At 34.2% G+C, this 62,726-nt stretch overlaps 1 protein-coding gene across 6 annotated transcripts; it reads left to right on the top strand.

Annotated features, from left to right (window-relative positions):
- The first annotated feature begins 25,985 nt into the window (after nt 1–25,985).
- LOC149531613 (UNC93-like protein 1) lies at nt 25,986–28,715 on the top strand. 6 transcript variants are annotated; one of them, XM_089810143.1, is made up of 3 exons: nt 25,986–26,172; nt 26,302–26,333; nt 26,807–28,715. In XM_089810143.1, exon 3 carries the CDS (start codon nt 26,994–26,996, stop codon nt 28,380–28,382), a length of 1,389 nt encoding a protein of 462 aa, XP_089666269.1. In that variant the 5' UTR covers nt 25,986–26,172; nt 26,302–26,333; nt 26,807–26,993; the 3' UTR covers nt 28,383–28,715. The 6 variants fall into 6 exon arrangements, with proteins under 6 accessions (XP_089666269.1, XP_089666267.1, XP_089666272.1 ...); XM_089810141.1 differs by having other exon boundaries at nt 26,804–28,715; XM_089810144.1 differs by having other exon boundaries at nt 26,012–26,093; nt 26,804–28,715.
- Nucleotides 28,716–62,726: the final 34,011 nt, after the last annotated feature.

The raw sequence follows: 62,726 nt of genomic DNA, 5'->3' as shown, positions 1-62,726 counted from the left end.
TCATGCATGCAGTTAGATCTGATTTAATGAATTAAATGATTATTAGATTATTACAATTAAGATCTGAATCTGATAAAGTTTTCAAGGTTACTAATTCACCCCTCCCCTCTTAATAACCTTGCTTAGTCTTGAATATTTCCAACAGGCATGGCCATGAGTCCTCTTCCTTTCTTCATAGTAGCTCTTGAGTAATTTAGACACATACTCTATATATCAACCCAGTTTCTCTAAGTATTGTCTCCTCTTTCCATAAGGCCTAAGGCTTCAATACATACATCATTTACCACTTTTAGAAATAAATGCTTATGTGATTCTTCATTCAACTTATGTTGGGTATTACATTGCATTTAAACATAAACCTTGAGAAATAGTCCTTTAAGGTCTCATCCTCTTTCTATGACATTTTGAAGATGTCATATCCCTTCATATCATGACCTCTACAATACTCATTATATTTAGCGAGAAATATATTCTTGATTTCATCCCAATCCCTTATAACATTAGAACCTAATCCCATGAACCATCTTAGTGAAGCCTCTTTAAGAGTAGATGAAAATAAATTCAGCTTATGAGCATCCATTGTATAATCATAACTCCTACAGAGAATATCAAATTCAAAAAGAAAGGTTTCAGGGTCTTCAGTAATAAGGCCATAAAACTTGGGAAGTGTAGAGACAAGTATATTTTTCATATTATTGGTGTCATGCAAATCATGGATGAGCGAAGGAAAGGTAGGTTGAGCCATCCTTGGTGATGGAACTAGTTGTTGGAGTTGATAAATAACAAGAGATAATGGATTGTCCCGGTACTTAGGTTCAACAAAAGGATCATTCAAGTGTAGTGACTCTTTAGATGGTGGAGGTAGTTGTTCTTGTACATTAGCAAATGGATTTTCAAATAGTTCTTCTTCTTCTTTGTTCTCAAGTTGGGCTTCCTCAAGTTTAGGATTAAGAATATCTTCTAGTTCAATTTGGATATTCTAAGGTAAGAATCTCCCAAGATGATCTATTCTTCTTTTAGGCATAAAAATGCACATAGTAAACTAAGACAATGACTCCGAGAGTGGATTAGATTGACACCATCCACGGCAATGGTGCCAAAAATGGTTGTTTAGTATAATGACCCTATAACCAATGATTGGATATCCTTTATTAATGACTTTGTATCTCAATAGTGCCAAATATCATACTAGAATAACGTACTGAACTCATTAAATTATCAACCAGGAATGTAAACATTAAATGATGCCCACAAAGTATATGCTCTAACCCATCTTAAATGGCATTACTAATATGAAACAAAAATGATGAAGTAAATACTAAGCTAAGGAATGAAATAGCAATCTAACCTAGCACCTAGAAATAATGTTACAAACATGAAACTAAAGTATTTTCTTATGCTACAAGAAACAACCAACAATTATGTTACCATATGGCTATAGGAGCAAAAAGGTTCTAAAATACTTCTATTCTATTGAAATTGAAGACTGATTCCTACCTAGCTATGAACTAAGTTCACCTCCTATGTGGGGCCCCATGGAAGAGTGAATGAATAACAACTCAGAGTTTAATAATTATAAATATCATTTCACTTATGAATAAAACACAAGTACATATTGTAGCAATAGGATTGTATTTATCATTATTGTTCTATTACAAAGAATTCAACACAAAAACTAACTAACTCAAGAATCTAAAATGCATCTTATTTATAACATCAACATAAAATAGAACTCCCTAAATCTAGGATCCTCCAACATTAGGGATATGAAAATATTGAAGATTTAAAACAACATTAGTTGATACAAGAGTCAGTTGCATTTAGTTGTGTTCATGGCTTCTAGATTTACTCCATAATGATTGATAACCACTTTGACTCAGCCCACAATAGTAACTATTGATAACTAAAAAAGTTATGGAATCATTATGAACTCAAAGCATTCAACCAACTTCTTATCAACACTTTTTCTTCTGATGTTGACTTCTTCTTCCTTTGTTGACTTGTCATTTCTCTACAAAAGATTAGCATGCACATGCAAAAATCAAAATATATATCCAAGACAAAATTCATAACAAGTTTTTCTTATGTTAGATTTGCTCTTATCACATGGTTGTAGGAAGAACTACTCAATCAATGCAAGATAGAAAGACACAATATTTCATTCCATGTAACTATATAACATATATGTATAGCATATTCATTCAACCTTAGAAATATCAAAGTGCATACACACATATAGCAGTATAAGCATAAGTAGTCTGAATATGTCCATCAAAAACTCATAAAGTTTCCAAGTAATAATCATAAAAATATATAAAAATATGAACCAAATAGGCCTTAAATTGGCTTGATCACCTATTGCAATAACTCAATGGTAAGAGTGGGAAGATAATGATCAGGTCCAATCCCAATAATAACCTAAATAATTGTTCTGCAAGGAGGACTATATATGATTGTCTACCCTTTTAAACTTGTGAGTCCTTCTAGGCATATGCTATTTGATTTTCACTTTGGCGGGTTTTCCATATGCATCTCATGTGGTTTGACTTTGTGATTTGCTTAGTAGAATGCTTATTTGTGATCTTTGGATTAATCTTTGATATTTGAATTTTAAAATGAAATTTAATTAAAAAGGAGAAAATATTAAAATAATATGAAATTTCAATTGTTAGAATTATTGGAATATTTGGCTGAATTAAAATATTCAACTTAAAGTCCTAATTTAGAAAATTAAATTAAATGAATTTAAATATTAAATATTAAATGTTGTCTTTGTATAAATATTTAATAAATATTGGTTTAATTAGAGTTGCAATTTGATCATGCACTCTAATTATCCGTATTGATTGAAATAATAAATAATTTCTTTTAACATGCTTACACTAAATTATAAATTAGAAAATAAATAAAAGAATATTTTAAATTAAAGAGTGAGTAAATATGCATGAAAAGATTAATTAAATTAAATAATGAAATTTTAGGGCTTTTGGAGAGAGAAATCCTAAAGGGAGTTAGGGCTCTAGATAAGAGGTTTTCAAGTCATTATTTCATACACAGGTTTTTGGGGAACAATTTTTGAGATTTGTAGCAAAAGGAATTTTAGAAGCTTTGAAGGGTTTTGGTTTAGAAAGGGTTTCACTAGGTTGCCAAATTGTTAGCATCAACATGAGGTAGGGTTTAAAACCTATAATAGCATATTTAATTTGAAAATATTAGTATGCTTCGTGTCTTGTGGGTGCTTGAATCTTGATTGTCATTCTATTTTATTAGCTTGGATCTATACAAATGAAATGAAACCCCTATTTTATTTTTGATAGAAGAAAATTTAGCGAGAAATTAAATTAGATGAGCTAGGGTTTTATGAAAAACTACTTAGATTGAATCTACAATTTGTTTAATTTTCTCTCATTTTACTTTTCAAAACAAAAAATACCTTGCCGGAAAAATTTGTCCTCAAGAACTATACTTGCAAATAATTTAAAAATATATAATTATAAAATATTTTTAAATAAAATTATTTTTATTAAATAAATTTTAATCAAATTAAAATTTTAAAAAAATTAATAATAAATAGGGAGGGGTTTTACCCCCTTGTCGACTGTCCAAAGACAATGTGCAACTGCCTTAAGTGTAGCGCATGGCTCCCTTTGGTAGTGTATGATTGCCTTAGAGTAGCGCACAACTGCCTTTGGCAACGTGCATTTGCCTATGGTAGCACATCGTTGCCTTGGGCAACGTGCTATTAGGTGTGTGGCCTCATTAAGGGTTAGTATTTTTTTTTAAAAAATTATTTTATTTAAATTTTAATTGTTATTAAATGTTTTAAAAAATTAATGTTAGTTTAAATTATTAATTTTTAAATTTTTTTATATAATAATAAAATTTGATAAATTTTAATTTGATTAAATATAGTATAAGATATACTTATTTCATAATTAGGTATGTTTATTTAAAATATGTTTTGTTAATTTTAGATTGTTGTATTTAAATGTTATATATATTAGTTTATTATTTTTATAAACATGCTTAAATTAAGACTATTATATTTATATATCATTAAAATTCAAATGTAATTGTGAGTTTTGAATATACTTGTTTTTAAAAAAATGACAACATTAGGGAAATTAGAACCTTGGCAATGCTTGTTGACAACTGTGAATAATTAGTCATGAAGACATCATTCAATAGTTGAAAATACATTTATATCATAATGTTTAGAAAACTTCCAAATGCTCAAACTAGTCTTTTGAAATAGAGGAATTCAACTATGTCCTTAAGAACCTATGCTTTCTTTGTAATCTTATTTGAAATTATTTTATGTGCTTTCTTTGTGGTGGTTTTCCTGAGAGATGTTAGCTGGCCAACTAGGATATGCACCAAAGGCTTATGTGTTTTTCTTTTACTTTGTTTATATAACTAGATGTCATGACATGCCTTGTGATTTGAATGGATAATTACTTTTACAAGATTTACTTTGTGGAGCATTTTTGTTTGTTTGGGTTGGAGAACTATCTTATTTCCAAGTAGAATGTTAAGGAACCAAGTCTAATAATTATGGGTGTTGTGGTATGGGACACAATTGTGATTTGTATGCTTAGGAGAAGTTGAATAGGTGCAATTTTTTTGAAGTGGCTTGCAATAGGGGTTTAGGACCCAAAGACTTGGTCAGTACCAATGTATCCTATTGTAAGTTATGTAATAAGTGATAACATAGTAATTTAAAATGTTTAGGCACATTAAAATGATAACTTAGAGATTTTTGCCTCACCCATGCCTTGAGCACTTGCATAGGTTGAGGATGAGAATGGGATGGTACCTAGTGAGAGGTATGACTGGTTATCCTCATCTTCATAAGAGTATAGTCTAGTCCACATGTGTCACATTGAGGATCTAGGGTCCAGAGTGACTAGTCTAAGGTGACTCATCACTTAAGGGTCTAGGGTCTAATGAAGAGACCAGTCTAGGGTAACTCAAGTTGTTTGATCATGTGATGACACTCCCTAGTATGTAGCCTAACTCTCCTCCATTGATTTTGTATTTGCCTCTAGTGGTGTTTTTTTTGTCGAATATATTTCTTGTTGATGCTTTATTTTCTTGATGGCAGTTGGTGTATTGATAGTTATTACACTTTGACATGTAGCTTTTGATTTGAAGTGGATATTTTTCATTGATTTTTTCTCTTGATTGATGATGCTTGATTTATACTTAGTATATGCATGTTGACTTGGTATTAGATTGAATGTCCTTTCAATTTTGACTATCTTTTCTTCTCCAGTAGTTGTGTACCCTTGAGGTAGTTTTGGCTATTAGGATTCCTTACCTAGGATTATTTTATGATTGATTAACCATATGCAAATCATTCATTATCTTCCCTATATGGTCAAAATGAAAGCCCGACTAGGTAACCACATGGTTGGGAGGTAGTGACTTCTTACCATTTGGCTCTCCCTCAAATTGCCAATTATGAGATGTTTATTGTAGTAGTTGTACCATTATCACTCTTATTCTTATCTTGGAGATTTCTATTCAAGTGATGTGTATACCCTACGACATGTGTAATGGATGTTATTCATTAGATTTACTTCATTGTATTAGTTGTACCTATGCATTTTCTTACAAGATTTTGTAGCTAGTATTTATTTATGATCATGAGCATTGTACTTAAGATTTAAACTAATTAAGATAAACTTCTTAATGTGATTCAACATGGAGGAATCCTTGAGGAATGAAATTTGTATTGTGATTGTATGTGTATATTTGAAGTGTATGTGTATATTACTCTCACGTAATTATTTGATGTTGTTTAATTTTTTTAAAATAGTGAACAATAAACATTGTGACATGTTAGCTTTATTTCTCTTGGGTTCTCGACAGAGCACTACATCTTATCTTGGGGACATTCTATTTTGTTTTCTAATTTATTCTAATTATTTTTCTCCTTCATTTAAAGATTAAACTAGATGAAAAATATTTAATTATTTATTGTTTGATGAAATTATAAATAATTTTAAAATATTACAACTAATTTAGTTTATAATTATTTATCTTATCAAAATTTTATTTAGTGTAATTTGATTATTTATTTAAACTTATCTAATAAAATAAATTTCAGCTAGAGAGAGACCCATCACTTTGTTTCTTTTATATAGCTTATTCCCTATATATCTAGCTTTATATCACTTTTAGTCAAGCACATTAACCTCTCTCTCTCTCTCTCTCTCTCTCTCTCTCTCTCTCTCTCTCTCTATATATATATATATATATATATATATATATATATATATATATATATATATATATATATATATATATATATATATATATATATATATATATATATATATATATATATATATATATATATATATATATATATCACTTCGTTTATCTTCATCTTTCTATCTCTCTTTCAACTTCTAGCTCTTTCTATTTCTATCTTTTATTCTTATCTTGAGGATGTTCTATTTTGTTTTCTAATTTATTCCAATTATTTTCTCCTTCATTTCAAGATTAAATTGGATTACAATATTTAATTATTTATCTTTTGATGAAATTATAAATAATTTTAAAATATTAGAACTAATTTAGTTTATAATATTCCATCTCATTATAATTTTATTTATTGTAATTATATTTGATCCTTTATTTAAACTTATCTAATAAAATAAATTTCAGCTAAAGAGAGAGAATGTTGACCTTCAGGTTGTTCTATGTAGACTTCCTAATCAAGAATTCCATTTAAGAATGTAGATTTTACATCCATTTGATAAAGTTTAAATCCTCTATGAGCTATATATTCTAGCAAAGTTCTAACACTTTCTAATCTTGCAACATGAGAAAAAGTTTCACCATAATCAATACCTTCTTGAGAATAACCTTTACACACTAACCTTGCTTTTCTTCTGGAAACTTCTCTATCTTCATTTAGCTTATCTCTGAATACCCATTTTGTGCCAATTACATTTTTATCCTTGGGTCTAGGAACAAGAGTCCAGATTTTGTTCTTCTTAATCTATTCTATTTTCTCATTCATTGCTTCAATCCAACTTCCATTATCCAAAGCCTCTTTGACATTTCTAAGTTCAAATTCATTTGTTTCTTGTCATTGTTCCATCTGACTTGTCTCCAATGATCTGATCAGGTGCATGATGCCTTTTGACATATCTTGCCAACACATGTACTTTAGATTTTGAGTTTGTTTCACTAACTTCTTCATAATCTTTCGTATTAAGCTCGGGTCCCACTATCTATGACTCAAGTCCATCACTCAATTTATTCTAGCAATAGCTCGATAGCTTCTGGTTGCAACTTGAGTCCTTCAAACTGTGACTTAGGTTGCACTAATTGCAACTTAGTAGCTTTTGAAGATTTTGGGGACCCGGGAGGTGAGGCCTCTTGATTTCCAAATAGATTTGGCACTACATTAGGTTTAAAGTAAAGAAATCTTCTATAATCCTCAGGTTCATTGTTGCTCTCTTCTACACTCTTTTCTACAAACTCATCAATTCTTACATGTGCACTTTCTATGATTTTATGAGTAAATAAATTCAAAAATTTGTATGCTTTACTTCTATAGGAGTATCCTAGGAATATGCCTTCTTCACTTTTGACATCAGATTTACCTTTCATAGATTCTTTCAAGATATAACATTTACTACCAAATACTTTCAAGTAACTTACATTAGGTTTGTAGCCATACCATAGTTCATAAGGAGTTTGATTTGAGTATTTTTTCAACTATACTCTATTCAAGGTATGTATTGTAGTACTGATTGCTTCCTTCCAGTATTTGATTGCAACATTCTTTTCTATCATTAGTGTTCTTGCACAATTCATGATGGATCTATTCCTTCTTTCAATTATACCATTATGCTAAGGTGTACTAGGGGCTGATACATGTCTCTTAATTCTTTTTTCAATGCAAAATTCATTGAACTCATTGGTAATAAATTCACCACCTTTGTTTGATCTCAAACATTTTAGCTTCTTTCTAGTTTCTTTCTCTAGTTTTGAAAAGCTTCAAATTTTTCCATTAGATACATTACAATCATCATTCTAGAATAATCATCAACAAAAAAAATGAAAAACTTATCTCTGCTATAACTCTCTATTCTAATAGGTCCACATAAGTCTATATGTACAAGCTCTAAGAGTTCTTCAAAATGACAGTTCTTTCTTTTGAAACTGGTTTTTCCCATCTTACCAATTTGAAAATTTTTGCATAGACCCATATCAAGGTTTCTCAAGCTAGGAATACCACTTACTCTTCTATTTTAGCTTATCTTGACCAAATTATCAAAGTTTTCATGACATAATATTTTGTGCCATAACCAACCTTCTTCTACTTGAGCAATAAAACATGAACTTTCACTGAGATCAAGATAGAATATATTACCTTTTGTTTGTTTGCCAGATCCAACCATATTTCCTTTACCATCTAGTAGTCTAGCCTTCCCATTCATAAATTCTACCTTGAATCCAATGTTATTCAACTATGCCACACTTAGTAGATTATGCTTTAGTCCTTCAACCCAATAAGCATTGTTACATCTAAGTTCATTGGTTAATGAGATACAACCTTTTCCCTTTATTTAAACTTATCTTATATGTATCAATGATGGGAATCTAGTGTTGACCAAGCCAAGAAATGTCAACCAAGTGATTCATTTTATACCAAGCTCATAGTGTTAGTTTTGACTAAGCCATGTAGTGTCAACCAAGTGATTCAATTTATATGTTGAGTTTCATAGTATTGACCAAGTCACCAATGCTAACTGATTTCAAACTACTTGAAAGTGATTAGTATGAACCGAGTTTATATGTCTACTGAGAGCATGATGATGTGTTGATAATGGTTGTCACTTGACCCAAGCTACAGTTCTACTTAGTACTCAAAGACCATATTTTTGACTAATATACAAGCATAATTATTAAGAGAAGAAGCCAAGATCGGGGCCACACTTGTAGACATCCAAGCCATGATTCTCTCGAATGTGGATGCATTGTAGAAACACATTGGGGTGTGTGCACCAATTTGTGGTGCCAAAAACATGACAACCCAAATTTTTTTCATTTAAAAAAAATGTGCACACGCTTTGGCTTGGGCTCCACAAGCCTAGCCCAAGCCAAAGTGCATGCGTGCTATAGCGCATATGTGCTTTTTAAAATTAAGAAATTTTATATATGGGCTGCAAACACATGACCCATTTCATTTTGTTTGTATTTCCTCCTCACAACCCATACGCAAGTTGAAAAAATTGAAGACCTTTGTCACCCGCCTCCTCAAAATGCCTCCTCATCACCAAAGTTCAAGATCGGGATCGCGTAGTATGTTTTCTACTCTTGTTTTTGCATTGTTTTGTAATTTTTTACATTATTTTGTAAGATTTTTCAATTTTCCTTTAAATTTGTTTATTTATTTAGATTGCAATTGGTTTCTTATTAGGAAATGTAAATAATCAACCACAAAATCCCTAGCCGGATCAAATAAATCAAAATGAAAACACTCCACAAGATCCTAATCAAAACCCTCCACAAGATGAAAATCAAAACCTTCCATAGCAAGAGTAAGAAATTTTTCAACTTACACTGATTGGAAGACCTCCTCCTAGCACCCAAGACAACATTATGAATGAGATAAAAAGAAGGGAAAATAAATTAGAAGCACTCATTGGTAGGTTGAAAGCATGTGGATAAACCAATCCGATGAGATCACAATTGGCATCCTCCCTTGAGTCCATTATGACCCATGTAGCTTATATTAGTGGTCAGTTGGATATTTGGCATGTTAAGAGGGATGAACAAGGAAGATATTATGCAAACAAATTATCATATCAAGATGTAAAAAGAAAGAAATAACAAAAGGTAGCATTTGTGCATTGTTTAAAAATCCTGGTGAACAAAATACTATTAGAAAAACAACTAAAAGGTTCCCCATCCATTGGTGCATACATGATGGTATTAGAAATAACTATTGGGATAGATGGTAGATGGTCTTTGATGCCCCTCCTTGCAATAATCACAAAGTTCCAATGTATTTCTTAAAGAAATTATATTATGAATTTGTCCTTGGGGAGATCCCTAATTATTTTGATATATTAGAATCTCAAGGTATAGGTGGGGGGGTCATCATTTGAGAGGTCGGGGGCATGTCGTGACCCTAATGTTGTTAGGGAACCTATTGTTAAGCCACAAGGTGAGCATGTGATTATTCCTTTAGTTGTGAAGGAACATGTAGAGACCAACACTCTAGGTACTATTAATGCTTTGATGTAGACCCTCATTCATTGCATGAGTCTGTCAGTTGAGGAGGAGTCTTTTGTGTATCATAGTCACATGTGCACATCATGTGGATCCTTATGCACATTTGACAATCATGTTGGAGATAGTATGGATGATGGGCTAGTCACTAATTAGTTCCTAAGTCAAACATTTGGCATTGACACATAGGTAAATTACAATTATAATAAACTAATTTGATCACATTTTGTATGTATAGTGAATGACTATTTAATTAGCATGTATTTTCATTGTTCAAAATTCAAGGTAAGAGTGTTGCTAGCCCTAGTAGAGATCCCCTGGCCCCATTGTTTGTCTAGTCGACAAGTCCAGAGGTATCTATTGATTTAATCATTTAAATTAATACATATATTTATTAAGTAATCATATTAAGGATTGACAAAAAAATTTATGCATGTGCATCAGTTCTCTACTGGACCATCAAAATTCACTAAGAACTTCGAGCTTAGGTGTGATACAAGATTCATAGAGGTACATTTTTTTCATGTTAATTTAATTTATTTGATTATATTTGTTTCATGTTTCATGTTTCATGTTTCATGTTTCATGTAACTTGTATTGTATGACATGCAGCTCTTGACATCTGAGACTCCTCATCTTCGCTAGACCATAGATCGTGGAGTTGTTGTAGTAATGACTAGTTCATAGCCATTGACTGAGGTATGAAAGAATTTTCTTGGTTTTAGTTGTTGTTTATAATAGTTAGTATCAAAATTTCTAATTTTATTTATAAGTTATTATATTGATTGAATTATTGTAGGGTCTGGTTACACCCAATTGTCTGCGAGCCTTTGAGGTAGATGTACAAAGTGACTATTTGATGACAGTAAGAAAATAATTAATTTTGCGTGTACATATATTTTATTTCAATGTATAATAATTATCAATTCATATCTACTTTGTTTGTATCATCTTGAGTAAGAGAAGAGCCTAAACAAGAGGATGAGTGAGCATGTGAGGAAGATCACATCATCCCCATCATCTCCCTCCACATGATGACCGAAGACCTCTAGGGATTTTTTTCCTTCCCCTCGTAGGAAGAAGAAAATATAGTTGATAGACACAAATGTATAGGCATTAGTGAACATATATGTTGGATTTTATGTCAGTGGACATATTTGATATACATTTGATGTATATATGACATTTTATATTTGATGTATGACATATATTTTATGCATGACATTATTGATTAATATATGATATTTTTGTTCATGTATGACATTATTGGTTATCATAATATATTATGTGTTTGTTAATGTATGACATTATTGGTTATCATTTTATATTATATGTTTGTTCATGTATGACATTATTGGTTATCATAATATATATCTTGTTTTTATTGTTTACATTTTAAATACATTTCATGTGTTTCATTTTAATATAAATTTCATCCAAAATGATGCAAAATGCTCACACCAAAGGCTAGTGGATTCCCAGCAAGAACACTTTTAAGGAAAACTATCTTCCCACCTTCATAAGTGTCTTCAAAGAATCTTTCTAACTTCGTTACAACATTCAACAAACTTTTACCCAACTTCACAAAACTACTTGATCACTTTCCCTATTCAAGACTTGGGAAACAATAAGAGAAAAATGAACAAATTTGAGAAATGGATATAATCAACTTCTTGCTTAAAACTAACATCTTAGACACTTCAAGGAACACCTAATAACTATCTCACAAACTTAAATTTGTCATCTATTCCATCCTTCCAAGAGAATCTTTAACATCATATGAATGAAAACAATCTTCCACCATCCTATGATTGTATTTTCTTTCCAACATGTAATTTTTTGATTTTTGGACAACTCTTCACAAATGGGAGTGGTTATGTTTCAACCAAGAAGATAATTAACATCTTCCACTAACTCCATTCAATGATAACATGCAGCTATATAAGGTGTAATGACTCTCAAAACACTTATTGAGTCAACTTATTTACAAAAACAACAAAAAAAGAAAAATCGTTGGGACTAAGGCAACTTGGGTTTATAGGTGACCACAATTTCCTTGACCTTACAAACAACGACTGCTTAATGACCATAAAAAATAACATGTTCAAAATGATGTGTATGATCACCCCTTTATGTTCTATCATGAGTCTCCATCATTGGATGAGATGACATATCCAATTATCATAGTCAAAGATCGCTACCCTATAGCATTCAGTGACTCTTAGGGATGATGCATTTTGGCATGCATGAGAATGTTTGAGTCCTCAATGGGATGGTAGAAGCTTGGAGCTAGTGTTTACCTATCCATCTAGAGCTAACAAAATAGACAGTTTGATCCCACAATGAAAGGCGAGAGAGATTTGGCAGTTGGCAACTTTGTACTAGCCAACACTACAAGTTTCAGCATCACCAGAGATGGCATCACAAAATCAAAATGGAGTAAGATCACCAAAAAGTGATAGAGGTTATTGTAGGTCTCTGTAACAATGGTCTTATAGCACCTAGAATTGCTTCCATACCTCGCACAAGCTCCGAGATATGCCTCGTCAAATATCACTGCCCTATGGCATATGGTCACTCTTAGGGATGTTTCAGTTCGGTGTGCCTGAGAATGTTCAAGCACTCAAAAAGATGGGACAAGCTTGGAGCTAGGGTTTACCTGACCACCTAGTGCCAACAAAATAGATAGTTTAATCCCATGATGAATGGTGAGGTAGATTTAGCAGTTGGAAACTTTGTGCTAGCAAACACTACAAGTTTCAACATCACCCAAGATGGCATCACAAAATTAAAATGGAGTAAGATCTCCAAAAAGTAAGAGAGGTTATTGTAGTCAAAGATTGTTGCCCTATAGCATTAAGTGACTCTTAGGGATGATTCGGTTCAACATGCCTAAGAATGTTCAAGTGCTCAATGAGACAATATGAGCTTGGGGATAGGGTTTACCCAGCCACTCAGAGCTAAGAGAATAGACTATTTGATCCCATGACAAATGGTGAGAGAGATTCGACAATTGGCAACTTTGTACTAGCCAACACTACAAGTTTCAGCATCACCTAAGATGGCATCGCAAAATTAAAATGGATTAAAATCTCTAAAAAGAGAGAGAGGTTATTGTAGGTATCTGCAACATGGTCCTATAGCATCCAGCATTGCATCCATACCTCACACGAGCTCTGAGATATGTCTTGTCAAAGATTGTTACCCTATGGCATTTAGTGACTCTTAAGGACATTTCGGTTTGGCATGCTCGAGAATGTTTGAGCACTCAACGAGATGGGATGAGATTGGGGCTAGGGTTAACTTGGCCTCCTAGAGCTAATGAAATAGACAGATTGATCCCATGACGAATGGTGAGGAAGATTTGGTAGTTACTTTGTACTGACCAACACTATGAGTTTCAGCATCACCTGAGATGGCGTCGCAAAATCAAAATGGAGTAAAATCTCCAAAAAGCGAGAGAGGTTATTGTAACTTTCCACAACAAAGTCCCATAACACCTAGAATCACATCCATACCTTGCACGAGCTCTAAGATATGCCCTGTTAAAAATCATTGCCCTATGGCATTTAGTGACTCTTAAGGACATTTCAATTCAGCACCTAAGAATGTTCGAGCGCTCAACGAGATATGACAAGTTTGGGGCTAGGGTTCACCCATCCACCGGAGGATAGTTTTATTCCATGACAAACAGTGAGGAAGATTCAACAGTCGACAACTTTGTACTAGCAAACACTACGAGTTTTAGCATCACCTCAGATGGCATTGCAAAATCAAAATTGATTAAAAACTCCAAAAAGAGAGAGAGAGATTATTGTAGGTCTCGACAACATAGTCCTATATCACCTAGAATTGCATTCATACCTTGCACGCGCTCTGAGATATGCCCCATCAAAGATCACTGCCCTATGGCATTTAGTGACTCTTAGGGACAATTCAGTTCAGCATGCCCGAGAAAATTTGAGTGCTCAACAAGATAGGATGAGGTTAGGGCTAGGGTTTACCTAGCCACCCAGAGCTAACAAAATAGACAATTTAATCCCATGATGAATGGTGAGGGAGATTTGGCAGTTGGCAACTTTGTACTGGCCAACACTATGAGTTTCAATATCATCCGAGATGGCATCGCAATATCAAAATAGATAAAAATCCCCAAAAAGAGAGAGAAGTTATTGTAGGTCTCTGCAATGTGGTCTTATAGCACCTATAATCACATCCATACCTCACATGAGCTCTGAGATATGCCTCGTCAAAGATCGTTGCCCTATGGCATTTAGTGACTCTTAGGGATATTTCAATTTGGTGTGCCTGAGAACATTCGAGTGCTCAATTGGATGGGACGAGCTTGGGGATAGGGTTTACCCAGCCACCTGGAGTGAACAGAATAGATAGTTTGATCCCACAATGAACGATGAGGGAGTTTTGGTAGTTGGCAACTTTGTACTGGCCAACACTACAAGTTACACCATCATCCGAGATGGCATTGCAAAATCAAAAGAGAGTAATATCTCCAAAAAGTGAGAGAGGTTATTGTAGGTCTCTACAACATGGTCCTATAGCATCAAAAATTACATCCATATCTTGCACGAGCTCTAAGATATGCCCCATCAAAGATTGCTACCTTATGACATTTGGTGACTCTACGGGATGTTTCAGTTTGACATGCCTAAGAATATTCAAGTGCTCAATAGGACAACACAAGCTTGGGGCTAGGGTTTATCCGGCCACTTGGAGCTAATAGAATAGATAGTTTGATCACATGACAAATAGTGAGAGAGATTTGGCAGTTGGTAACTTTGTACTGGCCAATACTACAAGTTTCAGCATCACCCAAGATGGCATCGCAAAATCAAAACAGAGTAAGATCTCTAAAAAGTGAGAGAGGTTATTGTAAGTCTTTGCAACATGGTCCTATAGCACCTAAAATTCCATCCATACCTTGCACGAGCTCCAAGATATGCCCTGTCAAAGATCACTACCCTATGGTATTTAGTGACTCTTAGGGACATTTTGGTTTGGCATGGCTGAGAATGTTTGAGCACTAAATGAGATAGGACAAGCTTGGGGCTAGGTTTTACCTGGCCACCTAGAGTTAATAGAATAGATAGTTTGGTCCCATGATAAATAGTGAGGGAGATTTGGCAGTTGGCAACTTTGTACTAGCCAACACTACAAGTTTCAACATCACCTGAGATGGCGTCACAAAATCAAAATAGATTAATATCTCCAAAAGGTGAGAGAGGTTATTGTAGGTCTCTACAACATGGTCCTATAGCACCTAGAATCACATCCATACCTCACACGAGCTCCGAGATATGGCCCATCAAAGATCATTTCCCTATGCATTTAGTGACTCTTAGGGACGTTTTAGTTTGGCATGCCCGAGAACATTCGAGTGCTCAACTAGATGGGATGAGATTAGGACTAGGGTTTACCTCACCACCTAAAGCTAATAGAATAGACAATTTGATCCCATGATGAATGGTGAGGGAGATTTAGCAATTGGCAACTTTGTACTAGCCAACACTACAAGTTTTAGCATCACCCGAGATGGTGTCGCAAAATCAAAATAGAGTAAGATCTCTAAAAAGTGAGAGAGGTTATTGTAGGTCTCTGCAACACGGTCATATAGCACCAAAAATCACATCCATAGCTTACACGAGCTCCAAGATATACCCCATCAAAAATATTTCCCTATGCATTTAATGACTTAGGGATGTTTCAGTTCGATGTGCCCAAGAACGTTCGAGCACTCAACGAGATGGGACAAGCTTGGGGCTAGGTTTACTTAGCCACCTAGAGCTAACAGAATGTATAGTCTGATCCCACAATGAACAAAGAGGTTGATTTGGCAATTGGCAGCTTTGTATTGACCAACACTACAAGTTTTAGCATCAGCCGAGATGGCATCACAAAATCAAAATGGAGTAAGATCTCCAAAAAGTGAGAGAGGTCATTGTAGGTCTCTGCAACACAGTCCTATAGCACCTAGAATTACATTTATACCTTGCATGAGCTCTAAGATATACTCCATCAAAGATCATTGCCCTATGCATTTAGTGACTCTTAGGGACATTTTAGTTCGACGTGCCCGAGAACGTTCGAGCACTCAATAGGACAAGATGAGCTTGGGGCTAGGGTTTACCTGGCCTCCCAGAGCTAATAGAATACACAATTTGATCCCATGACAAATGGTAAGGGATATTTATAGTTGGCAACTTTGTACTGGCCAACACTACAAGTTTCAATATCACTAATTTCTTTATCCTTTCATGGTAGTCTACCGCTAAATGTCCATAACTCATTTTTTGTTGGATCTTCCAATCTCTCATGCCTTAGCATGGCTCTCCTTAGAATACCTCTATCGATTTTCAATGTTTTTCTTGTCTTTCTCATGAGTCGAGCTTTCTTCATTTGGGTACTTACTATTGTCGATGTAAGTACTCATTTTGTGATATTACTATCTTTGGTGTGTGATTTAGAACCCACTTTGTCATAAGCACTCATTATATTCTTTACAATTCTTTTTTCATTTGAATCATCCATCGTTCTTAGCCCAAGAATCTTCATGATAGGCCTAAATTTCAAATTTCTCATCATTTCAACAAATAATTGGCATTGACCTATAATATTTAATTCTTCAAAGAATAATCTCCACATATGATTAACTTTTCTTTGACAAGTACACTTGCTAATCTTGTCAGGCATTGATTTCAAAATGTTAGTATCAATATCAATCAAATATTTTAGTCTTCTAAAATGAATTCTAGAAGGCGTTATAATCTCTTCCATTTTCTCAACATTTTGAACATCAACATAAGGTTGAGTGCTTTGTGTACCTTGAACTGAAGATGATGTGCCTTGGCAATAAAATGCAAAAGATGGAATATCACCTACTTGATATGTTGATGTTGTGCCTTCAACATGACATAATGGAGTGTGTACATTGTTGGATCTACAAATTAGTGTCTCTTCAACATGAGATGATGATATGACTCTAGCATTTGAAGATGGTGTAGCTTCACAATTCAATTGCCTTCTTGAGCGTAACAGTCTCATTCGTTCTCTTTGTCTTTCCAATTATTCCTCTTTGTTTCTTTGTATCAATGGTTCTTGTTCCTCTTCGAAAGTCAATTCTTCATTATTGCTTTGTAATTTTTTTTGTTCATATAGTAGTTTCATTTTATCTCTTTTAATTACCAAATCTCTCTCCCTCTCTTCCGTTGTTTGATTTTTTGATTTCTTCCTTGACATGATGATGATTTCTATATCTCAAATTATTCAAATATCTGAATTACTTACAATTTTTAAATTACAAATCATTCAAATACATATACAAATTATAATTATTTCAATGAATATACAATATATATTAAACAACTTTTCAAATTTCTAACCATTTCCAAATAACAATTTATTCAAACATACAAATTTCAATGAATTCACTATATATCAAACAACATGTCAAATTATAATCAATTTTGTTTCTATATAACAACAAAGAATATTTAAAAAGGATTGCACTAACCTTTTATATAGAAATAATATTCCAAAAGCCTTCAAATAGTGTTTGCTAACTTCCAATAGCTTGAAACCTATGTTTTTTGTTGGAACTATAGAATGCACAATAGACAAAAAGCAGAATATGGATCAGAAGGGAACCAAACTTTCATTATGACCATTTTTTGGTGTTCTCATATAGTTTGTACGCACTATAACACATACGCCCTATAAAGCACTTACGCACTATAGTGCATACACACTATGTGAAGAATAATCTCTCCCTATCCCACCATCCCCCATCCTCTACTCTCTCTCCCTACTCTCTCTCACTCTCTCAATCCTCTCCCGTCCCCTACTCTCTCTCACTCTCTCTCTCCTCTCCCATCCCCTACTCTCTCTCACTCTCTCTTATCCCATCCCTTTCTCTTTCTATCTATCTCCCTCTCCCACTACCTACTCCCTCTCCCACTCTCTCTCCCATCCCCTACTCTCTCTCTCACTCTCTCTCCTCTCCCATCCCCTACTCTATCTTGCTCTCTCTCTCCTCTCCCATCCCTTACTCCCTCTCTCTCTATCTATCTCTCTCTCCCATTGCCTACTCTCTCACTCTCTCTCCCTCATCCCCTACTCTCTCTCTCTCTCTCTCTCTCTCTCTCTCCCATACCCTACTCTCTCTCTCTTCTCTCATATCCCCTACTCTCTTGCTCTCTCTCTCCTCTCCCATCCCCTACTCTCTCTCTCTCGCTCTCTCTCCCATTCTCTACTCTCTCTCTCTCTCTCTCTCTCACACACACACACACACACTCCCATCCCCCTCTCTCTCACACTCTCCCTCTCACACTCTCTCTCCCACCACTACTCTCTCTCTATATATCTCCTTCTTCCACTCTCTCTCCCATTGCCTACTCTCTCTCTCACTCTCTCTCCCACTACCTACTCTCTCTCCCATCCCCTACTCTCTCTCGCTCTCTCTCCTCTCCCATCCCCTACTCTCTCTCTCACTCTCTCTCCCATCCCCTACTCTCTCTTGCTCTCTCTCCTCTCCCATCCCCTACTCTCTCTCTCTCTCACTCTCTCTACCATCTCCTACTCTCTCTCTCTCTCTCTCTCTCTCTCTCTCTCTCACACACACACACACACACACACACACACTCCCATCTCACTCTCTCTCTTTCTCTCCTTCTCACACTCCCTCTCCCACTGCTACTCTCTCTCTCTCTATCCCACTCCCTCTCCCAATGCATACTCTCTCTCATCCCCTACTCTCTCTCTCTCTCTCTCTCTCTCTCTCTCTCTCTCTCTCTCCCACCACCTACTCTCTCTCTCACTCTTTCTCTCCCATCCCCTACTCTCTCTCTCTCTCACTCTCTCTCTCTCTCTCTCACATACTCCTATCCCCCCTCTCTCTCTCTCACTCTCCCTCTCCTACTCCCCCTCCCACCGCTAGTCTCTCTCTATCTATCTCTCTCTCTCCCACTCCCTCTCCCATTGCCTACTCTCTCTCCCATCCCCTACTCTGTCTCTCGCTCTCACTCTCCCACTCCCTCTCACACTACCTACTCTCTCTCTCACTCACTCTCTCCCATCCCCTACTCTCTCTCACTCTCCCTCTCCCACTCCCTCTCTCACTGCCTACTCTCTCTCTCACTCGCTCTCCCTCTCCCACAGCCTACTCTCTCTCTCTCACTCTCTCTCTCACTCTCACTCTCTCCCTCTCTGCTCTCTCTCTCCCATCCCCTACTCTCACTCTCTCTCCCATCCTATACTCTCTCTCTCTCTCTCTCTCTCTCTCTCTCTCTCTCTCTCTATGTGCCACCCCTACTCTCTCTCACACTCTCACACTCTCTCCCATCCCCTACTCTCTCTTTCTCAGACACACACTCTCTCATCCCCCTCTCTCTCTCTCCTCTCCCATCCCCTACTCTCTCTCTCTCACATACTCTCATTCTCCTCTCTCTCTCTCTCCCCCTCTCCCTCTCCCTCTCCCTCTCCCACCACCTACTCTCTATCACTCTCTCTCTCCCATCCTATACTCTCTCTCTACCACCCCCTACTCTCTCACACTCTCTCCCATCCCCTATTCTCTCTCTTACACACACGCCCATCCCCCTCTCTCACTCTCTCCCTCTCCCACCACCTACTCTCTCTCTCTCTCTCACTCTCTCTCCCATCCCCTAGTCTCTCTCTCTCTCTCTATCGCTCTCCCTCTCCCACTCCCTTTCCCATCGCCTACTCTCTCTCTCACTCTCTCTCTCCCATCCTGCACTCTCTCTCTCTCTACCACCCCCTACTCTCTCTCACAGTCTCACACTCTCTCCCATTCCCTATTCTCTCTCTTACACACACTCTCATTCCCCCCCTCTCTCTCTCTCTCTCTCCCACCACCTACTCTCTCTCTCACTCTCTATCTCCCATCCCCTCTTCTCTCTCTTAGGCTACGATCTCTCTCCCCTCTCCCATCCCTTTCTCTCTTTCATAGAAACACACTCCCATCCCCCCTCTCTCTCCTCTCACATCCCCTACTCTCTAGATCTCTCACACACACTCCCATCCCCCTCTCTCTCTCCCCCTCCCACTCCCTCTCCCACCACCTACTCTCTCTCTCCCATCCCCTACTCTCTCTCTCGGGTTATATTTTCTCTCTCTCCCCTCTCCCATCCCCTACTCTCTCTCTTTCACAGAGAGACACTCCCATCTCCCCTCTCTCTCTCTCCTCTCCCATCCCCTACTCTCTAGATCTCTCTCTCTCTCTCATTCCCTACTCTCACACTTTCACACTCTCTCCCATCCCCTACTCTCTCTTACAGACACTCCCATCCCCCCTCTCTTTCTCTCCCACTCTCTCTCCCATCACCTACTCTCTCTCTCTCCCATCCCCTACTCTCTCTCCCCTCTCCCATCCCATATTCTCTCTTTCACACACACACACTCTCATCCCCCCTCTTTTTCTCTCTCTCTCATCTTCCATCCCTTTCTCTCTCACACACACACTCTCATCCTCCTCCTCCTCTCTCTCTCTCTCCCATCCCCTACTCTCAATCTCTCTCTCTCATCCCATACTCTCTCTCTCTGTCACTCCCACTCTCTCTCTCACAATCTCACACTCTCTCCCATCCCCTACTCTCTCTCTTATACACACTCCCATCCCCCTCTCTCTCTTCCTCTCCCACTCCATCTCCCACCACCTACTCTCTCTCTCTCACTCTCTCTCTTAGGATACTCTCTCTCTTTGACACACACTCCCATCCCCCCTCTCTCTCCTCTCCCATTCCCTACTCTCTCTCTCTCTCTCTCTCTCTCTCCCCCCCCCCCCTCTCCCAATCCCTCTCCCATTGCCTACTCTCTCTCTCTCTTTCTCTCTCCCTCTCTACCATCCCCTACTCTCACTCTCTTTCTCTCCCATCCCCTACTCTCTCTCTCTCTCTACCACCCCCTACTCTCTCTCACACACTTCCTCTCTCTCCTATCCCCTACTCTCTCTCTCCCCTCTCCCATCCCCTACTCTCTCTCTCTCTCTCTCTCACACACACACACACACTCCCATCCGCCTTCTCCTCTCTCTCTCACTCTCGCTCTACCATTTAGGTCTCGGTAGTGCGCGCACATTAAAGTGTGTACACACTATTAAGATCAAAATTTAAAAAACCTTTAAATAGCACGTGTGTGCTATAGTGCGCACACTATTCAAAGCTTTGCATTCTACCAATCCTAAGGCTTGGTTTTTCCTTGGGGATCCAACCCAAAGGTTTGGAGTCTCTAAACTAGTCTAAGACATGTTTTGCTGCAAACATACAAAAAATAATTTATTTTTCTTGTGTGCTCCTCTTCAAGTTTCCTCGTAGTTGAGCATTAATAAAATCAGGTTATATGACATTGTAGGTCTTTGTGTTAGATATATAACCATATAATTTATTTTTTATTTGAACTATTTCAAGCCTTTCAACTATAACTTCTTTTGAATTTATGCCCATTTTTTTTGGTCAAAAATCAACATGTACTAATTGGGCTGTAAATTTTAATTTGTTCATCGAATTCCACAACAACTTAGTAATTTAGAAATTAGACTCCATTCTACACACTTTGAAAAAAAGAAGTTTTTTTATTTTAGATTAGTTTTCAATCATTTCTAGGGGGAGCACACAGATATTTCACATTTTTGGGATGTGCCCAATTAAAAAATTCATTAAAAAAAGTACACATTATAAAATTACCCAAAAATTTTGAGATAAACTACACTATATTAGGTAACTTTTGACCAGAGTGATTAAAGAATTTCAAAAAAAAAAAGGTCAAAATTTTAGGGAGGCCACACTTTGTACTATGGTATTTTTTTCTGAATAAATTGTACCACTTTCTATGGCTCCCTTTATTGAGGACTTAAAATTAAACCATTTTGGAAAAGAAAGTAGTTTAGAAACTAGATTCAAAGGACTACTACTTTTATTTTTGTCATATCTTAAAATTTTGAGTGTAACTATCTTCAAATTTTTGTTCAAGTTCAGAAATTGCTAATATCATATAAAAGGTGTCCACTTATACCCCCCTTTTGGCACAACTTGGTGCACTTACCCATTGCAGATGCCAAAACTCTCATCCATGATAACAACTTCTCCATAGCTGATCACATGATAGAGTTATCAGTAGATGTACAGATTGCATTGCATGCTACCAAGGTGTTACAGGAAAATTAGGACAAGACAATGGAATTGATTTTGAAGGTACAAGGAGAAAATAAAGATATGAGATATATGTATATAGTGAGTAAAGTATAATATATGATATATGTATGGGGGAGTAGCATAATATTATATAGATACATGTATAGTTAATCAGAAAACATCTCTTACAAAAGAAAATTTGAAAAATCTCAAAAATAGAGTATGTTATCGAGTTGAAGACATAGGACGGAGAAAAAATAATGTTTTGGAATTAATAAATTTAGAATTTAATTTTTTATTGATAAGTGATTTTGTCACTAATGCAAAAGGGGCAAATTGTTGACATTATGGTCAAGTTTGTTTATTAGTGACTCACACTTAGTCAAATGGTTAGCATCTACTAAGTTTATCTTGCAGTTTACAATGTTAATCAAGTAATCCAAGTTCTATCAATTTCTACAGTTGCTACCGAGTTTTAGAATCAATATTCAATTCACACTAAGCAGTATTTACCGAGTTGATAAGTAACAGTACAAGCCGAGCTTCATAGTATTAACCGACTTGTATAGTGTCAACCATGGGCTCCAGTGTTTATCAAGTGCACATATCAGTGATGTGAATCCAATGTTGACCAAGCTAGGAAGTGTCAACCAAGTGATTTAGTTTATAGTTTATACCAAGCTCGTAGTGTTCGTATTGACTGAGCCATGTAGTGTCAACCAAGTGATTCAATTAATATGTTGAGTTTCACAATATTCATCGAGTCACTAGTGTTGACCGAGTTCAAACTGGTTGAAAGTGATTAGTACATGAACCAAGCTTCTATGTCTATTGAAAACGTGGTGATGTTGAATGTTGACAATGGTTTTCAAGTGTTAGAACCTCATCGAGTTTATCTTCAGAACCCGAGTGCCAGTAGTTGAGCCGACTTTGTGTATTTTGGTGAAACTTGTATTGTAGCCGACTTTGATTGAATTGTAATTTGGATTGGTATATATGAAATATATTGTATCACAGCTAAAAGACAGAAATATGTATGTGAGATATCATAAGAGCAAAAGTGTGAATTAAGAACCCTACAAGCAGTATAAGGAGCATAAAAGATTTATCTATCACAACAGGGTGATTATTACACTTTAAAGGAATCTCAATCAGCAAATCAGAGTTACTGATCAGAAATCAACCACTGGTTCATCCTAACAGGTGGAATAGTTAAATCCTTTCACAAGGTAGACTTAATAGTCTTTTGCAAATCTCTTTACCAAGTGCATACTTCATTGTATGTTTTGTAAATCCTTTAACAAGGTGGACCTAGCAGTCCTTATTGCTCCTAACAGGGTAGATATTCAGAAGTGATCAATTGTAAGCCTTAACCGACCAACTTTATACTGTAGTACTAAAGCTTGTGGGTATCATCCGCACCCAATTTTACTTTCTAATTGGAAGGTTTCTGAGTCACCATATTTTGTGTCAAAGTGTTATGAATATTCTAATGCTTTCAATTTTTCATGCATGCAATTAGATCAGAATATATACAAAAGATTAATTGATGAAATAAGAATAAGTTCTATTGGTCCCTAATTCACCCCTCCCCTCTCAATAACCTAGCCTATCCTATATTTCCAATAGAGACATCCGTTTATTTCTTTTATATATCTTTCTCCCTCTATATCTAGCTTCATATCCCTTTCACTCTGACACATTCTTATTCCTCATTTTCTTTTCTTCATTTCTATCTATCTCTCTCTCTCTCTCTCTCTCTCTCTCTCTCTCTCTCTCTCTCTCTCTACCTTTCTCATACACTTCTTCATTTATCCTCTCTCTATATTATATCACTTCCTTTATCTTTATCATTTATCTTTATCTTTATCTTTCAATTTTTATCTCATCTTTCCAACCCCAAAACTATTTTGTAGGTTATATCCACTCCATCCCTCCTTTCTATCCCCAAATATCGCCTAAACTCCTTTTTCTATCACCCCATCCAGCACTCACTTATCGATATCCCTATACAAAAAATCACTAGAACATCCTTTGTGAGAACATTCTTTATATATATGTGTGTGTGTGTGTGTGTGTGTGTGTGTGTGTGTGTGTGTCGTACGTTGTGGTAGAACTTATATCTAGTGACAAATAGAATACACATAACCACATTTCAATGAATGCAAAAGTGGGGAGGAATATTTTTATTGTTTAAATACATCCCTAAATCCAATATAATAGAAACAAATGTAGCTTTTACTACATTGATAAGATTCATTGCTAAGATTCTTTGGTTACTTGATATTTATATATTCTTAATTATAATTTGTAAATAAGTTTACTAAAATATTATCTAATCTAATCTGTAGTACAATATAGAACCTTCCGTGATCAGTTCATAAATAGAGATATTGATATCCAGCCAGGTTTTCAACTTTTTACGTAACATAAGGGTCCGTTTGGTTTCTCGAATATGATTTGAGAATTGGCATTCGGAATTCTTGATTTGGGATTCTAGAACTTGAAATCCAGATTACTGTTTTGAGGATTTGATTTGGGACCGTTTGGTTCATCGAAAATTCATTATGAGAATACACATAACTGTTGTTTGGTTGCACATCTCAGAAATTGGAATACTGGCCAGAATATGAAAATTTATTTGTTTACATTTTTCAACATGAATGAAATATATTTTTAATACATCATTTTAGCTTGATTTAAAATATGATTAAATGTACCTTACACATTCATGATTCTTAAATCATTTTATTTATTATTATCATTCTAAGAATCTTCCTTACCATGTCATATTTACCATAGACATATTAGGCTCGATGGAAGACTCAGACATCACACCCATTCTGCCAAAGTTTAATGGCCATAACCATAGGCTTGGATGTGTATATGAAGCTATTCTGAAATTTATACAAGCCCACCTTAGGATAGTTTCTAATGATTGTGTATCTATAGTTCTATTTGACGATTATGCAGATAAAGTGTTAGAGATGGAAAATTTGAAACGTGTTGTAGATCGCCTTCTTTAGTGGAGGCCTCGCTTGGGAACTACCTATAAAGTAGGGTTGGAGGCTGTAGAGACAATAATGATGAAAGATGCCCAAGACCAGAATGTGAAGACAAAAAGTCCATTAATATTTTTCCTCAGCGATGGAGAAAATGGGACGGAGAGGCAAAATCGGCAATGACAATATTAGCAGATCAAAACTGAGCGCGAAAACAAATAGGTCTTGGCGGACATCAAATAAAAGTTTATTTCAATTAATTTGGACTGCTTGTTTTCTCAAAATTAGAATTAAAATGGGTATTTGAGCAATACCAACTATTTGGAAGGAAGACCAAATTCTTGAATTGGGGGATAAATGAGGATACGAAATTCTATTTTTCTCTAATTCTAATTCATGTTTTGCAGACCCAAACAATAGATTGTGAATTTTTTGGAATTTCGAATTCTAATTCTTGCTCAAATCCACGACCCAAACGGGCCCTAAAGAGGGGCCGCTGAAAAGTCCATAAAAATGCACGTTGCTGTCAATCTTAAATTATTTCTTATCTAGAGAGAATCTTTGAAGTTGGGTTTGAATCTCCGCCTGACCATGATATAATTGCATCTTCATACGCACAATGGATAAAGTCTTTCCTTAAAATGTGTAAGATTCGATCATTACTACCCAGGTTCGTTTAAGGAATTCATTAAATTCCTGCACATATTGCTAGATTCCTCGATCCAATTTAGCAGTTTGGGGATTTCAAGGTAATCAGAGATCCCCATTTCTTCTGTAATAACTGTAACTCGACCTAGTTACAGTTGTTATCTTTTCCGCAATTTGGTGTAGGTATTCAAAAATCTTTTTTATTAATCTTCTTCTGACAAATATCGCAGTTTTCGCTGTGACAAGAGTGGCTGCGTCAGAGGTTTGAGCATTCACCTGAATTTCGTTTTTTTTTTTATGCAACGTTTTGCTTATTTTAAGCTTTACTCCATTTCGACACTTTTCGAGATTCAGTAGATACTAAATTTCAACTGTTTTAGATTTTATAGTTTCTTCTCTTCCATTGGCCACTCTCTGCCATCAGTTCAAGTTACTATCTGAACTAAATTAGAAAGAATCCATGGAATTATCTACAAATGGGTATGCTAGGGTTTTCATTGCTGTATATATTCTATCTGGGATTGATTGTGTAAATAGTTTTTTAGCACCAATGTTTTTATCATCAGGATGCCATGTTACATGATGGGAAACGTTGGTGCTAAAAAAATATTTACACAATCAATCCCAAAAAAAATATGTACATAAATATGGATTGTGGAAATCTGATGGACCTGATTTTCATTTCTGTAATGATCTTATGTTTTCTCTTCATTCTTTTTGCAAACTGTGCAGCAGTTTTACTGGGAGACGCCAGGTGAACCTTATTCCTGCACTGGGTTGTCCTTCGCATTAATCTATATGTTGAGGCTGAAGAATCCTTGTTTCTCTGTTCTGTAACCCTAAGTGAGGGTATCCAAAAATCTGTTGGGCATTATCTGTTATCTGTTCTTGCAGCTTGGTGTGAGAAGATTTGATTTCAATCATGGGTGTGTCTAATGAAGGGAAATTACCTGTAGAGATTCCTAGCAGACGGTTTCGCTATAATTCGCCCATTGTTCAGGTGGTCCTGATTGGATTGATCTGTTTCTGCTGTCCTGGCATGTTCAATGCTCTCAGTGGTATGGGAGGTGGAGGACAAGTGAATCCAGATGCAGCCAACAATGCCAACACTGCTCTTTACACAACATTTGCAGTGTTTGGAATACTTGGTGGGGGGATATTCAACCTCCTAGGGCCTCATATGACCCTTTTTGCAGGGTGCTCCACCTATGTGCTCTATGCTGGATCATTTCTCTATTACAACCATTTCCAGCATGAGTTGTTTGCTATAATTGCTGGGGCACTTCTGGGTATTGGAGCAGGGCTGCTTTGGGCAGGGCAAGGGGCTATCATGACATCATACCCTAGTGAAGACAAGAAGGGCAAATACATCTCTATCTTTTGGAGCATCTTCAATCTTGGAGGTGTGATTGGTGGTTTCATCCCCTTTCTATCAAATTACCACAAGAAAGCAGGGAATGTGAATGATGGAACATACATTGGATTCATGTGCTTCATGGCTGTAGGTACTTTTCTGACGTTAGCCCTTCTTCCACCTCATAAAGTAGTCAGGAATGATGGAACTAGGGCAACCTTGTTGAAGTATTCCAATCCAAGAACAGAGTCTCTGGAGGTTCTCAAGCTGTTTACGAATTGGAAGATGCTGCTGCTTGTTCCTGCCTCTTGGGCTAGTAACTTCTTCTACACCTACCAATTCAACAATGTTAATGGTAAGCTTTTCACAATAAGAACAAAGGGATTCAACAATATATTCTACTGGGCTGCCCAAATGATAGGATCTATAGGAATAGGGTACCTTCTTGACCATGGTTCTCAGAGCAGGAAGAAAAGGGGATACATGGGTGTGTGTGTTGTTGCCTTGCTTGGGACTGCCATATGGGGTGGGGGGCTTGCCAATCAGTTGAAATACAATGGGGACAAACCTAATCTGGATTTCAAGGACTCTGGGGGCTCTTTTGCTGGTCCTTTTCTCCTCTACTTCTCTTATGGTCTTCTGGATGCCATCTTTCAAACTCTGGTGTATTGGATGATTGGAGCTCTTGCTGATGACTCACAAACCCTAAGTAGGTACAGTGGATTCTACAAAGGTGTACAAAGTGCAGGAGCAGCTGTAGCTTGGCAGGTGGATTCACATAATACTTCTCCAATGGCAGAACTAGTGATCAACTGGTGTCTCACCTCCATCAGCTATCCCCTTCTACTTATTCTTGTTGCCTTGGCCGTTCATGATAAGAAACCTACTGATGCAACTGATTTTGGAGCGGGCGGGGATAATGAAAATGAAAAATCAAAGGGCATCATGCAAATGTAGTTGCAAGGAAAATTCGCGTCTCCTCACAGGCTAGTGAAAGTAATGGAGATCATGCATTTAATGCAATCTACTAAATCGTGAAAGAAGTCGTAATGCAAACCTTGGTTTGAATTGATTAGGTTTTTCCAGTACTTTGCGGTTAATCTGTCACCATGTTCTGATATTCCTCCGGGTTTCCTGATCTGGTTTTCAAGAGGAACGCTGTAGAAATATGCTCATCTTGGTTTTTGTTTGCAAAATTGTGTGAGTGAAATAGGACAGAAGTGATCATTCCGTTAGATTGGAGATTTTTTAAACTTGAATGCAAATCTGTGCGCTTTAAGCATTTTGGAATACTTTGTACACGTCTTTATTTGAATGGTTGTTATGACATTTCACTCGTCCATTTAGTAAGTGTCATTTTAATAAGTTAGCTTATATATACCTATATATACATTACATCGAGAATGATTACTCTCAGCCTAATGTATCTATAGGTATATATAAGCTAGTGGCAGTGGCAGTGCAATAGAAAAAACATTTACTTTTTATTTATGTTTTGATAAGGTTATTATAAAATTCATAATTAATTTTTAATTAGAGTTGTATAAAGTTACTATAAAATTATGAGCTTCAAAACATTTTTTTAAAATTTTATATATGAAGTTTAATTTAGATTTTTTATTTTTTATTTTTTTGGGATATTGTAGTGTAAAATGTTACAATCAAACGTAGATATATGGTTAGGGTTAGGGTTAGCATTAGGGTTAGAGTCAAACGTAGATATATGATTAGGGTTAGGGTTAGGGTTTGAGTTATGGTTAAGGTTAGGGTTAGAGTTATGGTTATGGTTATTGTTAGAGTTATGGTAAAGGTTCAGATTAGAGTTATGTTTATGGTAAAGGTTCGGATTAGAGTTATGTTTATGGTTAAGGTTAAGATTAGAGTTATGGTCATGGTTAAGGTAATCGTTAGGGTTAGGGTTAGGGTTTGAGCCAGGGTTAAGGTTAGAGTTAGGGTTAGGTTTTGAGTCAAGATTAAAGTTAGGGTTAGGGTTAGGGTTAGAGTCCAATTATGGTAGAGTTAGAATTAGGGTTAGAGTTAGGGGTGGAAGTATGTTTATGGTTAAGGTTAGAGTTATGCTCATGGTTAAGGTTAGGGTTAGTGTTATGGTTATAGTTAGGGTTAGGGTTAGGCTTCAGCCAGGGTTAAGGTTAGAGTTAGGGTTAAGGTTAGGGTTTGAGTTAGGATTAAAGTTAGGGTTAGGGTTAGGGTTAGAGTCCAATTATGGTAGAGTCAGATTTAGGGTTAGAGTTATGGTAGAGTTATATTTATGGCTAAGGTTAGGGTTAGAGTTATGCTCATGGTTAAGGTTAGGGTTAGAGTTATGGTTATGGTATGGGTTTGGGTTATAATAGAGCTAGGGTTAGGGTTAGGGTTAGGGTTTGAGTCAAGGTTAAGGTTAGAGTTATGGTTAGGATTAGCGCTTGTGTCAGGATTAAAGTTAGAGTTAGGGTTATGGTTAGAGTCCAATTATGGTAGAGTTAGATTTAGGGTTAGAGTTAGGGGTAGAGTTATGTTTATGGTTAAGGTTAGTGTTAAGGTAAGGGTTAGGGTTAAAGTTAGAGTTAAGGTTAGAATTAAGGTTAAGGTTAGTGTTAAGGTTAGGGTTAGGGTTAGAGTTAGAGTTAGGGTTAGCATTAGGATTAAAATTAGGGTGATGGATAGGGTTTGAATTAGAGTTAGGGTTAGATTTAGGGTTAGGGTTACAATTAGAGCTAGAGTTAGGGTTAGGGTTAGAGTTACAATTAGGGTTCGAGTTAGGGTTAGGGTTAGGTTTACAATTAGACTTAGAGTTAGGATTAGGGTTAGGGTTAGAATTAGGGTTACAAATATAGTTAGGATTAGAGTTAGCATTAGAGTTAGGGTTAGGGTAAGGGTAAGAATTAGGGCGAGGGTTAGAATTAGAGTTACAAATACAGTTAGGGTTAGGGTTAGATTTATAATAAGAGTTAGAGTTAGAGTTAGAGTTAGAATTAGATTTAGAATAAGGGTTAGAGTTAGAGTTAGAGTTAGCATTAGGGTTAGAATTGGGGATAGGGTTAGGGCTAGGGTTAGGGTTAGAATTAGAGTTAGAGTTAGGGTTCAAGTCAAAGTTAGAGTTAAGTTTAGAGATAGAGTTGGGGTTAGGGTTAAAATTAGTATTAGGGTTAGAGTTAGGGTTGGGATTAGGATTAGAATTAGGGTTACGGTTAGGATTGGAGTTATATATAGTATTATGGTTAGGATTAGGGGTAGGTTTAAAGTTAGAGTTAGGGTTAGGGTTAATGTTAGGGTTAGGCTTACAAGAAGAGTTAGAGTTAGAGTTAGGGTTAGGGTTAGAATTAGGGGTAGGGTTAGAATTAGAGATAAAGTTAGAGCTAGAGTTATAGTTAGATGTAGGGTTAGAATTAGGGCTAGGATTAGAATTAGCATTAGAGTTAGAGTTAGGATTATAATTAGTGTTAGGGTTAGGGTTAGGGTTAGGGTGAGAATTAGAGTTAGAGTTATAGTTAGGGTTAGAGTTAGGGCTAGAATTGGGGTTAGGATTAGAGTTAGGGTTATCTACATTAGGGGTAGGGGTAGAATTAGAGTTACAGTTAGAGTTAGAGTTAGGATTAGGGTTAGGGGTAGAATTAGGGTTACAAATATAATTAGGGTTAAAGATTGAGTTAGAGTTAGGGTAAGGGTAAGAATTAGGGTTAGGGCTAGAATTAGGGTTACAAATATAGATAGGGTTATAATTAGGGTTAGGATTAGGGTAAGATCTAGAGTTAGGGTTTGAGCAAGAGTTAGAATTAGAGTTAGAACAAGGGTTAGAGTTAGAGTTAGTGTTAGAATTAGGGTTCGGGTCAAGGTTAGGATTAGTACAAGGGTTACAGTTAGAGTTAGGGTTAGCATTAGGGTTAGGGTTACAATTAGTGTAGGGTCTTTTTTAGTGGTGAATATTTGTAATTTTGTGAATTTTAGAAATTGTTTGCTAGTTTGCTAGTAATTTGGCTAATAATTTAAGATTTAATGCAACCTAAATCACCACATTTTTATTAAATTTAGTTCTAAAATATTAAAAATCGCTCAATAATTTATTTTATTAAAAAATTTAAACTCAAAGATTCACCACAATATTCAATACATGATTATATTTGATTCACCTAAATATTAAATATTATCGAAAAAATTAAAATTAATTTACCAATAATTATCATAATTATTAGTTACTTTAGGGATATATTACCAATATTTAGCTTTCACTATTGATTTAAAATATAATGTAATTATCCTCATAATTTCCATGAGATAAAACATGTTCAATTTTGATTTGTAATATTCTATGAGGATTAATGAACTTCCTATTATTATTGAGATTCATCAATATTTTCTAGTTAAAAATTATGAGTCCAAAATAATCACCAATATAAATAAAATTAAAAATTAAAAAATTGAGAGATTCACCAATAAAAATGGTTTGGTTTTTTAAAATAATGAAAGATTCACCAATAATTTATATATTTTTCTAGAGGGGGGTTTCTTAAAGTTTACCCTGAATTAGTGTTAGCGTTAGCACTAGTGTTAGTGTTATAGTTAGGGTTAGATTTGGAGCTAGAATTGAGGCTAGGGTTAGGGTTAGAATTAGAGATAGAGTTAGGGACCAAGTTAGAATTATAGTTAAAGTTGGAGATAGAGTTGGGGTTAGGGTTAGATTTAGGGTTAGGGTTGGAGTTAGGGTTAGAGTTAGAGTTAGGGTTAGGGTTAGAATTATGATTTGGGTTAGGAAGAATTAGGGTTAGGGTTAGAGTTAGAGTTAGATATAGTGTTAGGGTTAGGATTAGCATTATATATAGTGTTAGGGTTACGATTTGGGGTAGGGTTAAGGTTAGAGTTAGGGTTAGGGTTAGGGGTAGGGTTAGGGTTAGGGTCAGGGTTAGTATTAGGATTAGGGCTACAATTAGAGTTAGAGTTAGAGTTAGGGTTAGAATTAGGGTTAGGGTTAGGGATAAAGTTGGAGTAGAGTTAGAGTTAGAATGTGGGTTTAAATTAGGGTTAGGTTTAGGGTTAGAGTTAGTGTTAGACTTAGAATTAGAGTTAGGATTAGAGTTATAGTAAGGCTTAGGGTCAGGGCTAGAATTAGGGTTAGGGTTAGAATTATGATTAGATGTAGGGTTATAAAGGGTTAAGGTTAGGGTTAGGGGTAGAATTAGAGTAGAGTTAGATTTAGGGTTAGGGTTAGGGTTAGGGTTGGAATTAGAATTAGGATTAGGATTATAATTAGAGTTAGAGTTAGAGATAGGGTTTGTGTTATTATTGTGGTTAAGGTCATTTTTGGGTTATTAATCATATTATAGTTGATGTTATTGTTATTATTACACTTTACCTTAGTGTTAGGGTAACTATGAGGTTAAATTTTTATGTGGGTTAGTTCTATTATAGTGTCCATGATTAGTGTTATTGTGATACAAGTTATTAACCTTTTTAATAATGTAATCTCTCTCTCTCTCTCTCTCTCTCTCTCTCTCTCTCTCTCTCTCTCTCTCTCTCTCTCTCTCTCTCTCTAGTTTCTAGATATGCCTCATAATCCATGTCTCTAATATCTAGATACACCCCCTTATCTCTCTCACCCTACTCTCTAGATACACCTCCTAATATGTCTCTCCCTCTATCCTCTCTGAATACACCCCTAATCTATCTATTTATCTATTTGTATATTTCAACTTGTAAAAAATATAATATTATTTCTAGTTACTAGTACACACAAGGTTAGGTTAAGGTGTATAATTTACTAAATGCTTAGTACAACCACATATAGAGTAAGAGTTACAGTTAGGATCCAAGGTTTACAATTTCATTTATATGACACTCGGTGTTGTGGTTAGGGTTAATAAGTGGTTAAATGTTACACTAAAATAAGGGACATGGTTAAGGGAAATATGAGATTTAGGTGTAGTGTTGGAGTATTTGGAGTACAACTATGGTCGAATTTGGGATGTATGTTATACAAATGACTCGAATAGTGGAGAATTTTAATTCATGAAAGGAGAATTATAAGTCCCAACACAACTATTTAGATGATATAAAAAGTGTGCAAGAATATAAAAGAATCAATTTTATGGAAATGCTTTCTCCATGATGATGTGAGAACATATATTGTTGAATTTTTAATAATGATAATGCAATTTTTGTTACAATGATTAAGAATTGTAATCAATAAATATGCCTATCATTAAAGACATCAATTTAGACTTATGATTTTCTTTCTTAATTAACATATTTAGTAGCCACATCCATTGAAGAAATGTTTTGTACAACAATAAATTTATTTTTTCTTGTTCTCTTCTTCATGAAAGTTACATAGAACAATGGGGAAACAAAACTGACAATAAAACTAATTAGAAGTAAAATTCTAAAACCAAAGACAAGAATGAACTATATACAAAAAAAATTCTCTATAATGGTGTAAATACATGTCACATTCTTCAATGATTAGGATTTTTTGCGACCTTTATTTAAACAATGATTGTGAAAGACTTCTTTCATCATTGAGAGAAACCCATCCTTTTTTGTAGATGTATCACGTAGGAACTTTAAATACATCTTTCATATGCATTCCTTCCATTTCCTCAACATAGTCAATTGAAAATATTGCATTCACCATAATTTTAATTATAGTTGTGCAGATCTCTCTAATTATTTGTAGGAATTTGTCAAACTCGGCCTCAAAGAAATCATTTGAGGTCATTGAAGTAGTCAAGTTGGTATCAAATAATGTTTGATTCTCTATTTGAGGCATCCATAACTCAAATAGTAACCTGCAAACTTATAAACAAACATCAACATATAGAAATAATCAGAATAAAGAATAGTGGCATGTTGTGATGGTTAAGTTGTTGTGTTGTTATCCTTGTCATCAAGGTTCAAATCTCATGGGGATGAGGTCCCCCGTTTGTGGCCTCACTGGTTCATAGCTCCAGGTCAAAGCGTTTACCCCTCTTTAAAAAAAAAAATTAACATAAATATTTTGAAATGAATAATGCCAAAATAACATAAATCAAAATCAAAACTATTTCAAATGAAATAGTTAGATTGTAATGTTTGAAATATGGTGGCATTGCCTTCCACTTTTCAAACATTACAAACATAAATATTAATAAAAATTTATATATTCTATGAACAATATTTAAATAAAACACATACATAATCTAATTAAATAATGACAAAATATAAACTAAATATATGATTCGTTTATTTTAAATTAATCATTAACTTAAATAAAATACAAATTTTATTGATAAGGTGACCTTGCCATCCACATTAATGATAAAATTTAATTATGAAACATGAAAAATATAAATATTTTGAAACATGCAAATATAAAATTATTATGAAACATACAAATCTAAAACATCCAAACCGAAAGCATTTTGAAATATGCAAATTTAAAACTAATATGAAACATGCAAATGTAAAATTGAATTGAAACATGCATATTAAAAATTTGCAAATGAAATGTATTATCAAATATCTAAATCAAATAGATTTTGAATCAATTTGAATTCTAAATCTAAAACAATCATGCAAGGCTAAACTATATGAAACTTATTTAAATTGAAATCTAAATCAAAGGAGAATATTATAAATAATTTTGAAACTAAATCTATATTTAAATCTAAATACATAATTAAATCTAAATCTAAATGTAAAACTAAATTGAAAATTAAAAATAAAAATAGAAAACTCACATGCAAAAAATAACTCCAAAACTTTAATCTACTCCTCTTCAAAAGCTCTAATTAGATCCAATAATCTCCACCTCTTCCTCCTTGTAAAAACACAAAATGAAATTAAATGAAGAGCATTTGTTTTATAACCTATGAGAGACTCCTCATATCCCCCAATAGATGTCTTTTGACATTCCATGAATTTGTTTCAAAATTTTCACTTCCGACAAAAAATAAGCATGAATGTGCATGCAAAAATATATTTAAGAGAAAGAAAATGTTTTGTATTTAAAAATTTAGTGAAATTATTTTAATCCTATTTTTTTGGATTCTATTTTTTTTGTTCCTATTTTTTTGGCCCCTTTTTTGGGCTCTATTATTTCGGCATCCATTTGACTTCATATTATTTTGGCCAGCTATTATTTTTAGAATATTTTTCTATTTAATAATTTAATAATTGATAAAATATATACTAAATATATGATTCATCTACTTTAAATAAATCATTAGCTTTAATAAAATATGAATTGTATTGATATGGTGGCATTATCGACCACTTTAATGATAAAATTATACTTTGAAACATGCAAATGGAAAACTATTATGAAACATTCAAATCTAAAACATGCAAACTAAAACTATTTTGAAATATGCAAATTTAAAACTAATATGAAACATGCAAATCTAAAACTAATTTGAAACATGCACTTTTAAAATATGCAAATGAAAAGTATTATAAAATATATAAATCAAATAGATTTTGAATGCAAATCTAAATCTAAATCAAACATGCTAGACTAAACTATTAAGTGCAAGCCTAAACAAATTTGAATAGAATTCTAAATCTAAATAAAACTAATTAAAATTGAAATCTAAATCAAAGTAGAATATTATAACTAATTTTGAATCTACATCGAAATCTAAATGAAAATCAAAATAAAAAATAGAAATCTCACCTGCAAAAAAATTACTCCAAAACTTCAATCTACTCATGTTCTAAAACTTCAATCTAGTCCTCCACTAATCTCCACCTCTTCCTTCCTACAATAACATAAAATGAAAATGAAATGAGGAGTCTTTGTTTTATAACTTATGAGAGGCTCCTCATATCCCCCAATGGATGTCTCTTCACATTCCATGAATTTGTTTCAAATTCTCTCACTCCCCACAAAAAATAAGAATGAATGTGCATGCAAAATTATATTTAACAAAAAAAAAATCATATTGAAATTATTTCAGCCCTATTATTTCGGGCCCTAATTTTAGGGGCATATTTTTCCTGGCCCTACTTTTTTGGGCCCTATTTTTTCGGGCTCGACTTTTTTGGGCATATTATTTTGGCTAGCTATTACTTCAAGAATGCTTTTTGTATTTTATGATTTAAAAGTTTGTAACTGCTCCTAGTTCCTTTTTATTGATGGAGAATCTTTTTGGCATATTCTTGTGCTGGGCATTTGTGCTACCATTATATAGAATGCCTCTCGGCATAATAATATTATTAACAATATTATATTTTTACAATCTATCTCTAATGATTTTTGTTTTTGATATGGAAGTTTTAGATCACACTCTATTATACATTTCTCTAAGATAAATATTTTTAGTTCAAGATTATTTTTTATTTTTGTGATATTGATATCAGGATTTAACTGTGATTTTTTTGAGTCAAACTCATTGACTCATGTTTCATGAGGAGTGATTCAACATGCATCCATCTCTCATGAGAATAAATGGAATACTTAGCACTCATTGGATCTATGTGATGCTCATAGGGGTGAAGCACCAGGACTTTCCAGAAGGTGACCCATCCCTGTACTACTCCAACCTGAGTGTGTTTAACTACAGAGTTTCCTCCATGGTTAAACCCAAAGTTTGCAGCCCCATTTGCAAAACCTTGACCAAGTTTTATGCCTTATTAACCATTCATTAGAAAGCCCCTTAAACTATCAATTGATAAGTAGGAGATAATTTCCATGTCAAGTCAAATTGTGATATTGCTATCAAGATTTAACTGCTTGATTTTCTCAGTCAAACTCATTGACTCATGTTTCATGAGTAGTGATTCAACATGAATCCATCTCTTATGAGATATGGAACACTTAGCACTCATTGGATCTAGGTGATGCTCATAAGGGTGAAGCATCGGGACTTCCCGGGAGGTCACCCATCCCAATACTACTCTAGCTTTAGCATGCTTAACTACGGAGTTTCCTCCATGGTTAAACCCAAAGCTTGTAACCCCATTTGCAAAACCTTCAACAAGTGTTTCTAATGAGCTTAAGGGGCTTTCTAATGAATGGTTCATAAGGCACAACACTTGGTGAAGGTTTTACAAATGGGGTTGCAAGCTTTGGGTTTAACCATGAAGGAAACAATGTAGTTAAGCATGTTCAGGTTGGAGTAGTACTAGGATGGGTGACTTCTTGGGAAGTTCTGGTGCTTCACCCCTGTGAGCATCACCTAGATCTGATGAGTGCTAAGTGTTCCATTTATTTTCATGAGAGATGGATTCATGTTGAATCACTACTCATGAAACATGAGTCAATGAGTTTGACTCAAAACATCACACAGTTAAATCCTGATAGCAATATCACAGTTTGATTTGTTGTGGAAATTATCTCCTACTTATCAATTGATGAGCTTAAGGGGCTTTCTAATGAATGGTTCATAAGGCACAACACTTGGTGAAGGTTTTTCAAATAGGGTTGCAAGCTTTGGGCTTAGCCATGGAGGAAACTCTGTAGTTAAGCACACTCAGGCTAGAGTAGTACTAGGATGGGTGGTCACCTCCTAGGAAGTCTTGGTGCTTCACCCCTATGAGCATCACCTAGATCCAATGAGTGCTAAGTGTTCTATTTATTCTCATGAGAGATGGATTTATGTTGAATCACTACTCATGAAACATGAGTCAATGAGTTTGACTCAAAAAATCACACAGTTAAATCTCGATAGAAATCACAATTTGACTTGCTGTGGAAATTATCTTCTTCTTATCAATTGATGAGCTTAAGGGGCTTTCTAACGAATGGTTCATAAGGCATAACACTTGGTGAAGGTTTTGCAAATGGGGTTGCAAGCTTTGGGTTTATTCATGGAGGAAAATCTATAGTTCTAGATCCAATGAGTGCTAAGTGTTCCATTTATTCTCATGAGAGATGGATTTATGTTGAATCACTACTCATGAAACATGAGTCAATGAGTTTGACTCAAAAAATCACACAATTAAATCTTGATAGTAATATCACAATTTGACTTCTTGTTGAAATTATCTCCTACTTATCAATTGATGAGCTTAAGGGGATTTCTAATGAATTGTTCATAAGGCACAACACTTGGTGAAGGTTTTGCAAATTGTATTACAAGATTTGGGTTTAACCATGAGGAAACTTCGTACTTAAGCGTGCTCAAGCTGGAGTAGTACTAGGATGGGTGACCTCTTGGGAAGTCTCTCACTTCACCCTTGTGAGCATCACCTAGATCCAATGAGTGCTAAGTATTCTATTTATTCTCATGAGAGATGGATTCATGTTGAATCACTACTCATGAAACATGAGTCGATGAGTTTGACTCAAAAAATCAGACAGTTAAATCCTGATAGCAATATCACAATTTGACTTGCTATGAAAATTATCTCCTACTAATTTTTGATTTTCCAAAGTTTGAAAATTTGATCATATCTAAGAAATTTTAAAAAATAAAAATAATTTAGATTTATATTGGTCAACATAAAGAATAGATAAAAGGATAAGTGATATTTAAAAAGACATTAATTAACAAGAGATTTAAAAACACCAGGCATAAGGTCATTTAATGTGAATTCAATGAATCATTAAACAATTATTAATGCTACAACTTTCCTCTTTTTTAATTAAGGGTAAGGATGGTTTTTTTTGCAAGGACGGATTTTTTTAAACTTAAGAGGCTCTTTACTTTGAATTGAGTGGGTCTTTTTGTTTTTCAATTCGGGGTTTCTACAATTTATGAGAGCCTCTATTTTTTAAGCCATTTACATTATTTCACTATTTTTAATATTAAAAGCAACCAAAAAATAAGGGGGTTAGCCTTTAGTACATCAATATGAACAACATAAGCCACACATTCACAACCCTTCCCTATAAATATCAAAAACAAATTCCCCAAACTAGAGATTAACTAACAAAGTAGCACAACTACTAGTAATGGAAACAAAATTGCTAACAACCCACATATTATTATTCCTTTTTAAAACTTTATAAAGATTAACCTACCAACAACATATCTATTGTAATCACTTAACCAAAAATAAATAAAAGTCTTTAAGGCCCATCGACCAGATCAAGTAGTTTAAGGCTAGCATATGCCAACAATTTCAAGTCCAAAGAATATAACATAAGGTAAATAAAATAAGGGCTTAAACTTTAGCCTTTTCTTTTCCCTTCTTTGCGAGCAGAACTTTGGCCTAGTCATCATCAAGGAAACCATACATTTTCTTTGAATCTTCCACGTCAAGGTCATCATCTTCATTTTCTTGGTCCAACAATTAGAGAGTAGCAGTAGAAACATGGCTCACCTTCAAAGAAAACTTAGAAAGAGTATTAAAAATCTCATCCAAAGTAGTAAATTGGAAATTGAGGACCTCCATCTCCTACTTATCACCCTTAACTAGACTAGACTAATCCTACTAGCCTATTAGAAATGCTTTAGAATAACTTGGGGAGGGGAGGGGGGGGGGGAGGGGTGAATCAATTATTCAAGGTCCAAATGTCCAATTAAAACTTTTCATCAAGTAAAGTGAGCCTTTAAAACTGATCTTTCATCCAAGCTAAAACTTTCCTACTTAGCAAGTTACTATAAATCATCATGCAAACATAACACATGAAAAGATCAACACATAACATAGTGATTTACGTGGAAACCCAATTTGGGAAAAACCACTAGTAACACGCTACTTAGTTCTCACTCTTCTAAAGTGATACCCTATTAAAGGCTACAACACACTGTTAAATGTGACTTGGTTAAAGGATTTAACCAACCTATTAGAAGTGGGCCTAGTTAGAGGACTTTAAAACATTCACTTGGAATGCCACCCTATTAAAGGATTTACAAATAGCTATTAAACCAACCTAAGCCCATAGGATTTTTACCCTAACTTATACAATTGCTAGAGAGTAACAATAAGGGGTTTGACCTGATTACAATTCACAACTTATCTTGCAGATTTCAAATCTCTATTCAACTCTTCACATTGCTTGACTTTCAATCTCTACAGCTCTTGACAACTTGCCGACCTTTCAATTTGTGTCTCCTTGAGTCTTCATGCTCAATGTACCAATGCAATCTTCTTTTTGACCACTTATCGAAGCAGAGTCTCTGTGCTCTATCCTTCCTTCTCCTTGATGCCTTCTCCTTGACACCTTTTAACCACTTTGTAATTTTTGGCACTCTAGCCACTCTTGCTTCTTGATCTATGACTCCTTAAATAGAAGTCTAGAATTTTTTTTCCCGCTCGATTCTTCCCTCCTTTATTTTCAGTTCGAGTGGATTAGGTAGGATTTATTGAATCTAACCCATATTTTGTTTCTCCTAGAAACATCATGAAGAACCCTCTTGAATTCGCTCAAAAATGGTTTACATAGAATTATGTGCCACTACCTCATCATCCTTATCCTCCAACTGGTTCACAAAATTCAAGGTAAAAATTTTGTCGGCTCAAATCTAACAAATCTTTGACTTTTCAAATAATAAAATAGCTCGGCACTATTGAAATTCTGGTGCTCGACACATACTGTGTTACTCAACATCAACTACATTTTACTGATGCTTGAGACCTACTGTGGATTTACTTGGCATACACTAAGTTTTTCTGATGCTCGACACCTGTTACTTTTCTCGACACCTGAACACGCTCATCTCCTTCTATATCACTCAACACACACTAGATTTTTCATTTGCTCGGCACTAACTGAAAATTTGCTCAGCTTGAACTAGCTTGCTCGACACTCACTAATGAACTTAGTTAAGCTTTGCAGTCAACCTTGTTGCAACTTATTTTTCCAATTTTTCTAAGTGTGACCAACCTCTGTATCTTCAAGTATGTTATCAATACATCATTTAACCATTGTCTTAACTAATCCTTGCACTTCATTACAAAATCATAACTCAACCTTTCTCTTAGGTGCTTTTGTTACATCTTTTTGATTAAATCCTTTTCATCATCAACTAAGTGATAGTACTTGGATCTTATAAGAAATTGTCATTCTAGCAAGTAGCAGGTTTGACATCAATAAAAAAACAATGATTGAAAACATTCTTTTAACAAAAATCTTCCTCCTTTGCAACAATTTCCCTCTTTGACAGTATTCACTTTTCAATCAGATTTCCAACAATCTCCCTCTTTGGCATTGATGGCAAGCCAAACTGATCAACCAAGTTAACAAAATGCCAACTAGGTTAAAATAGTAAATCAAATGCCAAAAAGAAAACTATATTCAAAACTATTCATTTTATCAGCAGCATAAGTTAACTTATGACTCCCTCTGAATTCTTTTGCTAATAAATTGTCTTTTCTGATTGATTCCTAATTTCTCCCTCTAAGCTTCTATTTCCTTTTGCATATCTGAATATTATTTTTCTTTATTGACTCCCTTTTACATAGATTCTTTCTCCCTCTATATGCATTGATCATGTTTTGGTAATAGCTACTTCAGCTACTTCTCCCTCAACTATTGATCAGTTTCTTGTTACTTCTCCCTCTTTGACAAGCCAAAGAAATACTAGTTCAGCATCTTAACATGCAAGTGTAGCATTTTTAGCATTCTAATTACTTCAGGCATAATCCCAAAGTAAATATCCTTTGCATCAATGTATAATATTTCAATAATCAATTCATTTGATGCAGGGCAGTCTTGCTTTGTCTTAAGTAGCCTTGGCTAGGGGTATCACCCCTAACTTATCTCTAAGATACTCAAAAGCATCTTTAGGTAGTTCTTTTGTAAAGACATCAGCAATTTGTTCCTTTGAGCTGACATATTCCATCCTTGCTTGTATTCTACCAATTCTCTTACATAGTGATACTTGATTGCAATATGCTTTATTTTAGCATGCATAACAAGATTCTTTGATATGTTGATAGCACTTGTATTATCACAATAAAGTATTATAGGTTTAGTTACTTCTTCCTTCACGCCTTGCAACAGATGTTTGATCCATACAATATTGGTGCAATTGATAGCAGTTGCAACATATTTAGTTTCTGTTGTTGACTGTGAGGTACAACTTTGCTTTTTGCTGGTCCAAGTAATCAATTTATTGCCTAAGAAAAGTGCTCCTCCACTGGTGCTTTTTCTTTCATCAATATTACCTCCCCAATCTACATCAATGTAGGCTCTCAACTCAAAATTTTCACTTTTTTTGTAGTATAAACCGAAGTCATTAGTTCCTTTTAGGTACCTCGGTATTCTCTTTAGTGCCATCAGATAATTTTCTCTTGGGTTAGCAAAAAATATTGCCACTATTCCAACTACTAATGAAATGTCTAGTCTACTATGTACAACATACTGCAACTTTCCAATCATTGATCTATACATTGTCTGATTCACTTTAGTTGACTCATTATTCTTAGATAACTTATCTCCTATTACCATTGGTATACTGACTAGTTTTGAATCTTCTAATCCAAATGTCTTGAGTATCTCCTTAATATATTTTGATTGGGTTACGAATATGCCATGCTTCAATTGATGTACTTGCAATCCAATAAAGGAATTTGATTTCTCCAAACATTGACATCTCAAACTCATGTTTCATTTGATCAGCAAAATCTTTGCATAGAACATCTTTTCCTCCAAATATTATATTATCAACAAAGATTTCAGATATCAAAATATCTTTACCTTTTTCTGCCTTGATATACAGGTTGCTATTCTCATCTATTCTTTCAAATCCTATCTTCACAAGATATTTATACAGTCTCTCATACCATGCTCTAGGTGCTTTCTTTAAACCATAGAGTGCTTTATGCAGTTTGCAAACCATATCCTTGTTGTTGTCATCAACAAATCCCCCTGGTCATTTTATGTAGACTTCCTCTTCTAGTATATCTTCAGAAAAGTAGACTTCACATCCATTTGGTACACTTTGAAACCTTTGTAAGTAGCATATGCAAGTAGTGTTCTAACTCCTTCCATTCTTGCAATAGGGGCAAATGTTTCCACACATTCCAGTCCTTCTTGTGCATAGCCTTTGTAGACTAGTCTGGCCTTATTTCTTGTTATCTCACCATTCTCATCATGTTTGTTCCTGAAGACCCATTTCGTACCAATTACATTTTTATCGGCTGGTCTAGGAACTAAGGTCCAGGTTTTGTTCTTCTCAATCTGATCTATCTCCTCTTCAATAGCTTTATGCCAATTATCACCTTGTAATTCATATTTCATTGTTTTGGGTTCAATCTTGCTCAACAGACATGATTCATTCCTTAGTCTATTCCTTATCATTGGTCTTGCATCCTTGTCACTAATGATTTGTTCTGCAAGGTGATGTCTTCTCACATACTTGGCTAGTATTGGTTCTATCCTTCTTTTCATTTTTGATCCTTTAGCTTCAGAGTCACTTTCCACTTCTCCTTCTGGTATTTCATCATCTCTTTCATGTGTGTTGATTTCAAAATTAGAATGTGCATTCTCTTCATTTGCAACTCAACTTCTGAATGCAGCTCGACATTCACTGGCTATGACTTGGCTAATACTAAATTTTTTTGTCGATTCCCAACTTGATTGGCAGTATCATCTTCAGTTGATATTCCTTCATAGAAGTATACAAAGGATCTATAATCTTCTAGTTTCTTGGATTCATCAACTTGGACTTCTACATGCTCTTCAAAATTTACATTTGTACTCTCCACAATCTTGTTACTGTTAGTAATCAAATAGTTATATGTTATACTTCTAGTGGAGTATCCAAGGAATATGCCTCCATCACTCTTTGCATCAAACTTGCCATTTCTAGTATCTTTAAGAATATAGCATATGCAACCAAATACTTTGAAATGTTTTACATTAGGTGAGTGACCATACCATAATTCAAAAGGTGTTGCATTTTTTCCTTTCTTGACTTGTACCCGATTCAGGGTGTAAACAACAATACTTATAGCTTCTCTCTAGTACTTCAGAGCAACATTTTTCTCCATCATCAATGTTCTGGCACGATCTATCACTAATCTACTCCTTCTATCTGCAATCTCATTCTATGGGGGAGTTCTTGGTGTTGATGTTTGCCTTTTGATTCCTTCGTCATTGAAAAATATCTCAAACTCTTTTGATGTAAATTCTCCTCATCTATCTGATCTTAGGAACTTAAGACTCTTCCCTATTTCCTTCTCAACCCTAGCCAAATACCACTTAAAATTTTGAAATGCATTAGATTTTTGCTTTAAGAACATGGTAGTCATCATCCTGGAATAGTCATCTACAAATAGCATTATGTATTTGTCTCCTAGGTAGCTTTGCACTTCTATTGGGCCACATAAGTTTGTATGGACTAGTTCTAGTACTTCTTTAGAAGTGTAGGTTTTGCTTTTGAATCTTGAATTGGTCATATTCCCTAGTTGACATTGTTTTCACATTGTATTTTTAGGCTTCTTTAGCTTAGGCAATCCTCTGACTTTCTTCTTTTTGTTGATGCTAATCAAATTGTCAAAATTAACATGACATAGCCTTTTATTTCATAACCACACATCATCAAGTCTAACACCAAGACATGTTGTATCTTCCATATCTAGGTAAAATAGACTCTACTTTGTTCACCATTTCCTATTAGATTTCCATCAGTATCATAGATTTTGGTAGTTTTGTTTTCAAATTCTACTTTGCAACCTACATTGCCTAACTATGATACACTCAGCAAATTGTAGTTCAGTCCTTCAACATAGTATACATTGTCACATGAAATTTTCTCTATAATTTTGATAGAACCTTTTCCTTTGATTTGATATGGAGAATCATTTCAAAATCTAACACTATTTCGATCATTTTGGGTAAAGCTAATAAACTTACTTTGTCTTTTGTCATGTGATGTGAGCATCCACTATCTATGATCCACTTGTCATTTTTGTTCACACAGGTTACTAGTGTTATTGCTTTGTCTTCATTTGATTCATCCTTCATGGCTACATAAACTACTTCATCATCATTCTCATCAGAATCTTCTTCAACAATGTAGCATCTTTTGCCTTTGTCCTTGTAATCTTTGCTATCATCTTCTCTTTTGTTCTTGTACTTGTTTCCTTCTTTGTAGTTCTTCTTCTGTGTACACCTTGCAATAATATGTCCTACTTCATTGCAATTGAAACAAATGATAGGGAGCTTACCTTTGAATTTACCTTTTCCTTTGTGGAATCTTCTAGCTAGTAGTGCTTCTAATTGTTCCACATCTTCCTCATCTATGCTGCTGTCACTGGATGCATGTTTTCCTTTTCTACTCTTTTTCTTTGATTTCACCTCCTCAGTATCTTTCAATGATATCTTACCCTTAAAATTAGATTCAAGATTCTCAGATCTGTAGTAATCATAATTTGACAACTCAAAGGCAGTAAGTCTTCCTACTATTCCTTCAAATGTTAGTGTGTTTCTTGGTACACACCTTAGGTCTTGAATGGTTGAAACTCTAATAGCATAGATGGGGAGAAAAGTTCTTAAATATTTTCTATTGACATTATCATCTTCCAAATGACCACCTAGACTTATTATTGCACTTAATACTTCTTTCATTTTAGATGCACATTGTGCAACATTCTCACCTTCTTCCATTTTCATGTCATCAAACTTTCCTCTGAGACTTTCTCTCTTTGCTATTTGAACATTCAGATATCCTCCATAGATATTTGATAGGGCTTTCCACATCTTCAATGCAGTATCATATCCTTTGATGTCATCAAATTCAACATAACTAAGTGCAAAGGCAATCTCCAACATTGCTTGATTATGCTCCTTCCTTTTGTTTAGGTCATCTGCAGAGAGGGGTCCAGCTGGATCTACATGCTCCACTCCAATTGAGATTTTTTCATAATCACCTATTGATCCAAGGTGCAATTTCATCAGAATTTTCCATGCAACGAAGTTATCTTTGTTGAGCTTGGGAACTTCTCTCTTAAACATCTTGATCTTTCTACTTCTAGTACCTTTAAACTAAATTAGTAGATGGCTCTGATACCAATTGTTAGAAATGCTTTAGAATAATTGAGAGGGTGGGGGGGGGGGGGTGGTGGTGGTGAATGAGTTATTTAAGGTCCAAATGTCCAATTAAAACTTTTTCATCAAGTAAAGTGAGCCTTTAAAACTGATCTTTCATCCAAGCTAAAATTTTCCTACTTAGCAAGTTATTGTAAATCATCATGCAAACATAACACATGGAAACACCAACACATAACACAATGACTTATGTGGAAACCCAATTTGGGAAAAACCACCAGTAACATGCTACTCAGTTCTCACTCTTCTGAAGTGATACCTTGTTAAAGGCTACAACACACTGTTGAATTTGACCTGTTTAAAGGATTTAACCACCCTGTTAGAAGTGGGCTTGGTTAGAGGACTTTAGAAAATTCACTTGGAATGCCACCCTATTAAAAGATTTACTAATGGTTGTTAAACCAACCTAAGTCCATAGGATTTTTACCTTAACTGATACAATTACTAGAAAGTAACAATAAGGGGTTTGACCTAATTACAATTCACAACTTATCTTGTAGATTTTAGATCTCTATTCAACTCTTCACATTGCCTGGCTTTTAGTCTCTGCAGTTTTTGATAGCTTGCCCTCCTTTCAAGCTTTGTCTCCTTAAGTCTTCATGCTTGATGTACTAGTGCAATCTTCTTTCTAACCACTTATCGAAGCAGAGTCTTTGTGCTCTATCCTTCCTTCTCCTTGACGTCTTCTCATTGACACCTTTCAACCACTTCACAATTTTTGGCACTCTAGAAACTCTTGCTTCTTGGTCTGTGACTCCTTAAATAAAAGTTTGGAATTGCTTTTCCCACTTGATTCTTCCCTCCTTTATTTTCAATTCAAATGAATTAGGTAGGATTCATTGAATCTAACCCATATTTTGTTTCTTCTAAAAACATCATGAAGAATCCTCTTGAATTCACTCAAAAATGGTTTACATAGAATTTTGTGCCACCATCTCATCATCCTTATCCTCCAACTGGTTCACAAAATTCAAGGTAACAAGTTTGTTGAATCAGATCTAGAAAATCTTGGACTTTTCAAATAATGCAATAGCTTGACACGTGAAATTTTGGTGCTCGACACATACTATGTTACTCAACATGAACTATGTTTTATTGATGCTTGACACCTACTGTGGATTTACTTGGCATTCATAAAGTTTTTTTGGTGCTCGAAACCTATTACTTTGGTCGACACCTAAAAATGCTTAGCTCCTTCTATATCACTTGGCACACACTAGATTTTTCATTTGCTCAGCACTAACTAAAAATTTGCTCAGCTTAAACTAGCTTGCTTGGCACTCACTAATGAACTTATTTAAGCTTTCCAGTCAACCTTGATGCAACTTATTTCTCCAATGTTTCTGAGTGTGACCAACCTCTATATCTTCAAGTATATTATCAATACATCATTTAACCATTGTCTTAACTGATCCTTGTACTTCATTACCAAACCATAACTCAACCTTTCCCTTAGGTGCTTTTGTTACATCTTGTTGATTAAATCCTCTTCATCAATCAACTAAGTGATAATACTTGGATCTTATAAGAAATTGTCATTCCAACAAGTAGCAGGTTTGACATCAGTGATAAAACAATGATTGAAAACATTCTTTTAACAACAATATTCCTTCTTTACAACAATCTCCCTCTTTGACAATATTCACTTTTCAATCAGATTTCCAACATAGCCAATATTTTTTTTGGTAAAATTCATGTAAAGATTGCACTTACAAAATAAGGGCCACATTAGAAATCTTTAAAAAAATTAAGGTAGATATGCACATTGACTAGTCAATATTTACAATATCTAATTATTTTAAAGAATGTAAATATACATAAGCATAACAAAAGAAGACAATTTGACATGTTTAAAATTTGAAATTTTAAACTTTTAACAAAATCAAACAATTGGATGATTGATGTACCCAAGAAACCATCTATCAATTATAAGAATACCAAAATGTCTTGAACTTGATGACTTTTTCTCATAGGAGATCTAGAACTTGCTCAAGATACACAAAAGGGAAAGAAAATGTTTCAAACTTGATGACTTTTCTCATAGGAGATCTAGAACCTACTCAAGATACACAAAAGGGAAAGAATACTACAGGAGTGCTTTTTCACCCTACAACAAAGTTGTTAAGCTTCCTTAAAATCTTTCCTCACATGAAAGATACTCAACTCAATAATGAGAAAGTTTAAACAAGCAAATCTACAAACATTAATGGAACTATGTAGCAACAATAAATCTATTCTCAAGAAATTTAATTACATCATTCCAAGAATGTAACTTCCTTATAATTATTCCAAAAGAGAAAACATATCATCAACTCTTTTCATAGACATATCATACACAAGATGCATTTCAAGGCAACATAAATTTACTTCAAAAACCAAATTCAATTCTAACTCATGAATATAAAAGGTTTTAATATGATCCACATGCATCATGTAATAAGTACATCCATAATTTCAAACCATTCTCTCTCTCTCTCTCTCTCTCTCTCTCTCTCTCTCTCTCTCTCTCTCTCTCTCTCTCTCTCTCTCTCTCTCTGTGTGCGCGCGCGCGCGTGCGTGTGCATGTGCACGCACATATATATACATACATATACACACACATGTGTTTGTATATATGTATGCATATACATATATACATATGTTCACACACACATACACACACACACACACACACAATTTCAATATAGAATTTCTAGTTTCAACCAAATAATAGAAAAAAAGAACACATCAGTAAATATTAAAACCAAATTCAATTCTAAGTCATGAATATAAAAGGTTTTAATACAGATCTACATGCATCATAGAATAATTAATTCCATAATTTCAAATCATTCATCTCTCTCTCTCTCTATCCATCTATCTACACACACACACACACACACACACACACACACACACATATACACATGTATATACATGTGTATATATGTGTGTGTGTGTGTGTGTGTGTGTGTGTATGTATGTATTTATCTATATATACACATATATATGTATATGTATATGTATATATATACATATATGTACATATGTATATATATGTGTGTGTATATATGTATACATTTGTGTATGTGTGTATATGTGTGTGTGTGTGTGTGTGTATACATATGTGTGTATATATGATTTCGATATAGAATTTTAGTTTCAACCAAATAATAGGAAAAAAAAATGCATACAAGTAAATATTAAATGTCACTTGATTCCAACATAGGGGAGACATCATTAAAGGATAACAACAAATTTAACAACAAATTGAAGGATGTATAAGACCTCAAAATTTGGAGATATGTGGACACTTTTAATTTAAAACCATTTTGAATGAGATAATTAAAGCCTATCAATCACGTTATAAGATATATTATATTCACACAAATTTAGTAATTTGACCCATTGCACTTTTTGAATGAAAAATTTCTAAAGTTAACTAAAAGAAAGAAAAGAACATAAGAATTCTTACATATTTTCTACCCTTTTTTGTTTATACTATAGTAAAATCTACATATCAAAATAATCTTATCACTTTGTTTGAATTTAGAACTAAAGAATGGGGTGACAAGAAAAGAATGTTTGAAGCATATATTTCTAAAATGAATCTTAAAGATAAATGCAACCTAAAACAATAGATCTATCCACATAAGAATTATTCTATCTAGTAGAGTTTTATAAATTCAATTCATTCTTTTAATCTAAGTTGAGAAAGAAAGAAGGAAATGATAAAATGTATTAACTAGTTCCAAGACCTATGCAACTAGGACTTCACCTCACGGATAGGGAACATTAAGATTAATATAAACAATTGATTCCATTCTAGGAATTTATATCATAGCTTATTAGATAGAAAGTAAACTAACTATGAGTCATTAATATACAAAGTTGTCAATTTCTAGACTATAAGAAATAAATCAAGTATAGAATGAGCTTTCACCCCAATCTAGCATCCTTCTTATTTTTATACTATGGAGGCTTTGGGAAAAGGTAACTTATTTCATCAAAGAATAATGAATGTATATTTTTTAAAAAATGTGTTAGGTTAGACAAAACATCTAGAATGAACCCTTCATCCCATGGAAGAGAAAAGAACAAGATATAGATGTTGGAAATGTAAGAGTAACTAAGAGGGGAGAGGTGAATTAGTTACTTCAAAAATAAATCATTTTCCCTTATGTAGTGCCTCTCCCATTTGATTGCTGTAAGTCATCCTGATGGATGCAACCTTGATGCTCTTTCTTTGTGAGTAATCATGATTGGGACCATGAGTGGTCTACACCCTTGGGGTGATTAGATTTATGTTATTGTATTATGTCTATTTTATGAGATTACAATGTGTTAGATGGTTTCACTAAGGTTTGTGCCAGTGGTTATCGGGATTGACGTGGTAGCATGATGTTGTTTCGTGATTACCTTGAAATGTGTGTAGAGATTGCACTATGTATTACTATCTTGCTACACTTGACTAGAATCTTGTAGTAGTGGTTATTCATGTATTTGACCATGTTCACTTATGCGTTTTAAGTGCCTTTTAATGTTATTTAATAAATGCTATTAATTTTATTATTAAATGCTTAAATAATTAGAAATGAATTATCCAGGTTCGATTCATTGGTTATGTGCTACAAATATTTAACTTATTCATTTCAGTAATTTATGCAAAATGAGTTATTTAAATGAAATTAATTAGATGCTTTAATTATGTGATTTTGTGTAATTATCGCTTTGGCTATTATTATTGTGCATTTACACTTAATGGTGTTTGTTATTGTGGAATACTTATATCTCTAGTAGTGACACATGGAGTTATTAATTAGACCTTTCATGTTGAGCCAATATCATCCCTCTAAGGGCGATGCATCTTTATTATTATTTTAATCCTCCAGTAATTGGTAAATCCATATTCATAATGCATTATGTGATTATACTTGTGAGTGTGTTTATGCATTTAGGATTCCATAGTGATCGTGGAAAAGATTAAATTAAATGTTGTTTTTTGGGTTAGAAGGGTTTAATTATTTGATTTAATCTTTATTGTATTGCCAACTAATTTGTCGTAGTTAAATTCCAATTCAATTGGAATAACTTGATTTAATTTGGGTTAAGGGGGTTAATTGAAATAATCTAGTTTAGATATCACTTTGCAAAAGTACATATATTGGTTAAAAGTGAGTTTATTCTCACTTCCCACTTTGTTATTTGAGTATTTTGGAGGAAATTCCTCCAAACCCTCTTGTGAGAAATCAATATTTTGCTCATTGCAAGAGTTTGGCTTGGTAGATCATTGTGAGGTCAGTCTCATTGGATTCGTATCAAGATTTCTTCAATATGCTGATGGTTTCATCTGATTCGACATCCTTGTTATTTTATGAAGGTATTTCTCATTTTGCCCTCTTAACTATGAGGTAGGGCTTTGGAGTTTTATTGGTTTTACTCTGTTTCATCTTATGTTTTATGTTGCTAAATGTTAGGGAGTGAAGAACTAGTATTCCCCTCCATTTTTATGCATTCATATCAATCAATTGGATGGGGGTGAGCATTTCTATTTCATAGGAAATTAGAAATGCAAGTTTAAGCATTGTTATGCTATTGGGTTTCTGTGAAGTGTCTGGGTCCATGATTTTATTTGAAAAGTGTGATGTTGGGTAGATTTTTTAGGATTTGAGAAAATAAGCCAATCAAATCCACAAAGCCTTCGAATCCCTGCATGCAAAAACCTATCACAGAAGAGAAAGACCAGAAGAGGCAAAGGTTTTGCTAAAAAATGGAGACAAAAGAAAAGTTGCTCTCAAATGTGAAAAATGCATAAGAGATTGATGAGAAAAGTATAAGGCTCAACCTTATAAAGGTGAGATACAAACCCTAAACTAAAAAACTAGGTTGCACATTATTAATTAATAATTAATTAATAATGCACCTAAATGAAGCTTAAGTAACTAGAGCAATATAAACTTATATAATTAAATCAATATGATTTAATTAATAAGCATAAGCAAAAAAAACTCTAATACCCCCCCTTAAGCTGAAAGTAGGGAGAAAGCTTACCTAGCAAAGCTATGAAAGCAAAAACAAGAACAAATGGGTCCTGACAACAAGGCCTGGTCAGGTACCCAGTACAAGGAAATCTCTATAAATTGGAGTAAAGGAGAAAACTTGGTGGGAAAAACCCCTCTCCAAAAAGAGATGTATGACTTCAAGAGACTCTCTCAAAGCCATAAGTACAAAGCGTGACTTCAACCCCTCCCATGAAAGAGGGTTGAGGCTCTAAAGCCCCCCTGAAATGAAAGAACCCTTGGATCTATGAACAAACCACTGTGACTCCAATGCAGAGGAGTGAAAGTCAGTGGACATTGTAGAGGGAACCTTGAAAGTTGAGGTGTCATTGGAAGGCCAAGCTGATGCTTAAAGGAGTAGACACAAGGATCTTGAAAGGGAATCCCCAATGTAAGTGGTATGACAGGTGTGCTGACACTGTCATCAAAGAGGACATGAATGTCCTCTATAGAATCCTCAACAACTGCACCTAGTGGCTCGATGAATGGAGCTAGAGGATCAAATAGTGCTGAAGAAGAACTATGTTGAATAGAAAAAAGCTCAAGAGGAGGTGGCAAGGTAGTCACAACAATAGTCTTAGGAACCACATAGAGGTTCAAGAAACCTGATTGTACCACATGATGCTTTCTCAAAGGAGGAGAGTTGTGCTCTGGCAAAGGTGGACCAAAGTGTGAAAAGGAGTAGAGATAGGTGGAAAGATCAACTGTCCCTGTAGCAACAATACCTCCTATCATACTATCCTGAATGAAAATTGAATCTGGAGTGAACTCAACTATCTTCCTAGACCCACTATGAGAAATCTGATAAACTGAGAGAAGGTTTGCAGACATAGATGGAACATACAACACATCATTGAATGTGTCATCCTGAATGCATACAGTGTCTTTCCCATAGACTGTCATAACAATGTTATTCCCAATGATAGTATGGGGAATAGGAGAAGCCTCAAAAGAAGAGAAGATCTCTTGAGAAGATGCCATATGGTGAGAAGCACCTGAGTCCAGTATCCAAGGGACCTATGAAGGGGATGTGAAAGAAGCCCGTGATGCATGACCCTTTCCAAGATCTTGTCTAGCTATAGGATTGATAGAAGAAGACTGATAAGCAGATCCCTATGAGCCAGAAGAGAATGGAGAGGAAAGATTGCTCTTTTGAAGAAGAGCTTGCAAATCCGCTATCTGTTTCTCATAACCATCAAACTTCTTTTGATAGCAAAGTGACTCATCATGTGTTCCCTTCTGACAATAGGAACATGTAGGTCTTTTAGTCTTTTTTTTCTCCTTCTTAGAAGAAGATGGTGGGCTAGTAGAGAGTTGAGATGAGGAATTTGATATCTGCTTCAGCTTTTGTGTGCTGTGAGGTGGCTTGGCAAGCAATGCCTGTGACTGTGAACCTGTAAGAGAATCCATTTGAGTGAGCTTTGATTGCTCACGAGTCAACTAGTCACAAAAGGTCTCGAAATAGGGCATAACATGTCATGCTCCTAGAGCATCCATAGTGGAGTAGAAGATAGAAGTGAAAATCTGATAAAGTTCTCGAAGCTTGGACAGTATCAGGAAGATACACTCATTATCAAATTTTGTCTTTCCAACAACCTGTAACATAGATCAAAGAGACTTGAATTTCATCAAGAAATCCTCAATGCTAGTAAATGATTCAGGAATCAAGGAAGTAAACTCTGCATCTATCTTTAGAATCTTGAATTGATTCATCGTGCCAAATAAGGTCGAAAACTTTTCCCACATAGCCCTGGGTGTATTGAAACCATCCAAGTGAAATAGTAACCCATCTAAAATATTCATTGCAATGAGGCCCATTGCCTCATCCATCTTATTGTGCTACATAAGAAGCTCGTAAGGCCTCTATAGAACTGGCTAAGTGCATCAAGACATGACCATAACCCCTTTGCCATAAGCAATCTAGTCATCTATCCTTTCCAAGTATGGTAGTTGTGAGGTGTAAGGCAGGCAACATAAGAGTCTATCATTGAGAGAATAAGATGAAAATAGAAGGGTCAATTTTGAAGTAAAAGATAGAAAGGAAAAGCACCCCCCTACAATGTAATAAATTGATCCCCAACTTACAAATAGATTGTGTAAATGAGATAAGAGAAAAAAAGATTTAGATATGAATAAAAAATACCCGGTACATATATTGGTGAAAAGACTCAAAATTAGGAAAGAGCTTGAAAAGATCTTTTTAGAACTTTTTTTGGATTGAAAAACGGAGCTATAACAAAGAAGTTATGCCCCCTAGAAGATAGAAGTCATCAACAGACTTCAAACGCCAAAATAGGTATCAATATAGAAAAAAAATCCCAAAAATTCTTTCTCCATCATCTCTATCTCAGAATCAAATTTTTGATGCTTTTTTTGGATCTAAAAAAGACCCCCTTATGTGAGAGTTATCGCAAAAAAATGACAGGGCCCTCAGAAGCTTGAAAAATAATTTTAAAAAAATAATAATAATAATTTAAACAAATATCGCAGTGCTCTGGCTAAGCCACCGACGGTGGTGGCTATTTGGAGTGTAGGAGGGTAGCGGAGGAGATGCGCCACCTGAGAAGAGGCAGGGCCGCGCTTTGGTTGAGCCACCGGTGGTGGTGGCGGACCAAAGCACAGGCGATGGCGGCTCGTCAAATATTTAAAAAGGTACCAGCTGTGAACAAATGACCAGTGGTTCCAAACAGCTGGGATGGCGACAAAAAAGGGTTTTTCATTGTCGGTAAGGGCCTGCGGGCTGGAAAAAGTTTTATGTGTTAAATTTATTATTATTATTATTTTTTAAATAAAAAATCACCTCATAATGTGTGCAGAGGCCGTATGGCCCTACTGGGCAATTTTTTTTTTTGCCTCCCAGATCAACATTGTCCAAATCAGACAAAGTTTATATGGAAATAGGGGTTTTGACACCTTCTGGATCCATTCGTGACATCTGTTTGGCCTCAAATTGCTCTGAAAATTAGTGACCTCCCTATTTTCTCAAAAAATACCTAAAAAATTCTAGATCTGTTCTGCCAAACCCTTGTTCTCCTTTTTCTCCAAATAACGAACAAGCTGCAACAAATCTGGCTCTGATACCATGTAAGATTTGAGAAAATAAGCCAATCAAATCCACAAAGCCTTCGAATCCTTGCATGCAAAAACTTGTCATAGAAGAGAAAGACAAGAAGAGGCAAGGGTTTTACTAAAAAATGGAGACGAAAGAAAAGTTGCTTTCAAATGTGAAAAATGCATAAGAGATTAATGAGAAAAGTACAATGCTCAACCTTATAAAGGTGAGATACAAACTCTAAACTAAAAAACTAGGTTGTGCATTGATAATTAATAATTAATTAATAATGCACCTAAATGAAGCTTAAGTAACTAGAGCAATATAAACTTATATAATTAAATCAATATGATTTAATTAATAAGCATAAGCGAAAAAAACTCTAATAGATTTGATTAGTGGGTTTTCTATTATGTTGAATTCCAAGATGTTTTAGTTTTGGGTGTTTTGACATTGTCTCATTTTGCATGTTATTGGGGTTTTCGCCTATTTATTTATTTTTCTTATTTACAATTTTGATCTTGTAGCCCTTTCCTTAATGATTGGGATCATGAAATCAAAATGGTTATAGGATATTTTGGAGTATTTTCTTTCCCAATCCGAACTCGTGTTCCCATAGTGGATTTTATGGACTTGTATTGGTGAATTTTATTGGATCCTTGGTCTTGTAACCCTATTCTTGTATTCAATTTTTACTTTCAGTATTATTTGAGAAATTTGAGTTTCAAATTTTTTATTCTTGCCTCTATTTGCGTGCCACCAATATTTTGTTGGGATTTTGGTGATGTTTCCATGGATGGTGGAAATAGATTTTTTCCATGTTTCCTTTCATGTTATATTTCCCCTTCATGGACATTAGGATTCATGTAGAATTCATACTCTCGGGCTTAGGCCAGTTGAGTGAGTTTATAATGCTTGGTGATCTATTATTCATTGGGATTCATGTAGAATCTATACTCTTGGATATAGACCAGTTGAGTGATCTTGTTTTACTTGGTAGTTTGATTATTTCTCATCCAACCCTTGTTGTTTCTGATCTTTGTGTAGTTGGTGTGCCCACACACAAGCACATAAACATGTACTTATCAGGTTCTTGTGAGACTCAAACTCCTAGTTACTTTTGGTTGAGCTATGTTCATTGGGGTTGGATTGGGAAACTGCATTGCCTACATGAACTCATCGTGTGATGAGCATGGATATGTAGGGTAGACAAGTGAAGAGGCTTCTCTTGTAACCTCAGGTCATGTTCCCGGTAAGTTGTATGTAAAGAAGTTTCTAATTAAGTGATAATTAAATAAATTTATGGGTAATTAAATAAGATAAGAAAATACTACATTGTCCACACAACTCATCCAAGGACATAACACATTGGCCTCTTAAGGGGAATGATCTATAATGATGTTTAGCTTGGGAATCCCAAGCAACCTACTCTCCCCCAGAGTCCCTACATAGTAGACCCATAGAGTGCCTGACTAGGACCTATTTTATTGCATTGTCTCATGCTCTTGGTTTCAATCCTTTGTACTATTTGGCATGAGTGTTAGCCATGGATGGATGACTGTACTATGTGATTATGGCCAGGTCTTTATCTCCATCAACATGGTGGGAGTGGGCCTATGGGTTACAATGTGGTTGGGAGGCAACACAAACTACTAATAAAGAGAAGATAACCAAAGTCGAAAAGAACTCATCCAAACCAACATCACATACCAAAATCAACAATAGAAACCAAGTACAAATCAAATGTCAAAATAAAAAAAGATACAACCACCTCCAAATCAATGTTAAGTGTCATAAGCACAATAACCAATAAATAACAACTATCATCAATAAAGGTAAACTGCAAATCACTAACTTCAACAATAAAAACGTCACCAATGAATAAATGAAATTCATTAATAAAAGTTAACTTTTAATGATAACTGACATCCAATCAATAAATAATAACTCACAATAAAATATACCATCAAAACTAATATCCCACAAGTACACCACCAATAAATACACCATCAGAGGAAAATATTTTTTAAAAAATGACGTAGACTCGGGCTACATACTAGGGAGTGTCATCACATGAGCCAACTTTAAAGTTACCCTAGCAGTCTCTCTGGACCCTAGCCCCCTAGTGTCTCTATGCAAAACTAGAATACCCTCTCATGAAGACAAGGAAACTAGTCATACCTCTCTAACGTATCTTTTTAATTTATCTCACGGCATGGGGGAGGAAAGTATTTTAATGATTATGTTATCACTTGTTACACAACTTACAATGTGTTACCCTAGTAGCCACTTTAGGCCCCGACCCCCAGTGCAAGCTACTCCTATCATCATGCACCTAAACCACCTCCCCAAAACTCACAAACCACAATTGTGTCTCATACCACAAAAGTAACATTGATCAAATTTAGTTCCTTAATAGGAAACCCAAAAATAATATTGGTTCTCAAAATCCAAGTTTTCATAAATGCTCATCAAAAGAAACCTCATATAAATGATATAGAAGAAATATCAATTTAGACCATAAATTACATCATGACATCTAGTTAAATAATCATAAAAGAAATCTCAAAAATACCTCTAGTGCACATCCTATCTTGGCCAACTAAACAACCCACAAACAAAACCCATCACTAAAATAAGCATCATAAGCCTATAAATAGAACATAAGAAAACACATATTTTTCAGCCATGTGATTTAATCCCATCATTTTCTCTTGTTTAGTTTGAGTCATAAAGATGTGTTTAAAAATAAAGTAAGAATATTCAAGTTAATATAAATTGTTACGCTTGTATACTTATTTAAATCAGTAAGTATTTGAATGACAAATCTCTTTTTCCATATAAAATATCATTGAATATTATCATGTTATTAATTTAAAAAATCTTAAATCATGAATTATTTAATTAATAACATAAATGTATATTATTAGATTAAATATTTCTATCAATTTCATTTCTAAAATATTAATTTGACTTTTGTTTAAGTCCAATATTAATATTTACTTTTCCTTTAATTAGTGATGCAACTAGAGATAACTTAAACTTGAAATTATAATTTTAATTACGTTGTCTATAATTTCTCTCACAATATTAAATATTCATAACTATATGATTGTATAGTGAACTCCGCTATAGCTTCTCTTAAAATATAACTAAATCATAATTATATATTTATTAATTTGTCATTATATAATAAGTTATATCCCACTAAGATTTTTAAAAGTAATTGATATTAAAAACCCACTTATAAGAAAATTGTTTATTTAATCTTCAAAATAAATAAATAATATATCTATTTTTTTTATAAAAAAAAATTGAAATTAATAATTGATCATTAAAAAAAAATTGTATAATAAAAAAATCTAAAAATTATATTATATTTTTATAAAATAAAAATAAACATACGATTAGAATTTTGGCATACCTTTGATCTCTCAAATCATGCTATCATACTATACTTAGTTTTCACATGCATGCATAAGTTTGGTTACAACATGCTTTCCTCTCAAAATCTTTTATTTTTTCCAATAAAATTTGCAACCAAATTATTTTTAGATATAAGAAGAATATTCATTTTTATTTAGAAAATTCATGATAATCACATTGTTCTAATAACAAGTTTCAAGTTGAAACCTTTGTTGTTTTCTTCCAATTTTTTATAATTGAATTTTCCTTATATTAGAAATGATTTTAAGATAATACAATCATAATATTTTTTCTAATTTTCTCTACAATTTTCCTTTATTAAGTTTTCTTCATTAATATGTTTTATTTTTTTCAAAGTGTTTGTGACATAACTCTTTATCCAAAAATTAATACAATAAATTAATAAGCATTATGCAAGCACCCATGAAGATACGAAGTAGATGAATCTTTCTATGAAATTCTATAATGGATTTTCAAACACTATCTCAAAACCATAGCTAAAATCATAAATGTTATCTCCTCATTCTTACCATTGAGTTATTGCGATAGGGCATACCCATCCTAGCAATTCATGGAAGTCAATGCCCATTACCTACAAATATGTATAAAAGATGAGCATGTACATGTGCATATATGTCTAAGCTAAACAAATAATGATAGAGAGTGGTACATCATGTAGATCCTAACTAGTAGATGACTATGTAAAATAAATGCACACACCATACACATGCAAGTATGGGGTAAGTATAATAGTAAACCCAAAATATAAATAACATCATATTCTAACATGAATATCTCATCATCGTGAGGACATAATAAACCTCTTTCTAAGACACACCATAGGTATCACCATAAAAGTAATTTCATTAAATAATTATAACTAGACAAAATCAATTACTCAACGTATCAAATTATAGCATTTCAAATATCAAATAAGGGTTAACACATCTATAGAAGAGTCATATAGAAATTTAACAACTAAGTCTACAATGGTAGCAAAGGAAGGGTATTAAGTCCTCTTCCCCTTAAAGCAAGCTTACTCGTGGAAGTTGGCTATCGCTACTAAGATAATAAAGATAAAATATATAGTCACAAAATTGCATTTGAAATATGAAGTTTTATGAATCCAAGTTTTAGTTTTATAGTTCTATTGTTTCAAATTTTGTTGTTTATATTTTCTATTTATAAGTCTTGTTGTTTAATTTTGTTGCAAGTCTAACTACTTGTTAACTGATGCACACAATATACCCAGAGTTCTCAATGTTGAAACTTGTGCTCTAATACTAGATGTAATGTCCTACTCAGGAACCCAAAAGAAATGAATCTAATATGTTACAAAGTTTACAAAACTATTTTTAAAAAAGTTTAAACAAAATTAAAGTGACAATGTGAAAGTAATGTACCCATACACAACATTTACACATTTGAATTACAATATATAGATTTCATTCCTAAAGGGTTCCTTCATGTTCAATCACATTTAAGAAACTTTTATTAATAAGTTTAAATCTCAATTACAATGTAAATAATCATAAAATCAATAACCACATGTATAATCTCATATAGACATACATAAAACAACTGATATGATAGAGTACATTTAGATAACATCATCCACTGCTCATGTCATAGGGCATGCAATAACAAATACAAGTACATCAATATACAATATAATATCCTGTAGGATCTCAAAACACATGATACATAGATACATCAAACGAATAGAAGTCTCTAAGATAGGAATAAGAATATTAATGGTACAACTATATCAATGAGCATCTAACATCTGTCAATCTGAGGGGGAACCCAAATGGTAAGAAGACACTACCTCCCAATTATGTGGTTACCTAATTAGGCAGCCACTTCCATCGTGCAGGAGAAACAATGTGAGATCCATACACAAATAGTCAAATCATAAAATAATTCGAGGTAAGGAATCCTAATAGCCAAATCTACCTCAAGAGTAACACAAACTACTAGTAATGAAAAGATAACCAAAGTCAAAAAGACACTCATCCAAACCAACATCACATACCAAAATCAACAACATATACCAAGTACAAATCAATTATCAAAACAAAAAAGATACAATCACCTCCAAATAAATCTCAAGTGTCACAACAAAAATAATCAGTAGAGAATAACTATCATCAATAAAAATAAGCCACCAATCACTAACTTGAACAATAAAAATATCACTAATGAATAAGTGGCATTTATTAATAAAAGCTAACTCTTAATGATAAGTGGCATCTAATCAATTAATAAACCACCAATCACTAACTCCAACAGTAAAAACACTACCAATAAATAAGTGACATTCCTTAATAAAAGATAACTCTCAACGATAAGTGACATCCAATCAACAAATAATAACTTACAATAAAATACACCATCAAAAGTAATACCTCACAAGTACACCACTAGAGGCAAATATAAAGAAAGAATGAAGGATAGTTGGGCTACATACTATCGAGTGTCATCACATGAGCCAACTCTAAGGTTGCTCTAGCAGTCTCTCAGGACCCCGACCCCCTAGTGACTCTATGCGAAACCAGAATACCCTCTTATGAAGACAAGGAAACTAGTCATATCTCTCAAGGTATCATCCCATTCTCATCCAAGCAGCCTATACAAGCACTCAAGGCATGGATGAGAAAAAATCTCTAACTTATCTTTTTAATTTATCTCCAGACATGAGGGAGGAAAATATTTCAATTACTATGTTATCATGTGTTACACAACTTACAATGACTTACCCTGGCAACCACTTTGGGGCTTGGTCCCCATCACAAGCCACTCCCATAGACATCTACCTAGACTACCTTCCCAAAACTCCCAAACCACAAGTGTGTCTCATATCACAAAAGTAATATTGATCAAATTTAGTTCATTAATAGGAAACCCAAAAATAATATTGTTTTTCAAAACCCAAGTTCTCATAAATGCTCATCAAAAGAAATATCATAAAAGCAATCTCAATTTAAATCATAAAGTACATCATGACATCCAATCAAATAATCATACAAGAAATCTAAAAAATGCCCTTGGTGCACATCCTATCTTGTCCAACTAAACAACCCACAAAAAAAAACTATCACACAAATAAAAATCACAAAACTATAAATAGAACATAAGATAACATAGCTTTCAGCCATATGATTTAAATTTCATCATTTTCTCTTGTTTAGTTTGAGTTATAAAGCTTTATTTAAAAATAAAGTAAGAATATATAGGTTAATCTTAATTGTTATGCTAATATACATATTTCAATCAATAAGAATTTGAATGTCAAATCTCTTTGTGCATATAAATTTTCACACAATGTTATCATGTTATTAATTTAAATAATTTTAAATCATGAATGATTTAATTAATAACATAAATGCATATTATTAGATTAAACATTAATATCAATTTCATTTCTAAAATATTAATTTGACTTATATTTAAGTCTAATATTAATATTTATTTTTCATTTAATTCGTGATGCAACTAGAGATAACTCAAACTTGAAATTATAATGTTAATTAAGTTATCTATAATTTCTCTCATAGTATTAAATATTCATAACTACATGATTATATAGTGAGCTCCACTATAGTTTCTCTTAAAATATAACTAAATCACAATTATACATTTATTAATTTGTAACTTCACTTGCATTATATAATAAGTTATATCCCACTATGCATTTTAAAATTAATTGTTATTAAAAACTCACTTATAAAAAAAAAAAAATATTTCTCTTTTAATTTTTAAAAAAATCCAAAATTAATTATATTTTTATAAAATAAAAATAAACATACAACTCATATTTTTACATATCTTTGATCTTTCAAACCATGCAATCATACTATACTTAGTTTTCT

The sequence above is a fragment of the Cupressus sempervirens genome, chromosome 11 (assembly GCF_028749045.1).
Source record: "Cupressus sempervirens isolate cs-2001-9-10 chromosome 11, ASM2874904v1, whole genome shotgun sequence".
NCBI lineage: Eukaryota > Viridiplantae > Streptophyta > Pinopsida > Cupressales > Cupressaceae > Cupressus > Cupressus sempervirens.
This window is presented reverse-complemented; position numbering and strand designations above follow the sequence as displayed.

Bases quoted from the DNA above. Each gene is read 5' to 3' on its own strand.
- LOC149531613 (XM_089810146.1), top strand. From the start codon at position 26,994: ATGGGTGTGTCTAATGAAGGGAAATTACCTGTAGAGATTCCTAGCAGA.